At 24.3% G+C, this 72,089-nt stretch overlaps 3 protein-coding genes across 4 annotated transcripts in view; 1 reads left to right on the forward strand and 2 right to left on the reverse strand.

Moving 5' to 3' along the window:
* Nucleotides 1-7,440: 7,440 nt before the first annotated feature.
* On the reverse strand, nucleotides 7,441-24,284 carry LOC145843866 (outer dynein arm-docking complex subunit 4-like). 2 transcript variants are annotated; one of them, XM_082951124.1, is made up of 15 exons: nucleotides 24,097-24,284; nucleotides 22,266-22,490; nucleotides 20,097-20,206; nucleotides 19,198-19,329; nucleotides 14,694-14,847; nucleotides 13,521-13,593; nucleotides 13,028-13,143; nucleotides 12,785-12,860; nucleotides 12,077-12,219; nucleotides 11,431-11,638; nucleotides 10,781-10,867; nucleotides 9,708-9,904; nucleotides 8,937-9,060; nucleotides 8,115-8,212; nucleotides 7,441-7,812 (listed from the first exon to the last, which is right to left on the reverse strand). In XM_082951124.1, the coding sequence occupies exons 1-15, from the start codon at nucleotides 24,155-24,157 to the stop codon at nucleotides 7,805-7,807; spliced, it is 1,812 nt and encodes a 603-aa protein (XP_082807250.1). In that variant the 5' UTR covers nucleotides 24,158-24,284; the 3' UTR covers nucleotides 7,441-7,804. The 2 variants fall into 2 exon arrangements, with proteins under 2 accessions (XP_082807250.1, XP_082807249.1); XM_082951123.1 differs by having other exon boundaries at nucleotides 20,097-20,209.
* A 4,108-nt stretch (nucleotides 24,285-28,392) lies between these two features.
* LOC145843787 (cryptochrome-1-like) lies at nucleotides 28,393-54,609 on the forward strand. Its single transcript, XM_082951014.1, has 14 exons — nucleotides 28,393-28,455; nucleotides 31,484-31,602; nucleotides 35,812-35,931; nucleotides 36,397-36,477; nucleotides 37,367-37,491; nucleotides 38,145-38,261; nucleotides 41,377-41,508; nucleotides 43,753-43,912; nucleotides 44,381-44,551; nucleotides 44,860-45,000; nucleotides 46,615-46,766; nucleotides 50,811-50,908; nucleotides 52,841-52,951; nucleotides 53,792-54,609. The coding sequence occupies exons 2-14, from the start codon at nucleotides 31,507-31,509 to the stop codon at nucleotides 53,812-53,814; spliced, it is 1,527 nt and encodes a 508-aa protein (XP_082807140.1). The 5' UTR covers nucleotides 28,393-28,455; nucleotides 31,484-31,506; the 3' UTR covers nucleotides 53,815-54,609.
* Nucleotides 54,610-66,180: 11,571 nt separating this feature from the next.
* The window catches only part of LOC145844433 (uncharacterized), a 10,086-nt gene continuing 4,177 nt past the window's right edge, over nucleotides 66,181-72,089 (reverse strand). Inside the window, exons 2-4 of the mRNA XM_082951832.1 lie at nucleotides 71,924-72,029; nucleotides 68,959-69,069; nucleotides 66,181-66,368 (exon numbers count right to left, since the gene is read on the reverse strand). Coding sequence (XP_082807958.1) covers nucleotides 66,280-66,368; nucleotides 68,959-69,069; nucleotides 71,924-72,029 — 306 coding nt within the window. The 3' untranslated portion in view covers nucleotides 66,181-66,279. The remainder of the gene's footprint in view (nucleotides 66,369-68,958; nucleotides 69,070-71,923; nucleotides 72,030-72,089) is intronic.

Here is a 72,089-nt window from a genome sequence, read left to right on the forward strand (position 1 = left end):
TCAACATAAGGTAAGAAACTTTATTATGTTAATTTTTAAAGCTCTTGTTCATCTTAAATATTAACTTTAATCGCAAATGTAAAAAATCAGTAAATGGAACAGTTTTCAGATAATTAAAACATATAAAATAAATCTCATAAGCTAATGATTTAACTTTACTAAACACAAAATTTTAAAAGTATCGACTTAAATTAAACAAAACCTTAAATGCTTATTTTTCTTATCTCTACTTAATCGTATACTTGATAAATGATTTTTGTAAGTCTATTAAGTAGATATAAAAGTATGAGTTTTATTTCTTAGTAATAAGTATAACTTTGTATATCTATTCTGTTTATAACTACTAAAAAGTGTTAAATAAAACTAGCAGATATAATTCAGTTTACGAGGATTTGAATTGTAATTTAAGAATATATGTTATCATAAATATATATAAGAAATTTATTATTATATATAATTATATAGAAAAGTTCTTATTATATATAAGAAATATATATATATTTAAAAATTGTAAACAAAGTACTTATACATTGCATGTAAGCTCTTAAACTTTATAGTTAACGTATAGTATAAATTTTAGTTTTAAAATAAACAAGACGGCTTGAATTGCAAACTTTAAAGTTAACCTAAGTGAGAGGATATTTTTAGAAAAGTTTTCTCAATTACTATGCATTTTAAACTTTCGACACAGTTAAAAAATATTTAGTGTAGAAACGGTGTATGAGAAAAAATAAAGTTTTTATTATTGAGATTGATTTTACAATTTTAACTCTACGAGTATTATGTTTTGCCCTTCAAACGTTATTTGTATAAATGATACAAGTAAAAGCTAGTTATACAATGATAGTTAGTTTGTTATATATTTTTTAAAAACGTTTTGTTTAATTCAAGCAGTTTTGGTTCATAAAAAAGGTATAAGAAAAAATTACTATCAGTACTTTTTCAAAAGCCTTTTATAATATATATTTATTCATTTAATATATTATAAACTTACAAGTACTTTTATCGTTTAGCTTCTTATCAAACAAAAATATGGAGTATATAATAGAAAAAATAACAAGTTTTGCATGGAAGTACAAGGACCAAATATGGGGTGCGGGCTATTCAATTGATCTTGTGAGAAAACTAGTAGCAAGGTTGCTACCCAACATATTGTACGTTTTCCCGATATTCATTTCACAAGTAATCAAGAAACACCCAGTGATGCCGATCATGTTCAGTTTGGCGGCTACTGTACAAGTTGTGAGTACAATTGTTCGCATAGTATCACAAATACTGATACAAATGTATACTTTTGTAAATAAATAAACAGGTTTAGTACAAATTGTGCCTTTTTTATGAAAAGGTTTTAAAAACTTTAAACTTTAAAGGTTAGTTGACACTGGATGAACCTTAATATTGATAAGAAGGATTATCCAGTGTTTCATTCGAAAATTTATTGTTTACAAACTTGGTAAAGGTTCTATATATGATTTAAAACTGTTAATTTTTTAGTTTTTTTGACTAAAATTGTTATCCGTGTAGAAGACTCGGTAAAAATTTTATTTTTGCAAAAATACAGTTGTGACATTAAATGCAAATCTAAAACTTATAAATTAAAACATTATAATCATATTTACAAAAAGTAATAAAAATGAAGTTACCACTGTGACCAACTTTATTACTACTGTTTAAACTTATATCGATTTGTATAGGAACGCAATAAGTTTACACTTTGTGTAAAACTTAAGATGTTTTTTTTAAGAATAACGACTCAGTACAGTTCAAAGATTATGAGGTTTTGTATTGTGTTCAGGGGTTAGAGTTTAAAATTATAGCTATCCGTTTAACACAGTGACAATTTCATTGTTATAATTAACTGCACTTAGAATTTATAAATGCACTTAGAAATATAACGATGACAAAACTAATTGATATTATTGTAGTAGGAGACAATAAAATAATAGGTTCAACTTTTTTTGGTTATTTTAACTTTTTGTAGTTTATGAATATTTTTAAACTTGCATTGGGTGGAACGAACAAATACGTTTCTTAAATCTGATTAAAAAACTTTATATAGTTTGTTACTATGTACATATATAAGTTAGATCCAACATATAAATACTATATTCTGTTATGAAGTGTAAAACTAGTTCAACTGCCATTAGCGTTAAATTCAAACCCTGCTGTAAATTTGCTGGTAGAGGTGTTGTAGATGAAGCTTTTGTAAGTTTAACGTTGTTTACAACTTAAGTCTTCTAGCATCAAGCATTGTAATTCAAGTGTGAAAGATACTTGTGTAACAACTGGTTGATGTAAAAATCTTTAACCTTGCGTATACGTTAGATAGTGTTTAACTTTGTAACAACGAAGAGTGTGTAACAAAAAAATTAGCAAAACTGAAATATTTTTCTAGGCGCTTGTACTGATATCTTTCGACGCGGTGAAGGAAGCTGATAACTGGTGGCAGTGGGTAACCGGCATCTTCGTGAAAGTTCTCGTGTACTCACCAGGTAAGAAGGAAGATATATTCAAGATGGAGTTCACCATGAACCTGATAATAAGCTCCTGTTTCCTCATGGCTCTGACGAGATCCACACTGTTGCACAGCAAATACATGTTAGTTTAAATATATGTGTATTTTATGTAACACTTTCTAAAACAGTGCTGAGTAAAATAGAATGTTTATTATTAGTTTGTTTTCTACACATTAGTTTTATCATGTTTGTTTTAGTAGATATATTTTTGATAAAAATAAGATTATTTTACTTAGAGTATACTCTGTATTGTTTTTAGAATTTTTACACCGATAAGTTAAAAGTAATTTTTTACAGAACAATAATAGACATGTTGTCAATTAATGCGAACATAGCCAGTTTGTTGTACCAAAACATGGTAAGGAGGAATGGAAAAAATTTCTGGTTTTACACGACTGTCATTGCTGTTGTTGCCGGCATCAATGTTTTGTCGTGGGTTAGTGTTAATTTAAAACATTTTTTATGTTATCAATTAAATCTGGAAATAACACTAAAGAAGTTTCATTCTAAATTACTAATAAAATATTTGTTAATATGAATAATTTGGTAAATTTTTTGATTACTTCTGCACCTTAACATTTATTCTTCTGTTTGAAACGTTTTATAGAATATTATGTAATCATATATAAACAATGAACTTCACCGCACGATCAACAACAACAGCATCCGAGACAATCCTACGACCGGTTTCGTCCTTATTAGGACTCATCAGGCAGGAATAGTCGCGAGAAACCGCTGTTGAGATCACAGATTGTCTCGGATGCTGTTGTTGTTGATCGTGCGGTGAAGTTCATTGTTTATATTCGACGGCATAAAAAATCTCAACTTGTTGACGATGGCCGAAATAAATACTGGATAGAATATTATGCAAACTGGAATTTGGTAAACTGTTCTGTTTCTGAGTTATACAAACTGTTTTTTTTTTATTTGTTATCGTTAGAGAATCCTAGAGCATTCTGGTATTTTAAACGAAAGTATCAATTATTTTTTAAAGTTGTTGAATGTTTGTTTTATTATTTTAATTTTTTTTTTTTTGGTTTAACATATACAAACAAATTTTAAAAACAAACTTACTTTAATATAATAAGACAAAACAAACTAACAACTATACATGTTTTAACTTAGACTTTTCACAAAATTACTTAAATTGGTAGCTTTATAAATTATAGTCCGAATAAGAGTTAGTACTATATGAACATAGTATAGTTTGTTTAATTATTTTGAAAAGTATTACTCAAACATCATCAGTATATAATTTAAGATATACGACTGGTTGAGTAGAATGGGGCAAACTTGGTTCAGAAGAGAATATTTGAAATTTGTTTCTAATTTAATTGGAATTAGTGTTGGAGCTGCAGCTTTGTATTACAGATCTCTGTAAGTTAACTATATTATTACTGTTATTGTTTACAACTTGTTTTCAGTTTTTTACAAATGTTTGAATTAGTTTCTTTGAAATGCTTGTATATGAAAAGATTACCTACCAAATTATTTTTTATATATCTTTTTGCGTTTGAAAGTAACTAAAACGACATTCAAAATTTTTAGTATATTTATATTATTTTTTTAACATAAAATACAAATTGTAGCATATTTTGTTACAAGGATTTTATTATATTTTACACAACTAATTTGAATATTTTTAATAAAAACTTATTAATAACCTCTGAATAACTTAAAGAACTAACTTAATTAAAAGAAAAGTTTTATTAAGTTGAGTTAAATTTTTTAGGTCAAACCTTAGTTAATAGGACAAATTGCTTTCTATTACAACATTGGAAGTTTTTTTTTAATGTTTTAGTAGCTGGCTTTTATTAGTATTTAAATTCACTTTTTTCGTGATTTGTTTAGTTTTAAAATGAATATCTTGTATATTGGTTTTTGATAAAAATACTTAATGATTTTGAAAGAATAAACAGTACTAGCCAATTTTGACAAACTTAACTATTTCTTCTGCAAAATTTTATTAAGCATACTTTACAGTAGTAATCTACCGGAACCATACAACTAGGATCAAGGATCCTAAAGATTTTAGATTGTTTGTAATGTTAATAAGCTTACTCCTAGTAATTAAGTTTTATAAAAAAAAATATAAACAAAGTCAAACTATGAGGGGCAAGTTTTAAACTATTCGTTTATTTTTATTATATTCAAGTATTTTAAAAGTTTTAAACAGTTTTAGTTATTTTCAAAAAATTGTTTTCAAGCTAAAAAAAACGTTATGTGTCAGATGTATAGCTTAAAGGGCTGTACGTTACCCAACTCTAAGTTATTAGAGGTGGGTAAAAAAGTAACACTATTACATCAGCTTTTCATGATGTAAAAGCAGTCAACAAGTTAAAAACAGCAAAGGTAAAATAAAATTAATGTTTTAACTTGAAAAACTTAACTACCTATGTTTTACTACGGTTTGTAGTCAATTTTATTTAATTTTTCTGAAAAATTAGATGATAACCTTGTCAAATTAAAATAGTTTCTAAGATTTATTATATGCTTAAATTGACTGAATTAAAATAAGTATTATAAATCTTACGATAATTAATCATTTTAAAAACTTTTTTCAAATTAAAAACAATTTCACATTATACAGAGTTACAAACTTTAAAAGTTTCGATGAAAACCAAAACCTCTCAAATTATTTAATTCCTGTTTCATTTGTGTTTTTAATGCTGGCTAGCAACAAATACCCGAAACCAATGCCAATATTCAAGAAATTATTCTTATGGATCGTGAGAGCGTGCAGATTTGTTTACGAACTTGCTAGAACGCAGTATTTGAAAATGAAGAACAGAGACCAATTTTCACCAAGGAGCACTTAAAATGTTGAAGAGTACATCATAAAACCTGTACTTAACTACAAAACTAATTAAGTACTAATAATTTCTTATATTTTCAAAATTTGTACAACGTTTAAAATAAAATACTCTCTATGGTTAGCTGAATATTTAAATAAAAATATTGACTGAAAGTAAACTCTAATTTTCTTAATAACTTTTTATAAAAATAAGCAGTATTGGGTAAGATTTTGCTATGTAAAAGCTTATGAGAAATTTTGTTCACCTTTTGAGTAATGACAGTTTCGTATTAAAATCTACCGACATAACAGTTATGTATAACTAATAGTTTTATCTCAAATATACCAAATACAGAGTTTCTGTAATGAAGTTTTAAATCATAGAAGTTTTTGTATCTACTAAACTACTACTTCTTTAGTCAATAACACTAATTGATTTAATTTTTTTTAGTCTACTTTTTTTAAGAAACCAAAAAATGATAACTTCGAAAGTACATTTATGAAATAGGTGAATTAATTTTCTAAGAATTAAAAATACTCTTCATCTTAAATTTCAAAACTAATAGGTTTTGTATGGAACTTCTTTGATTAGAGCTACAAAACTTGATTGTTTATCTAAGCAAAGTTACTGTTTCGCTTTTAACAGGATGAAAAAAGTCATAAAAACTTTGTATCTGGATGCTTAAAAATATGGCGACCTCTAAGTTTTTAGCTTTTTTTTACTTGACAACCATCACAAAAATTCACTGTGCAAAATTTTAAATGACTTGAAGAAACTTTCACCTTCGCAGAATTTAATTTTCTAAAAACCACCGCAAGGCAAACTATATGGGACAAAAAAAAAACGATTTTAGAGTTTTCAGCCGGAAGTTTTTTTGCATGTGGCAACTATCACAAAAACACGTCGTGCACAAAAGTTTAAGACGAATCAAAGAAAGTTTTATGGAGGCACTTCTTGATTTGATTTTTTTTATTATAAAAAACTTACGAAAAAGAATAAAAATACATTAAATCAAGAAGTGTCTCTATAAATCTTTCTTTAAATAGTCTTGAATTGTGCACAACGTGTTTTAGTGAAAAAATTTAAAAAAACTTCCAGCTAAAACTTTAAGGTCGTATTATTTGGGTCCCATATAGTTTACATATGGGTGGCTGTTGGAAAATTAATTTCCGCAAAGGTGAAAGTTTCTTCAAGTTTAAAATTTTGCACAGTGAGTTTTTGTGACATTTACCAAGTGTAAATTTTCTTAGCTGAAAACTTTAAGATTTCTATATTTATAAGCAACCAATATTATATTATTTATAGATATATACATGTATTTAAATTTAAAAAAAACAGTTGATATAATCACGAAATAGGCTTTTGATTTTTGTATTAATGTATACTTTTTTGGTTATTCTTCCACATATTTAATTTCAATAATATCTTTAAAACATCTAAATTTTCTCATAAAAGTTGACAAAACTATTAGACAGAACAGTTTGTATGTTTATAATTTATAAGTCTGTATTGTTTAATAACTACTTTTCTTGTAAACTAGACACTAGTTTGAATTTGGAATAATACTATGCTTTTAGTTGCTAATTATAGTAGTTACAGATCGCTACAAATTATAAAACTTGTGCAACTACGATATCTAAATACATGAATTATATCTTTGGTCTAGTAGTTAATCGCACAATTTAGTTTCTAAACTTCAGTGAAAGAAAATTCATATTGACATTCTTCATATTGTTATTTCAAAGATTTATTACTAAATAATGTTTTACCTATATTTATTATCAAACATTTTTAGTATTCTATAGTGCACAGAACGTTTAATCTTAAAATTACTATAAATAAGGTTTCACTAATTATAACTGTTTCACTAATTTGGAAATTACATACGACATTTTTTACATAGTTCATTAACAGAATAACTTAATTTTAAAGTGCATCTGTATTTTTTAATCAATTTATTTATTTTTTAAATAATAACATTAACTTTAAAAAGTAGTACAAAAATAGTAATTAATTTAAAAATGACTAACGAAAATTCAGATTTTTGTTAGTAAAAAACTTTACTTAAGTTCAACTTTGTATTCAATTAAACAACATGCTATTTTTAAACTTTAAAAATTATTAAAGAATCATTAAACTAGTTTATTTATACATTAAAGATAGTTTTACAACGAAAAACACATAGAACATTAATAAGGCATTTAGTATTTAAATAAACTATTGACACTTATTAAACAAATATCACAGTAATGAATTTTTGATTTAAAAAAAAAAAAATTTTAACAATTTTTTCAAAGAGCATTAAAAAAAGGTATCTTTATTGCTTTTTACTTATAAAACCTTGTTTAAAAATTTTTAAGCACAAGTATTCCAAATTAAACACAGTGATCAGACAACACAGGATTTCAGATATTTACAGACATAGTGACATTTTTTTGGTTTCACAGGAATTTTGGCATCATTCTTGGTTGTTATTTTACAAGGTTTGAGTATTTATGATTCTGAATAAGATATTCAAATAAATAACTACTGGTCAAGTTGTTTAAAGTTTGCTAAATTATTGCTTATTAAAACTTCTAATCTTAACTTAGTATGTTTTATATGCAATTTAATCATAAAAGCTTTACAACTAGAACTGAATTCAAATATATTTTTAAAACTTATTTGTTGAAAAAATGTTGTCATATTAATTTAAATTGTATCATAAAAAATAAAAAAAAGAGAAATAAATTTTTCTGAATCAAACTTACATTTATAATTATTTATAAAACCATTTCTATTTAACAAACGACAAATTTATTACCTGACAAACTGGATTCCACGACACTTCCACAGCTCGAAGGATAAGTGTCCATTGTCTTTTCTTTCTTGTCCTCAATATCACGGAATTGCTTGCTTCTCCTAAAAGTATTTATAAAATTGCAGCTTAAGAAAGATATAAGTATAAATACACTTCATATGCAAGCCTTAGTTTAAAAACATTAAAATGATTGAACAACTTATGTAGAAATATTGCATATTCTACTTTTAAAACTATAATTTTATTTTACTTCACTTGCAAACAGATATGTTTTTTAGCTTATACAGCTCAGCTTAAATTAAAAATCTTGTTAAAAGCCTTAATTTAGGAGTCAAAAAAACATCTGTAAAGCTTTTGTATATTAAACTCTAACTAAAACCAACTCATTTTATATCATTAAGTACTTCTATAAGCTAGAGTTTATAATTAACGTTGTAATTTCTTGTTTATATCTTTTAAGCACAATAAAAGTAATACTTTTGAATTAAGAATACATATAATTATTGCTAATAACATAGCAAAAGTTTTAACTTCTTCACAAAATGCAATGATGTAGTAAAAACAAATTTAAACTTGCAATGTTTATACATTAATACTTAAAACTACTCAATAGTTCGTACAAGCCATAAGTAGAAACTTATATTAGAAGTCTATTGTTATTATGAGTCTAACAACTGACTGTTTTTTAACACCAAAGCCTTTCTACTATGATTTAACTTAATTGTAAATTATTATAAAGTTTAGCTACTTCATAAAAAATAATCTCAAACAATTTAGTAGTCTAAAATTATAAATTATAGTTTCATATAATAAAACAAATCTAACTTTATATTAACATCTTCAAGAGCTTTAGTGATTGCAGTCTCTGCTTGTTTATCATTCAGTGTTTTCGCCAACTGAAGAGCACTTCTGAAAGAACCGATGGAGTCTCCGTATTCTTCTAACTTCACTGTTGGATTTATAAAACATTACATATTTGTAATCAAAAAAGTATATTTTAGAATAAAGAAAAACTTAAAACATAACTTTTTAAAACAAATAAAAACCTTTTAAATACCTCCTAGCTAAAATGAAAATAAAAACAGTTAATTTAATAAATTGTGTAATGTTAAAACTGACGTTTTTTTAATGACAAACATAGTTAAAATATTAACCTAACTTTGAAATTTCAAAGTAACTATTTTAAGTGAGTTCAATAAATCAACAAAAGATAGTTTAACAGAAGTTTCATTAAATATACTCAGTACCCAAAAACGTTATTAAATGTCTTAACTCGAGGTAGCACATGCATTTTTGGCAATTTTATGGACAACAATTGTTGTATAGGCTAATTGTATGAATAAATAGATAACAGTATCGAATATTTTATACAAAATTTAATTTTATTAATTTTTAAACAGTTGCCACTTAATTATAAATACTTGTGATCTTTTGATCTTTTAACTTGTTCAGACATAATAGGTTTGCAATAAAAAATTAACAACCTACAATTTCAACAAACTTATTTTGTTCTAACTTTTAGTTACTAATATAAAAATACAATTCAAGCTTACATAACAAATTCCATTGTATTTAATTTTTAATTTAAACACAAACCTTGAGCTTGCGCAATGAGGACATTCGCGTTCAACTGCCATATTTGGTCATGCGCCTTCTTTGCTTCCTCTAGCGAGTTCCTGCCGTTGTCGATGGCTAGCTGGCACTCATCCAGTTCCAGGTAGCACCTTCCTATCTCGTGGTACAACCAGGTTGATTCCAGTGCCGACCTGCTCAGTCCTAACTTGTCCTCCCAACTGTATAATAACAAGTGTATTAGTAAGTTTTTATATAAAACTTTGTTCTATCTCATATAGATTATATTTATCATGTGTGTTTTATGCTTACTGTAATTGAGCTGAACATTTTTGGTCCAGTGAACACTAAATAGTGATATAAAAGTTTTAGTGATACATATTAGTTAATACATTAGTATTTGTAATCTGCTGCTTTCTTTTAGGCAATAGGTAGAAAGTTTTAAAAGTACTTGAAAATTGCTGTACAAACATGTGCAAAAGATTTTTTTTATTTTTCAGTATTAACTACGGATTTCATTAACCACGTAATTAAATAACTCTAGTTTGCTAAAAAAAAGTCTTGAAAAACACAACTAGGTTTTAAATTCATAAATAAAAAGTTATAGTACTAACATTATACGCTTGAAATTATATTCAAAAAGCTTTTTTCCAACTTTTTTCTTAATAATAAGATGAATCAACTTTGTTTTAATGTAAATTAATAATCGTTTTTTTAACTAAACTTATTTTCAAAAATTGATTTAAAAAACAAAATAAGTTAGGAGTATAATTAAATAATTTAGGATATTAAAACTTGTAAAAAATAATTGGCATAGAAATTACATTAAAGTAGTAAACTTAACTTGCACATTATAGTTTTACTTTTAGGATAACTTACAAAAACTAATACAAAACATAAGTTTTTTTTTAGATTTGGGAAACCTTGAGAAACATTTGAAAAGTTTTGGGTATGAACAAACCTTTTTTATTGATTATTAAACACAAACAAAATTCGACTAAAGCTTTCAAACTTACCACTGAATGATATTTACATAACAACAATTGTAAAATGTTTTATATGCTTTAACATTCTAAGAAGATATTTAAACGACTAACCATTGTATAGCTTGTTGGTAATTGCCAGCTTTAGCGTGAACTCTTCCTAGATTGTCCAATGCTCGAGACTTCGCGTCCAAAAATTTACTGAAAAGTAATTACCAAGTTATGTATGTTTAATACTCCTTGTTCATAATGAAAGTTAGTAATATATTTTAGTTAAATTATCATATATAAAAGTTCAAGAGCTTCTAAAATTAGATGTTAATATTGGTGAAGATAAGTAAAGGACTTTTCATCAGTATTTAAAAAATCTAAGTATATACTAACCTTAACGACTTTTAAGCATATAATTAAAATAATTTTAAAATATGTTTACAAAATAACTTTTTTAAACTGGTTGTACTTCATAGCAAGTTTATAACTTGAACATTATTTACACGTACAGGAAGATATAAAGTGATAAATAAATCAATTGGTATGTTTTCATTTTACACTACTGTTTGTCTGATTCTTACAAAAATCAAAAGTAAAAAAAATACTTTACCATTTTTCCAAGTTTAAACACTCTACACTAAATCTTTATAAAAATATAACTAACACAAACAGAGATAAATGACAATAAACTAAACACAATAAAAACTGATAAATAGATTGTATAACAATGAATATAAAATAAAGTAAGAATGATCAACTAGTTTAAAACTTACAGATTTTTAGAAATTTCGAAATCTTCCTGGTGGTTGTGAAGAGCGTTTTCGACGTCGCCCATCTCCAAATACGCGTTTCCCATGCATGAGTGGAGATTGGCGATGACGTCGTCCTTGTTTGGCAGCAAACTGGCGTTCATTTCGTCAACCTGGTCCATGGTCGTGTTGGCGAGTTCCAACGCGTCCTCCGCCTTGCCCGACGCCAGCACTGCGAGAAAGTTGACGGTTTTTTGTTTTGCATTTATTACCAGTGATTTTAAACATTATAGTTAGGACTTTAAAATAGCTGAAAATATACATTAAATACATTTTTTGTAGTTTTGGTCATAAGAGAAGATGAACTATAAAATAAAAATTTAATTATTCTAAATTAATACAATTAAATTTTTTACACTTATTTGATATGCAAAGAAAAATGTGTAGCTTGTTTAAAACAGCGTTGAAAAAGCACAGAAAAGTTTATAAACATTTTCTGAAACAATAAGAAGTATTATTATAATGATTTAAAGCAAAGTAGTTTAGTTGTAGATTACTTTGATCATTTATACTAAGTAAACGTTATTTCGACAAAATTCTGAAGCTTTAAAATTATTGTTATCAAATAGTTGTACACTACCATATTAATCAACCATCCAAACAAACGTACACGCATCAATTTTTTCGAGGTTTTTCAGGATGAACGCCGTGGGTTCAGGAACTTTGTCGGGTCTTGACGACCATCTCTTCTTCATTTCCTGTTTGTCGCGCTGAATGGCGTACATGGGCCGCTGCTGCCTCCAGAAGTCTTGTCTGTTGACAAAACAATTTGTGTTACACATTTAAACATGGAAAAAAAATAATTTGTAGCTTAACCTAGTAAAAAAGATAGCTTTTAAGAAACCTAAACAAACTAAAATTAAAAAGTTACCATAATGTTGATTCATCAACTTTATAATATATTTAGTTATTATAAAATATATAACAATATACTTACTAAAACTTAGAATTTAAATTTAAAAATTTAAATTACTAATATTATTTAGTTTATTTTATATTGACTGGAGTTATTATTAAAACAGTTTTGATCACGTTTTTTACTTTTACCTTTGAAGGTAGTATTTTTATTACATACATATACTTACTTTGATAATTCAAGTAATTAATTTATTAAAGCTTGTTTAAAAAAATTAATTTATTTTAACTCTAGGTTAGAAAATTATCAGCGGAAATTAAATGAAAGACGGCAGCTACAAAGCTAAGTTCAATGTATATGAACTAATGTAATAAAGTGCAAAAAAAAATTGATTAACTTATTTTTTATAAAAAACTATCAAAAAGATTAAAAAAAACCGTCATTACCAAACTAAAAAATTACCTGTTATCGAGATACTTAATTCCTTCAGATACTAATTCGTAAATATTCCCACCAGCGTGACTGCCCTTAACTAGGTCTGTTAAAAAAGATAATTATTATTAGTAAAAGAAATATTGATGCACTTACATAAGTAAGAAAAAAAGGACTTACTAAATTATAACTCGATACTACTTACAAATATATTTTAAACTTTTAATATGATCATACAAATTAGTTGACAATCTTTTAGCAAGTAAAACAAACCTTCATCTTTGAGCAGGTTTTCCAAATACTGTTTGTCATTGTAAAGTTCTCCGAGCATGGCTTTAGAGCATTTTGTGCTTATCTTCTTGTGGGTTTTCGCTTTTCCTTTTTTGATGCTGTGAAAAAAAAATTAAATACAAAACTAAAAAAATTTTTTTTTTAACTAGATTTTTAACTTTACTTTAATGTTTTTTATGGTTTGTAAGAAACAAAATATTTATTTCTTCGCTGTGTTTTTGAAATAAAAAAGAAACAGCAGTAAAGGTAGTAATTTAAATGATGTAAAACAAGTAATAAAAACAATTAAGGGGTTTTTTATTGTTTAAGTATTTACAATATTCATTTGTCTAGTAGAAAAATAGACCTGTGTCATTTTAATTAACTTAAATCAACATTATGTAAACCGAATTTCAAAAAATACACAAAATTGGGATTTGATCGGGTAGGAAATGATCGCAATTGGGAACTGTAAGTATACCAAACTACAACTTACTTATTTTTAGTTTTTCCGTCACCTTCTTCGAAAAAAGACAAGTCTCCTTTCACTTGTAATTTCAATGATGGATCTATATATTATATATTGTTGTAAACTACACAACTATATAACTTATTTAAAAACTTTCCTAATACTTACAAAAATTTTTTCATACAACTCTTTTTTATTGATCATACATTTAGAGGAGTTATATTTTAAAAAGTTTAAACAGAACTCTTTTTTTATTAAATTAACATATGTTTCTGTGTGTTAACAAGTTTAACAGAGCTTTGTAAAAAAGTTAAGTTAACTCACAGAAATATATGTTAGTTTAATAAAAAAGGAGAATAGTTTAAATTTGTTATTGTTGTATTAAAGTGAACTTGTTTCGCTAGGATCTTTATTGGCAAACGATTAACCTTAAATTTTGAATAGAATCTAAAATATAGTCATTTAACTACACTTAGACTAAATTTCTACTTTTTTGGGAGTAGGTCTCATCTTTTAGATTTTTTGCTCAGCCATTCTGGATATTTCTTACAGCTAGAGTTTATACAAAGAATTTTAAACAAAATTTGTTAATAGTGATATATTGTAAAAACAAAGTGAACGCTATAAAAGTGTGAAAGGAATATTTTATGATAAGATGAAGTCTCTAGATTATAAAACAAAATACTACTAGATACACTTTTAGTAAGTTTCAGAAATTCTGAAATATCTTATAATAAAAAATTGTGGCTGTTTGTATTGAAATATTAGTACAAAATTCAAAAAAATATCCCAAGTATTAAAAAATTATTTTGTTTATTTAAAATACAAATTAGAGTACATACTTTCATATACATTGTATTTATACTACTAATGTTAACTTTTGTAAAACATAAGTTTAATTAGTTTAAATCATTAATGAACAAAAGTTAGTAACAGTCAATATTTCAAATAAGAAATAAATAATAACTAACTTTAAAATTAAGCCAACAAGCAATCAAAGTTTAAGTTATCACAGTACATTTAAAAGCACTAAAATGTACAACTTTTATATGACTACATATTTTATTGAAACATGAATAGATAATTTGTTTAAGTTTTTATTATTAACCTAAAGTTTCTCTCATCATTGATGCAGAACAAAAGTTAATTTCAAACTAAATATGCTAACTTCACATAAAAATATAAACTACTCAAACAAACTTCCAACGCAGTCATCGATGGCTTCCTGAGATTTTTGGATTCCCAACCTGAACTCATCTACCTCAGGCCTGAGCTTCTGGCCTCTGTGGAAAAACACCAGTGCGAATTCGAAGTCACCCATTGCGTACAACGCCTCTGCTTTCCTCAGGATTCCCTAGAAAGATTTGGATAATTAATCTTATTTAAGTACTCATTTATTTTGTTGCCAGCAAAATTCATGACATAGATAGTATGCATTGTTACAAAGTTTTCCTTGTTTTTCTCAACATAATAAATGACGTTTATTTGATTGAAGTCGTCAGTTTTTCACTTTAGCTAATAACATCTTTTACAAGCAAAATTTATGGACTATAATATTTATTTTGCTTTTTTTTTTGTCATACCTCTGATAATAAAAATATTGTGCTTTTGTTTACATTTTTAAAACATTTACCAATAATTTAAGAACAGGTAGAACTTTTTGATTCAAATTTTTCTTTGTTACAATTTTTTAATAAGTAGAACATTTTAAAAAAGTCACTAGTTACTATAATATCTTAGCTTACATTTTTACAATATTGAGGTTTACTTGCAACTTTATAAAAAATCATTTAAGTCTAAAAATTTATACAGACATTTTCTAGTAACATTAAATTTCAAATTCATATAATCTAAGTTCTAACAATTCAAATTCTTTAAAAAATTTTTGAAGGGCCACAACTGAAAAAATTATATAAAAAAAGAAATAAGTATGTAGGTCTAACTAACGACTGCAAACACTTTTAGTTTTTGGAAAAAATATCCAGTAGATGAGAAACTTTACAAATAATAAAAATATTATATTTAAAAAAGTATTTTAGCTATATCTCTAAAAGAATTTAAAATTTTGGAAGAAAAAAAAACGTTTGTGGGTATTAATTAAATTTACATGCACATATTTTATTTTTTCAAATACGTTTTACTTTTTCAGTTGTGGCCCCTTAATTTTTTTTAAGAATTTGAATTTTCAGAACTTGAACTGTCAGAATTTGACAGAGTTGTGCACCAACATTTTCCTAATGTATACTATTTTTTTAATACTTTGACTAACAACTTAAATCAAAAAATAGAAGACATTTTCTATGGTATTTACTTTTGCTAAAAAAAAAGTATTTTTTCAAATAAATTTATTGAAACTCTTAAAACACTCATTTTTAAAATAAAATTATAAAAATTAAATTCATTGAGATAAGCTTTATTTATTTAACTATACGACTGCAAATGTTTTAAACATTTAACTAATATTTTATAAGTTTCCTTGAAGTCGTGAAATAAAAAAAAATGTTTTACAAACGTACAAAAAATATATGCTTTGATATTTGTAAACTCTGAAAGAAAAAAAAAAAACAATTTTGTAATACCTAATATAAATAAATTAATTTCACAAAAAAAATTAGAAGTTATTTAAAACATTATAATAGTTTTAACTATTTATCTTTCTAAATAGAAATTAAGCATGTTTCTTTAAGATTTAAGATTTTTAATTAGTTTAACCATATATGACTAACTAATTTAAAATTAAAAATTCACAAAAATTTCATATTTTCATAACAGCTTGAAAAAGTAATAACCTTTTAACTTATTTTAAACTTGAAAAAGAAATACTAGGTGGTACATTTTAAAATTTAAATTAGTATTAGCTTGTTTAACTTTTTTTTTTTAATTCTAATAAGTACTACATACACTTTTTTTTTAATTACTGTTTTAAAAAAGTTAGGGAAATTTTTAAGTATAAAAGAAAAAAGTAAGAAAAAGTTAAAAAACCTAAAATTTCAAGCAAAAAACATTATCAAGCTATAGCAGCAAAAATGAAACATCAATAACTATCAAAGTTATAAACATTAATCAAACCAAAACACATGATCAAAAGTTTTAACAACTTTATGTTTCCAAAGAAATCTATACTTCAATATAAATCAATTCTGTGTAAGTAATGTTTACTTTCAAAACTTCAAATGCTTTTAGATATCTAAACATTTTTGAAAGGTTTTTTTAGTCAAACTTATTTAAAAATTAATTATACATCATTCTTTACTACAAATATAACTACCAAAAAATAAAACCAATAACAATTGTTAAAAAACTTTTAAAGTTATAGAGTAAGGGGGTATAAAAAAAATTTTGAAAATAATAATATAGTTATAATAGTTTTAATTGGAACTTATTTGAAAGCTCAAATTATTTACATTAAAATAGTTTTAAACGTACACAACTTTTTTTTAATTATTTAAACTGTTGTCAGTTTAGTAAAAAATTTTCGATACAAACTTATGAATGAGAGATTTTTGTTGGCAACTTTTTCAAAAAAATTTTAAAAATTCGGAAAGTCTAACTACTTGTTCATCTCTTAAGCAATTAAGGACATAAGGGGTAGACCTTTTTTTTTACAAGTTGATATTACTTTGTACATTTTTATCTAAGACACTTTCAACCGCTTAAAAAAATTCAAAGTAAATTTTGAGACATAAGCAATCAAAGTTGGTGAGCTCAATAGGTTCTTAAATAAGGCCCCAAACCAAATAGGCAAATAAAAGACTATTACACTAAAAATCTATCTTCTGCTGGAATTTTAATTAATATTCCTTAAATTTTTACAGGTATTCTACTACTTATTTACTTTTTGAATGTTATTATTTTTAATACAGGATTTTTAAATATATTTAAAGATATATTAAAAAATATATATATTATACGTTTTGGATTAAGAAAACAAATAAAGAGATCTCAACTACTGGAGGAGAAATGATGAATTAATTATTTCAATAAATTATTTTACAAACTAAGTTTCGGTCAAAGACCTCGTCAGTGCTTAAATAAATCTAAAACTATATGTAAAAGTCATGGAAAATTGGATTTAAATAATTTAATTAAAATAAAGTAATTATTTGTTTTATTTTAATTTAACTGTTTAAATACTATTTTACATGACTGTTACACATCTTTTTAGATTTATTTAAGCACTGAAAAGGTCTTTGACCAAAGCTTAGTTTGTAAATAAATTCTTGAAAAAATAAATTTAAAAAACCTATTTTTACTTTTTTATCAATTTCTTTTATTTTTAGTATATTTTTTCAACATTCAAAGTCTTTAAAGTTACATAAGAATTTTTTTCCTGAAAGATAAGGTCTATAGCTCATTAAATAAAGAAGAAGATATATTTTAACTAAGTTTTTTAATTTTTGATAAAATTGTCAATGAAAAATTGTAGACCATATGTTTGTATAGAAAACTTTTTACAAAAATGTCTATATCTCAAAAGTGAATTAAAATTTATTTATTCTACAAAAACTCACTTATAATTTATACTTTAAGCTTTTATATAAAAACCAATGTTAAATGTTATAAAAATGTTCTTACTCCCTATCCCCGTAACCTTATATTTGCAGGAAACATTTCTAAATTTGTTAAAATAATCATATTTTAATTTTTGATACTAAGTAGATAAAAGTAAGTTTTTATTACTAAAATTTGAAAATAATTATACTATTTTATTCAAAAAAAAAAACTTTTACTAATATCAAAACAACATCTACAATATGACTGTTTATTATTAATTAACATTAGACTGAAAAACATTGAAAATTATTGCTTAAAAACTGTATGAAAAGATAGATATTTAACTAATTATTTCTTTGACTATTTTAAGTTGTTTTTTTCATAAAACACTAATTTAACTCATTTGAACAGTTCAAAGCATATTTTCAATGTCTAAAATATTAATTAGAATTTAAAACCAATAAAAAAGCAACTGTTACATAATTTAAATATCTTAAAAATGAAATCAGCTAGTAAAAAACTATGTTACCTATTGTGGTCTTAATTGCCTATTAGCTAATAAACAATGTACTTTTTGGTGTTAATAAAATATTACAATACACAAAAAATATCTAAGTTCAAAAACTATCTTTCCTTAATAAATTAACTGTAGTTGTTGTTAGTGGTGTGGTTAAGTTTTTTTTTTTTTTCAATAAAATTTTGTCATTTCAATAAATTGATAAAGTCCATAGTTTTTGTAACAAACTTTTTCAAATTAAGGTCTTAGTTTTTTTATGCAAGCTATTTGATATTTTTTTTTACTTTTTTTATGTAACAGATCAGCGTTGAAGAGATTAATAGCTTCCTTATAAAAAGAGCAAACTAAAAATGTGAAAAAAACATCAGCTTTTGAAAAATTATTTTATTTATTTATTTAAGTAATAATTTCTAAACATATTCAGAATTATATTTCTTATAAAATTAAAAATTGTAATATAATTAAACTCCCTAACGGCTTATTTTAACTACTGTAAAATAAGTCTTGGACTCCTCTTTTGCATTAAACTTATAAATTTGGTGATAAAATTTTATGGTGAAATAGTTACAGCAAAACTCAAGCATATTTTTAATGACAGTTTTGTAATTACTTTTAAGTTTAAGTGTGTACAAGCTTTTTATTGAAAAAAATATTCAAAAAAATCATTGAACTTTGAAATAATTTTCAACTTACTCTGTAGTATTTATCATCATCTTTTAAAGTTCTTTCTGCATCTTGAAGAGCTTTTTTAGGGAATCCAAGTTGTATATAACATTTTGATCTGGCAACATATCCCATCATTTTGTTGTCATCAACTTCTAATGCCTACAAATTGAACACTATAAGTTTATCTTGTACAAAAACTGTATCTTTTACTATACCTGTATCTTTTGCAGTTAACTACTGTGTAATCATAGCTTAAAACCAACAAGCCAAAATTTTAAACTTTTGTTATCTTAATACAAAAAATATAGCTTAGTTTTGGACTTATAACAATGAAGAAAACTTTTTACACAACTTTTATTGACTATCTTCTATCTAATTATTTGTTTTATTTATCCATTGATAATGAGTGACTTTATAAAAAATATTCAAGTTGTTTTTCAAATGAAAAAAAAATAAAGTTTAATTATGTTAAATTTATCTTTTTTCTTTATAAACTATTACAAAAAAAATTTAATTTATACCAAATTTTAATTAATTAACAAAACTTATTTATGCTTTACATATATCAATTCAAACTACTTTTACTCTAAAAATTTATTATTTTAACTATTTTAAATAATAATTTAAGCTATTCAACTATAATTTTTTTTTTTAATTTTCATCAATAAAAATAGGTTATCTAGTTTTACAAGGTTGCCACTCTTTGAATTAAAATGCCTTAAGTTTATCATAGCAACAAAAAAAAATTAACTTGCTGTTAATCTAACTTGAATACTATACAAATTTATAATAAAAGGAGTTATTATTGAATAAATGTTATATTTATTTAAATTATATTATTACTTGGTTATACTAACAATAATTAAAGTTAATAAATAAGATGAAATTATAAAAAAAAATACTTCAAAAAGAAAAAAAATACCTACCATATCAAAATGCCAGAGTGCTTTTTTGTAATCTCCACACCTATACATTCTTTCACCTTCTGAATAATAATTTGCAAAAGTCCCTGGTGGTCCAGGTGCCTCTGACTCTTCTTCTTGAAACATTTTTTATATTTTATTTTGTATTTTTGTTAAATCTTTTTACTTTTTAATTTTTAAGTTAGTACAGCTCAGCTGTGACTGCAATGCACAAAATATGGCTTTCATAGTAACACAGTAACAGCATAAACAACTTTATGTTTTGTATGAATACTTTCAAAGTTGTATTTCAGATTTTTAGAACATAACAATGTTCTAATTTCGAGATGAGCAAGATATCTGGCTCGTGGAATTAAAATAGTGTGGAAAGCTAATATTTACAAAGTTTAAGTAGAATCCGACCCGCGAGCATGATATTTTCGTACAGTTAAGCAAATTTTGAAACTTATACTTTTTATTCAACAAAAAGCAAAGACGGGTTTATGATACAACTTACAGAAGTTTTAAAACTTACACTAGGGATAATAAAAAACATCATTTAGATTTAGTATTTTGATGAAATTAATTGAATGATTAATGTTATTCGTTAGTTCAATTGAATTAATATGCTTCTACCCGCTAAAGACTAAACTTGTCCACATCTGGCTAACCGACTAAAATCGTTACCCATACCTGTTCTAACTATTAACCATTCCTAACCAGTATTGAAAATTTTTTACTACTTCAAAATTTGATTAAAATTTTATTATTAACTTAACCACACTTAAAGTGCTTGTACAGTTTTAATAAACAACTGTAGTGTTAATTTAGCAGTAATGTAATTATTATTTTAATAAGTTTTTATTCCAAAATAATGAAGCTGTATTAAAAAGCTATAACGCCAATAAAAAACTAATATACAATAAGTTAAACTAGATCTATAACTTTAAAAACAAGTATTATGAATTTGAAAATACTAGTCAAATAAAATATTAATAACTTTCAAAAAGCAGCCTTTTAAAACAAAGTGATAAATAAATTAACGATTTCGAACAGTAATAAGAATGTGAAATAAAACAAGTTAGATGGTTCATATTGCGAATAAGGTTAAAATTGTTATTCATTTTATATTTATAAACATAAATGTCTAATTAGCGCTTAGAACGTTTTAAATTTATGTATTTATGTAAAAACAAGCAATAGATCAAAAAAATTAAGTTAAAAAACGTACTTTTACGTAAGTTAAGTTTTGACTATTTAATTTTTTTCAAGTTTAACACAAAGCTCTAAGAGTTGAACGTTGTAACAATAAAACCTAATAGTCAAAACATATATAAAAAAGCAGTTATATTAATTTTTAAACCTTTTAACCTTGTTATTATTGCGTTTTTTTATTATTTTCTGTTGTTATACATTTAATCTTATATCAACAAAAAATTTAAAATTAAAACAGTTATATATTTAATAGCTTACTGTAAAAATTACAATATTAATATTATAATAATTTTAAACAAGCCGTAAATTCAAAATTAAAAACCAATTTTAGTATCTAATGTTTCATGCAGTTTTACTTATTTAAAAATACGTTAGATCTAGGGTTTAAAAACAAGCAGCCTATAAAAATATAGTACTCAATTTGTTCATTTATTGTTATTCTTTTATCCATAAAACCACTGTAAACATAAATAAAAAACGATATATATATTTTTTTTAAGTAAAACGCTAACAAAAAACTGAAATTAAAACAAATTTTATTGTACAAAATGAACAATAATCTCAACTAACATGCATGAAAAATTTAGATAATGTTTTCAAATAAATCAGAAATTCGTTTTTAAAAAGTAGTAAAATTGTAAATAAACAACATAATTATAAACTTATATACATGTAAAGTAACAAGAATGCATCACTTATTTATCCTACTCATAAACTTATTGTATATTTTCGTTTAAACACGTTAGTAATTATCAATCCGCTTAATACTTAGGTCACAATGCTAATTTTGCTCTTTAGTGATATTTTGTTAGTGATATTTTTATAGTTACTTAAATATTTATTTAAAGACTACTATAATGAGTAGCTACTTAATAACTATTTAAACTTTTACCTCCGAAACTTATTAACTACAGTTGTGTGTTTAGAAACAATGGAGTTAATTTATCTAAAATTTTTCTGAAATGTTATCTAACAAACTTTTTCTCATCCTGATTTTGGAGACCTTGTTCGGCTTCACCTTGACCACTTTGGAGTTGTCCACGACCGCCTTCAGCTTGAAGTCCTCCTCCACCTCCTTCAGCAAGTCCTTGAACATGACGTCACTGAGCACTCCAGTGTGACGCATGAGCGACGCCCTCCTGATCTTCGAAACTCCCCGGCTCTGGTGCTTGTCGAAGTACTCGTCGCATTTCATGAACTGCCCTGGTTTTTAAGTTTAATATAAATTACAATGTCCCGAAAAACTTTTACGCTTGTTGTTTGCGAAAAAAAAAAAGATTAATTTGATTTATTACAATTTATCTTGACTAGTATTTACCCGGATAAGGAATAAGTAGTTCCCTGCACCTAATGTTGTTATAACCTTAAACTTTGTAAATCCACATTTACTGTAGCAATCTGTAAAGCTATAGCTACTATAGTTTTTTTACATTCAGATCGTCTTAGATCGTGCCTAGTTTTGACAATTTAAGTTTTAAAAAACTAAAACATTGTTACTAACAAATTTAGAGAACCTTAATTTTTAATAATTGATATGTCCTTTAAAAAATCCATTAGGATTTGCGAAAATTAAATATATTAACGTGTACATAATTGGAAAAATTTTAGCAATAAGGTACCAGTTTTCTTTACTATTACTTTGGGTAAAATTGTAAACCAAAATGTAACTAAAGATATTTTGTAATATAACTATTTTAAATGGCTTAAAAATTATGCAAAAGTTTAGGATTCTATTACATAGTCTTAATAACAGTATTTAGTTATACTTTCGCACTTGATTATAGTTATATTTGAGAGTATATATTTTTTGATTTCAAGTAGTATTTAATTTTCAAAAACTAGGGTAGCCAAATGCCTACATCAATTTTTTACCTTTGTTCGGTTATTTGAAACAATATCTTACTTAGCTTAGAAAAACGTTAAGTATAGGTTCAGTCAAAAATAAAAATGTACTCAAAAATATGAAAATATTTGTAAAGATATAAAAAATATTACTTAAAACTTAATAATTGGTTATGTTTACAGATTAAGTTACTAAAATTAAAAAATTTACAAAGAAAAAAAATTAAAAAATTACTACAAAACGACATTAAAAGATAAAATAACTTAAATAATATAAACATTTTTTAGTAGCAAATAGCTAAATCAAAATATTTTGATAGTTTAAAGACTTGATAAATTATCTTTAAATTGAGTATAGAATATAAGAAGTTTAAAAATCTCAAAAATTTTTAAAGAAAGAAAGTTGAACAAAAAAGCTGTTAGTTCAGAACGTTAAAAAGTAAACTGTGAAAGCCTCAATTTTCTCAATGGTTTCTAAACCAGCAGGTACTTTCCTTTATGGGGTGAATAAGTTTAAAGGAGGTAGCTTCAAATTTCAACTACTGTTTTTAAATTATTTGAAAATCATGCAACTAATTTGCATATTTGCTGAATAATCAAAATATTTTTAAAGTTTTTTTTAATTTTTTTTTAATATTTATACCCTTAAGCCTAACCCACCTTACCCAAACATAAAAAAAATAAATCAAAAATTAAAATCTTATTATTAAAACAAAATAAATACTAGAAAAAAAAATTCTGAAACAGTAAACATGCAACTTAGTTGCATAATTTTCAAGTAATCCAAAAACAGTAGTGGAAATTTGAAGCTACCCGTTTAAGGGTATAAAATCTGATGGGTAATTACGCAAAAAAGTACTTGTAAATATCAGTTTAAAATCAAAATGCGTAAATGTTAATTGGCTATATTTATATCTATAACTTGTTATACAGATTATTTGTTTTACAATTTGTCAAAAAAGTTAACCTGAGAAGTTGACCACGGGGGTGCATCTCCTCGGGCAGAAATTCCCCGTCACCACGTTCATGTAAACCTCCACGGTGGGCAGAACATTCACATTCTTCCTCGATGACGCGCTCGAGGAGGCCCTGGTCGATTCGCCCAACGACTCCGCGTCGAACCAGGAGATCCTCCTGAAGTCCCTGGAGTAGGAGGTACCGCTGAAGGGGGTTTTGGGGCAGTTAAAAGTAACAGATTTGTTTTTACTCATTGTTTATTTATTTTCAAGTATTTTATACTGTTTTATTAATGTTCTGTAGAAATGTATGTAACTTTTTTAAACCTTGCATTTGTTGTTGTTATGATTTAAAACAGCTTGTTGATATTTTAGTAAAACAAAAAGTTTTGCTGATATTCAAGTTATTCTTTACAATTGAAAGGATGCATACTTTTGTAGTTTTAGAAGCAGTTTTTAGTGTAACATAAATCTAAACTTTAGTATGACTGAGTTTAAAATAATCTAAATAAAATAAAATATTTATTATGCTAAAATTGGAATGAAAGCATTTGGGTAGAAAAATGGTTAGGAAACTTTAGTTGTATATTAGCTTTATGAAGCTAAGCTCCAGTTTTGAAAAAAAATTCATTAAACATAGTTTTAAAACATTTTCAAATCATTTATTTAAAAAAAATATTTAGTATTTTTTATGCTTTGTTAAAGCTTTATAAGTTGTTTTTTTTTATCATTAAACTTTTTTTACGATATTAATATGAAACGCTAGCTTTAGTTTAATATTTAGTTGCTCAGTCTTTCTAGGTAATTTAAATATACCTTATGAGTAAAATCCATGAAGTCGTAGTCTTGTTAAAAAAGCTTTATTTATAAAAGTATTACTTTTTCATTAAGAAATGACAAAAGAATTTCAAAATTTTGTAAACATTGATAGTAGTTGTAAAAACAGTTTCGAACCCATTACATCTAAAAATAACTTATATCTCCGTGAATTTAAACTAAAAAGTTTTAAAACTTGATGCAAAGCAAATATCTTTTTTTCGTAAAAAAAAGAAAAGTTTAAAACAGACAACATGTAGTATTAAAGTTCATTTAATACCTCGAATAATTTTGATAGAACAAAAATTTGCTTAAATTAAAACTAGCTATACTATTGTTTTAAATTTTTTAAATGCCAAACATTATTAAAAAAACACTTGTTCTTAAAGTTAAAACAGCTGTATAATGAATAAAATTTTTGAGAAGGTACAAAATTACAAATTTTTTCTCTTATTTTAAGCATAAATAACTAAGTCTATTTCTTTTTGATACGACAACAATTTTATCGCTTAAGCTAGTACGTTAAAATACGTTATGTCTACAGAAAAATACCCATTTGTAGATAAATTAAACCTACTATTAATTATTTATGTTTTTATTGACAAATACAAAAATTAATGTTTTTTTAGCAATTACTTCTTTATACAGTAGTTTTTACTTATATCATGAATTTAATATAATCCAAAACACTTTTACGCAGTTTTACAGCTTTATTATTAATTTAGTTTAAACTTAAATAAAAAATAATCCCTGTCAATTAAATACTAATAAAACTAAAATTAAGTTAGAAAACTAAAAACTAGACTGCTAAACATAATATTTTACAAACATTTTAGTTTGCTTTTTTAATAAAATAAAATTGAAAATAGTGTCTAAAGAAACATTGAAAAAATATTCGCATTAACAATCATATGCCTTACATAAATCTTTCGAACAGCAAAACTTACCAAAATCTATAATCATCTTGTAACTCATTAAAAAAATAAAAATTCGTTGCTAATTTAGTAGCTCTTATCAATTTTTAAGCACTTTTGACAAAGCGTTATGAAGTACTTGAGCAAAATTAATATTGTTAATATTTTTTACAATAGTACAAAATGCTCGTAAACGGTTTTTATTGAGTTTAATAAAGATATACTTAAAAAATTAGCTTAATTAAAAGTTTCACATAAATAAACTAAATTTAAAGTTTTATAAATTACATTGTTATGGTAAGTTCTATAGTCGATCAAAATGGCTTTTTTGTTTTAAGATCACTACTTAAATTATACCTTTTAGATTTTAAAAAACGTTTTATAAGCAAACCTATCATATTTCTTTACAGTTATTAGTAAAAATATAAAATGCATACGTAACTTTATTGTAGAATTATTGAATGTTATCAAAAATGTATGTTTTTAGTTTTGCCAAACTAAACACAAAGCATGTAACCACCCTTTGTCTTTGTAATTACAATAGAAATAGCTCAAAATAATTTTATAAGCTAAACAAAAGAACAGCTTATAAATACTATATGAAAAAAAGCGTTAGTTGCATTTATATAAAATTTTATTTTACACAGCTACTTTTGTTTTTTTTGCATAGTTTTTTATTTTAAATTAATATTCTTATTTATAAAAATATACTATACTTATATGCTATACGAAGTAATATTTATTTTAAATTCATAAAACAAAAACAATCAAGAAATTTTGGTATTTACATCGTTAAACTTTATAGTGATTTTATTGTTTGTTTTAAATAAAACTTAATCATGCATAGTTATGAAGCGTCAAAGAAATAAAATTAAGCTGAGTTTTTTCGAATTTTCACTTTTAGAACTTCTAAATATTATATAGGTAATAGTTTTGTTAAATTTTTTTAAACACTTTGTTTTAATGTAATTTACAACTAACTTAAACTTCACTTATTTAATTCTGCATACTCTTTTAAATTTATACTAAAGCATTAATGTGTGATATTTTCGGAACATACTGCTACGTTTTTATAAAACCTAATAAAAATATTTTATACTAAGTTTAAATATTATTTATATAAATATGTTAATCCAACGATTTATTAAGCTAGCTGTAGAAACATTTTTATTTTCAAAACATCATCAAAAAAAAGGACACATATTTCTGTTTTCCAAGGTTCTATAGCAGCAAACTTTGTAAGTAAAACTTTAGTTTTGCTAATAATGAAGATGTTGAAGAATTATTTTTACTTTTCTAAAAAGCCTATCAAAGTAGGACAGCTTGAGAAAAATTATAAAGGTTTTTTAAAAGATTTAATTTTGTGAAATATTTTTAGCTATACAACTTTAACTTGAACGTCGTAGATCGAAATTCTAAACAAAAATGAACACAACACCAGTGAATATAACAGCTGATGAAAGAAAAAATGTTAAAGTACTTTTGTACTCGTCATTTATTTTAATAACTTTTTGCAAAACACTTTTAAAAGTACTTTATTTATGTTTTACTTCTTAAAACAGCAGAAAGCAAAACATTGTCATTATTTAAAAATCGTATGATTACAGTATCTTATCAAATTCTATTTAGGTAAATGTACAATTTTTCAATTAATATTTATTTTTAATATTTTGCTTAGTTATAGTCTAATAAACTATTATATAACACTTTAAATAAAAACAAAGCGTAATTAAAATGGAAATGAACTATGTTCAATTCTCAATTTGAAATAAAAAACTTTGATTGTTAGAATTTTTTTTAATCGTTAATGTATGATAGATTGCAATTTAATAACAAAGTTAAGTTATAAAACTATTTTAAACATAATAATTTAATCGATTGCTTTGGTGATTGAAAATATTTTCCTGTTTTATATTAAAAAGCAAATATTATATATATATGTATATAGAATTAACCTAAAAAACTTTATATTAGTGGAAATATTAGTATGCTCTCCTACTTGATATTACAACACAGCACGTTGTATGCTGTTTCTATTGCGTTATGTAAGATTAAAACTTCACTGCTTTTTGCAGTGCATAAAACATAAGTTTCAACTCGACTTATTTTGTTTTTGTTTATAACAGCTTTTTATGTTTAAGCTTTTATTTCACTTTAATTTAAATACATGCAAGTAGCCGTTAGATATATTGAACATTTGTTGATTTTTAGTGATTAATTTAAACTATCTATTATACTTTGTTTAACTTGTGTTCAAACTTAAGAGAATTTTTGTTGTACATAAAATTACATAATTTTCCTTCTGTCAATTAGTTAGTTTTAACATTTCGGTATAGACTAAACTGTAAATTTTGTTCTTGTGAAATATTTTTGTTTTATGTAACAGAAGACAAGCGTTTATGTAACATATGAATTTTTGTAATTTAGTTAACGTGTTTAGTTTGCTTAATTTTTTTAATTTGTTTCATTCATTCGTTTTACAACTGCTTAATTAACTTTGTGTAAATTGTTTCAATTTACTTTGAATAAAAAGCACATTGAAATGTTTACAAGTTAATGTTGTGTTTATCAATTTACAGAGTATAAATAACATTTCGAAGTTTAAAAACCGTGGTATAAAGTTAAGTCAACAGTTTTCAAGTAAGTATTTATTTTATCTAAAAAATGGTAAACCATTGTGTTGAAATATTTTTTTTGATAACAAAACAATTTATTGTTTATGATAGAATATCGAACTCTATGTTTTACAAAGAAAAATGTAAAAAAAAATTCTCAAAAACAACTTTTTACCAAAGTATTTTTCAAAATGAACTAGATATAAATATTGCACTAAAAATAAGTCTATCAAGAAAAATGTTAAATTTTGAGCTTGTTTTGTTTCTTATTGTTAAAAAATTCGTCTAAATACTTTATATTTAACACTATTAACATGATTAATTACTGTTTTACTAACCGTTATTCAAATTTTTAGTAACTGCCGGCTTTTAAATTATTAATTAAACGTTCAAAAAAAGCAGTTCTTAATTACATTGCGATTTTTTAAGATAAATCACAACAGTAGAAATACCTAACTTAAAAAATGCTTTTATTTTAGCTTGGATTTACTGCTAAACTGTACATTATTTGAAATATTAAATCTGAGTTTTAAACTTTTGTTTTATAGATTTTATTTTTGATTTTAAATTTTGCATACATTTAGCTACCAAGAATTTGTACTTTATTTAATTTGTAGAATACATGGAACTTAAAAATCAGCAAATTCACTGCTTAAATTTTTGTTTTTCAAACAGAAATATATGAAAACTAAAACAGTTAAATTGAGTACATAATATTAATAAACAAATATTTTCATACTGCACAATTTATTTTTTATTATTGAAAAATATTAATAAACAGAACTAAAAGGAATCAAAAAAATAAAAAGTAAACAGTATAACCAACCCATTTTTTTTTAAATTACTTTAAAATATTAATAGTTACAGTTCTAAAAGGGCTCAAAAAATTTTTACAAAAAATAAAAATAAAGTTTTTAGTTCATACACATATTTTTTTAAATTTCTAAAAGTTTCAATACCTATAAAACCTTTTTATAATCTAAACAATTATTTTTATCAAAAAGCAAGAAAGAACATTTTGTGAGCAAATAAAAGTTACGCGCAGTATAGTGCCGGCTATAGTAAATTCTTTGGTTTCAATTCTCATTACTTTACAATTTTAACTTGCTGACATTTATTAGTTTTGTACTTGAGTTTTATTTTGTTGACCATACATAATTTGCATAGTTTCAAATCTTACAAAAAACTTTTAAGTAAATAATAGTTAAAAAAAGTTTTTTTATTTTTTAAAGTAAAACTAGAAATAAAATGCATAATTCAATATACTAACTTTTTCACTACTGATGTACTTAAAAATAAAAATATGTGAAAATAAACAAACAAATTCTAATAATTATTCTAGACTAGAGCAATTATTTAAAATAAAAATAGATAATTTTTTGACCTTGCATTACGTTTTTTTAATTTTAAACAGATTATTTACAGAGTTAGATATAGCAAACCAGCAAATGCATTTATTTAAAACTAATTTTTGATCAGGTTAAATCTGGTATTACAGTTCTAATCTTAAGTTTTGATATTTTTAGCTTTTATTTTAAAATAAAACTTATAAAAATTGTTTGATAACGGTTAAACAATATAGATTTAATATATGATAAAGGTTAAAAACGTTTATTGCTAATATTCTCACTGTTGTTGAGTTATAGTTTGTTTGAAACTCGGTTCATGTCATGAAGCAGTTTCACTTCAAGCCGTCACACTTGAATGACTTCTCAGTGAAAACGAGAGAACTTTTCTCTCTCGTACTCAACTGCAGTTAGAGCGCGCTTGTTGCGCTTGTGTTGCAATCTGATTGAAAAATTTATTTTGCTCAAATTTGGTTTCATGTTACATAACATTTTTGTTAAAATTTTAATTAAGTATAAAACTCGTTTTTTTTTGTTGTGTATTGCTAAAAACTGTAATGCATTGTCAATAGCTTAATATACATTGTTTTTACTACTTTTTCTAATGTTTTTCAGTTTTGATTTTTTTTACATTTATATAGTATAATATAATTCAGGTTTTAAGTTTAAGTTACTAGCTTTTTGTTCAAATCTATATAAAAAAAAAAGTTGAAATAGTTTTAAATAAGATTTATATTCATTAAAATTTATAAAACTAGTTCTTACACATACTTGAATCGGTTTTTAATTTACTGCAAATTATTTTAAACTACAGTTACTTTAAGTTTTTCTAATTTTTTTCAATTGCCCAACATTTATGTAGAATAATGAACAAAGTTTTTTACTGTTTTTTAATTACTCTACAGTTATCATCTAATTAAGAATAACTGTTTTTAATTTGTTAATACTTAAAGCAGTAGTTTTTTCAAAAATATCCAAAAAAATTAAAACTTTTTTATCCTTTCTTTATGATTTTGAATTTTTCAATGTTTTTCTTATATTTTCATAATTTTTTTTTAAGAAAAAAAAGCTACAAAAATATAACATTTAAAAAGTTTAAATGTTGTCTACACAAGTGAAACTTTTTTCTTAATTGGTAACAAATTCCTGAGTTTAATATTTACAGTGCAATAAATTTTCAATGGCTAGTTGACATAATTAAATTTTATTTATTTATTGATTTACCACGGTTTTATCATTTGCATTTTCTAATTTTCAACATTTTAACAGCTACTTACCAACTAATTTGTATCATTATAAAACTTGTGTTATGCATTCATTATATAAAGTGTATTAATCCAACATAATTTAACATAACTTAATACTAAAATTCTTTGTATTTTATAGATATTTATTATATAAAATACATAATAAAAATTACTGAACTTTTATAGCATTTAAAGTGCACTAAATTAAAATCACAATTTAACACTTGTTTATGTACCAACAGCTTTTTAATAAAGTAACACTGTCATAAAAGTTTTTGTATTCATACAACATTTAAATTCTTAATCCAGTAGTCTAATACTAAAATTATTTTTTTTTATCAGCAACTTACTATTAAAGTAACTTTATTCTAAAATTCGTTGTGTTTATCCAACATTTTAAATGCATTTAAGTGCATTAAACAACAACAATTTAGTGCTTACACTTTTTTCTGTTTGACAGCAACTTATTAATGAAGTAATATTATGGTGGAAAACGAACATGTAACCATTCATTGGTTCAAAAAAGGTCTGCGTCTCCATGACAACCCAGCTCTATTGCACGCTGTTTCAACTTCAAAGGTTTGTTTTGAATCCTTTTTTATTTAGTTAATTATTTTTAAATCTGTTGTACATCAGTTGTCTTCTTCAAAATCAAGTTCTGCTTTTTTTCAAGATACATGTTTCTCAAGCATTTTTAAAACGATTCGTTTAGATTTTGCTCATTTTGAGTTATCTTTTTTGATTTATATAACGTTTTTATTTGTTTAAGATATTCAATACTATAACTTAAAATCTTGCATTAAAAACCTAAAATGTACTGTTTTTGTTTAAAGCAAAAACTAAATCCTAAAATTTCGTATTAACATCGTGTACGAGCATAAAGTTAATTTTAGAGGCAAATTTATTAGTTTTTCAAAAAACATAAAACTTTAATGTGAATTATTTTCCTTATCTTAAAAGCTATCTAAAATTTTTTTTTTATTTTAGAGAACGCACCTTTGTCTTTAATTTACAAAAAAAATATATTTGGTTTGGGGTTGGAATTATTTCATGGGGTCCCTCCAAAAATAAAGGTTTTTTTTTGTTTTTTTTTCATCATATGGTATTAAAACCAAAAATTAAATATTTTTTGTTATATTTTCTTTTCTTTTTCCCTTAGTTTGCATGTTATTTAAACTCTTAAATGTTTATTTTATAAATAATGTTAATATCTTTTACGATTTGGCCCCAAATCAAAATGTAGTATATTACACTATCATTAGCCTTGGCCATTTCCTAGATAAAAAAATGATAAAAGGAAAAAAAAAGTTAATAAGAATGTGAATTACATCAAGTTCAATTATAATAAAATAATTTAATAAAATTTGTTGTGATTCACATTCTTATTAATTATTTTTTTCCTTTTATCAACTTTTTATCTAGGAAATGGCCAAGGCAAATGATAGTGTAGTATACTACATTTTGATTTGGGGCCAAATCGTAAAAGATATTAACATTATTTATAAAATAAACATTTAAGAGTTTAAATAACATGCAAACTAAGGGAAAAAGAAAATAAAATATTAAAAAAAAATATTTATTTTTGGTTTTAATACCATATGATGAAAAAAAACAAAAAAAAACTTTTTTTTTGGAGGGACCCCATGAAATAATTCCAACCCCAAACCAAACATTTTTTTTTGTAAATTAAAGACAAAGGTGCGTTCTCTAAAATAAAAATAAAATTTTAGATAGCTTTTAAGATAAGGAAAATAATTTACATTAAAGTTTTATGTTTTTTGAAAAATTAATAAATTTGCCTATAAAATTAACTTTATGCTCGTACATCGTGTTGGGTGTGAGACCATTTCCAATTTATAAAAGTCCAATTTTATTTACAATAACATTTGGTAATTCCCAAATCAGAAAAAGCAATTTTAGCTGTCATGGTTCAGTTCATTTCTGAAATAAAAAAACTACTACAACAAAAGCTATAATCTGGTTAATATAATTATGTTTGAAACTAATTACTAAAAACAAAGTATATTTTAAGATATAGCATATTTTCTAAATCTGCATGTTACTAAAAACATGCAAGTGCTTAAAAAGAACATACTGTCATATTAAATAAGATAAAAATCTGATCTCATCAAAGATATATATTGATAAACTGCCTTCTTCCAATATCAAACAGAAACTGTCTCATAGTTTTTTTTAAAACAATTAAAAAATTTATTTCTAAAGTTACATGATTAATATCTCTTAAAAACAATTTAAACATTTTTAAACCATTATATTACTACTTTTTACCTTATACATGAATTATTTTTTGTGGTAAATGACATAAGTGATCATGTGATTGAATTGTTGATGTATCTTTTGTTGTAGCAGCATTTGCAGATACTTGCTTGGTGATTCGAGCTTTAAGACTTTTCTACACTTTATGGTTTTTAGTGCTGAGATTTTAACTTTGTGAGTATTTTCTAAATGACATGTTATCAAGGGATTTTTTGGTTAAAATAGATAGTTTTTTTTTGGTCACTTAAATGTTAATTTTTAAACTGCAAGTAAAACTATAAATGATGTAACTTATTTGATTGGCCTTCAAAGGATTTATTGTAGTTGAGAAAAGAGTATGACTGATGTTTTTTAGAATAAAAAATAAAAAGTCTTAAACTCTTCCTTTGCAGAATTTTCAGTTAAACAGTAAAATTAGTAGTAAAATTATTAAAGTCAAAAGTAAAAAATGTTTTTAAAGCAAAATATTTTCATTGACAAAGTTATTTTACTATGGTTTGACTTTTGAAATTATTTGTATTTTATTTTTGTAATCACTGAAGAGTATGTTTTAAATATTGCTTTATTCCATAACCATTAAATTCTCAACTTCAACGGATTCCTAACTATTACTTTTGTAAAATGTAATATTCCCTTTTTGTTATTTTAAGCTTTTGGTTTTCAATAAATTATTCTTTTAAAACTTTTTTTATATATTTAATTGTCTATGGACTATATAATTTTAAACAAATTTTCTACTCAAGTAATCAAATTTATAAAAGATAAGAAAAAATAGTTATAAAACAGAATTTTATACAGTACTTAAAAATTAATCATATTTAAAGTAGAAATACTGTATATTTTTAATATTTTTATACTGTTTAAATATTTTCTTATCTTGTTTTAATTTTCTATTAAAAAATTTTTACTAAAATATTTTAAATAACCTAAATGAAATTTCTAAAAACATTGGCAATTGTACAATATCTACATTACTATTTACAAGTTGATCTTTGTTTGTAGTTTTAATTTGAATTGTTAGATGGTTTTTGCAACATATAACTTTTTTAAAGTCAAAATCTGTATGAAATTAAATTCAGGAGTTAAGTGAGCTCCTTAAAGGATTTTCAGACTAAGAAAGATAACAGTTTATTAAGAATTTCACCTTTTCTTCTGATTATTTATTCTTAATAAGTTTTCAAGCATTTGATTGTTTAAAAGATTTTTTAAGTAAAAAAAAATTGATGGTTTTGATATAATATTTGAATTTTAGTTCTACTACTTCAAAAGTTTATTTTTGATTGTTTAAAAACTAATTCTTAAACTTTATAGCTTCAAAATTCTTGAACAGATAGATATTGAATGATTTTTTAAATTTTATAGAAAATCTGTATAAAAGTTTTTTTTTAACTTAAAAAAAACTTTTTATTAAACTGAATATACATAATAGTTAAATGAAGTTAGTATTTTTGGTATACTATGTAAAAAATAAGTAATTTAATCTTTTAACTTTTTTAAAAGCTAGTGAACATTTCTGTAAACAAAAAAGTTGAAGTCTTCATTAGCTATTGAGAAAAATAAAGTTATAATGGTAAAGTACTCAAGTTAAGAATATTACATTAAAATTTAGCTTTATTAAAAGTGTTGGTAAATAAAATAGTTTTTGGTTTTAAACTTTAACACTTATGTTATATAATTTAAAATTAATTAATAACTTGAAACTAAAAAATAAATAGTTTTAGTTTAATGTTTAATTTTGTTTGTTTTTAACTTGGAAAAGGCTGTTTTAAAATGTTTTAATAACAATTAGTTTTTTTACAAATGTTACAGTTAGTACAATGGTGTGCTTGTGCAGTACAAATATCAAAACAATATTAAAATTATTATTTTATAGTATAATAAAAAGTATACAAAAATATATTACATCAATAAGTTTTTAATTTTATACAAAAGAAAAATGTTATATAAAGCCATAAAGCTAATTTTTGATTCATTTTAAAATTGGTTGCATAAGATCACATGTATTACACAATTTATTGATTTTTATTTCCAAAAATTTTGCATGGAAAACAGTTACTTTATTTTTATCCCTGGTTTAGAGTATATATGTTTAAATTAGTTTTTATTTCTAAATTTTTCATTTGACTAATTTAAATTTAATTGAAGTAATTTAAGTATTAATGGTTGTTTTACAAAATTTCAATATAAAACAAGTTTAATTGAAACACTAAGAACTATAAAATTTTTATTTTTATGTCAAGTTTTAAAGCTTAAGTGTAAACTTTTATAAAGTACTAAGTAAAAATTAAATATTTTAATATTTTTAGACTCCAATAAACTCTTTTATTAACAAAGTATATAGATATGATATTCTTATACTTGTTCTATTTTTACTGTACTAATTGTTAATCAAGAAAATAAGTACCTGTTGTAAAATAATGGTTGAACGTTTATTGTTTGGTCTAATAATGATATAGTAAATAACAGTATACAACAGTTTGTTCAACTTTATAACTTAAACTTATTTTTCAGAAACTATATCCTTTGTTCATTTGGGATGATAGATTTATAAATTTAAATGAAAATTTGGGACAAAACCGTTTACTGTTTTTGTTCAGATGCCTAAAGGATCTTCAAAAAAACTTACAAAAGGTTACTGGAACTTTATAAATACCAATGAAGATCTTGTATATAAAAATCTTAAAAGTTGTTAAAGTTTATATAACAAGTAATTTTTTAATTTTAATTTGGCTTTAATAACAATAACAAATTTTTGAAACGTATAAAAAATATTCAGGAAGTTGTTTTAAGAATTCAAAAAACAGGAATTATATATGTTATTATTATTTTTTTTAATTTCAACTTTTATAAAATTGAATAGCTTTTTTTTAGTACATATAATAGAAGGCCTTTTTTAAATTTCAAATTTTTTTTTTATAGTTATAAAGTTGGCTTATAAAAAATTAAACCATTGTTACATAGTCAACAATTATCTAGCAAGAAATAAATAACACAAAATATTTATTTTTGAATTTAGTAAATTTTAATTGTTCAAGTATTAAAAAAAATGTTCCATTATATTGATACTTTTTTTATACTTTTATCAAAAATTTCAAGGTTGGTTCAGAACTGTATATAATAAAAGGAGATGCAGCAACAATTCTAAAAGACAAAGTAAAAGAATGGGGTGTAACTCAAGTTAGTCACTCATAAAGTTATAAAATTAAAATAACAAGTTAAAATTATTATTAAACAAATAAAATTTACTTATTATTAATGAACCTAGTTTGTTAGTTATGATGTATACAATCATTTAATGGTAAAAATCTGCATATTCTACAAGTTTTTTATTAGTAAAAACTTATGTTCTAATATTATGGCAAACAAAAATTTATTTACTAAATGGTTTGAATTATCCTAAAACTAATCTAAATATGATAATTGTGCATGCTTAAACATTTGTTGTATAAACTGAACTTTTTTTTCAACCTCAGTTCAAACTTACAATCCAAAATATTTTTAGTATGACTAATGAATATGCAATACGGAGTTCATGGTAAAAATAATTCAGTAAAAGTTTAAATAAATTAAAATTATACAATAAATACCAATCACACAGTGTAATTGCTTAAATTTTTATTAACCCAAGATTTAATTAAAGCATTTATATGACATTAAGCACTGTTTACATGTTTAGAAAAATATTAATTAGTCATGACTTTTTAAAACTCTTACATAAGAATGATCATTTCAAAACAAACATGAAAAGCTCACTTGGAAAGTAAGTTTTGTTTTAGTTTCACCTTTCATACAAACAAACTTATACTAACAAATTAAAATGATTTACTCACAAAATCAATTTTGCTATCTACTCAATCATCAGCTTACATTTAAAATCACTTTTATATACACAAACTTGATTGGTTTAATAATAACAATTTTTTTAAATTAAATACTTAACCAACAGCTCAATTAGAGAGTTATACTTACAAAGTAATATTTATATCATTTTATATACAGAAACTTAATTGGTTTAATTTGAAAATATATACAAATATATAAATATAATTTAATGCTTAATTAACAGCTCACCTACATAGTGGACACGGAGGTCTACTACAGAGACAGGGACCGCACCGTAATTGAAATGATGTCCAGCATAAACGTGAAAGTTGTTTCAAAGGTCGGCCACACTCTGTACGACATTGACGAGTAAGTTGCTTGTGACTTATTTTTTGTAAATTGTAGTTTGTTGGTTTACTTTAAAGTGCAATAAACTTTGGAGCATACAAAAAAAAACTTTTTGTTTTTCTACAGTTTTTTTCAGACACAATGTTTAATATAACTTTTACTTTCATTTAAAAGTGTAAAAAGTGAAATACTTGTCGTTCTTTTATTGTTTGTGTGAAAATTTTCTTCATGTTTTAAAAGATTTTTGTCTAGCCCCGTATAAGGTAGGGGTGCACAACAATTCAAATTCCAACAATTCAAATTCTAAAAAAAAATATTAAAGGTCCACAACTTAAAAAGTAGTATGTATTTGGAAAAAGTAAAAAATATGTATGTAGGTCTTATTGATATCTACAAACCATTTTTTGTTTTTGTAAAACAATAATTTTTTTTTTGATATGGCTATTATAAGTTTTATAGTATATTTTTCTAACATTTTTTTAAATATCTTAAGAAGTATTTGATTTTTACTAAATAAAAAAAGGGCTTGTAAATATTAAAAAGACCAACATACATATTTTCTACTTTTTTCAAATACATAGTACTTTTCAAGTTGTGGCTCTTTTTTTTTTTTAGAATTTGAATTGTCATGTAACCATAAGGCAGTGGTGTAAACAATTATTTAATTTCGCCAGGATATGGAAAGCCAACGACGGGAAACCCCCACTGACCTACCGTTCGTTTCTGTCGATATGCGCCAAACTGAAGGACCCGCCCGTCACAGTGCGGACCATCACCTCTGATGATTTCAAGTTAGATTTTGATAATAAATATTTTAAAAGTGATTACTATAATTGATATATAATCATACTGTGAGTTAATAATGTTTACACATATGACTTAAAGCTTGGGATTTTTATTATCATCACCAAATATTTAAAGTTGGTTTTTTTAATAATGCAATAATTAAATATATCTATTTATTTTAAGTAGTTGTAATATTTAAGTGATAAGTAAACTAAGTAGAATATTAACATAAGAAGGCTTTAAGCTAGTTTGTTTCATGATAGAATGTTAAACTGTGTTTTAAGCAGTTTTACTGTTTAGTATATAGCTACAATGTGAGTACTTTTAAAAAAGATGATTTTAAGTTAGTGATGTTTTTTACTTTTTGTTAGGTTTCTTAATGGTGCGTTGGGGTAATATATTCAAATATATTTGAACCTTTAAAACTAATTGAAACAGTCCTCTTTGGGATTATAAAATATAAAATAATAAATTCAGTTTTGTATGTTATTTATTGAAATAGAAGCAACATACACTTTGTTAGAGTTTTTGGTTTCAATAACTTTGAATATTAATTTATAAAAAAGTTGTTATGTAATTCCAAGTTTAAACGACACGTTTAAGTGGTATGACGTACACATTTTTATTTTGAGTAGGTGTTAATACTATATTTAAAATAAGTAATATTAATTAGATTCGATTTTGTGTTTAATTTGAATCAAATATTTAGTAATAAAATCGTCAAATTGTGTTTGCAAAAAACATATTTAATATAAAAAAATATTTTTTAACTTATTTGAGATTAAAATAGAGTTTTTTTTATTAAAAGTTTAAAAATATTTTTAAATATATGAACAGACAAGTGGTTATTCATTATATATATTACAATAAAAACTACAACTTTTACTTAATAGACAAAAATAAATTTTGTAACGAATAAATTATTTTGATGTTTAAGAAAATATTAAACCTTTATAAGAAGCTTAATTTACCTGCTATTCTACGTTGTTTGTCAATGTTTAAGCTAAGTTTGAAATTTATAGGGAATTTCCAAATCACAAGTAATTATTAAAGTTATTTCACTTATATAACAGTTATTTACTTACTTCGCTGATATTATATTAGATAATTAGTTTATGACGCTGATATGTATACTTTAAAAAAAAAGCTTCTTTAAGGTAATGTAGAAATTTTTTTGTAGCATCAAGTAATTTGTCATGTATATTTTGTTTGGTTTGTAATAAAGTTTTAATTACAACGTGGTGAATTACAATATCATAACTTTACTAGAAGAAAAAATAAAGCTACATACAGCTTTTATTATTATTATTATTATTATTGTTGTTATATCTATTTTATAACGTAACTAAAAGTTAAACTTTGCCTTAAATTCAATCTTAGTATTAAAATTTAACTGTTTAAGTGCTATTTTCCACGACTGTTACATATCTTTTTAAATTTTTTTAAGCACTGACGAGGTCTTTGACCGAAACTTAGTTTGTAAAATAAATTCTTGAAAGAATAAATTACAATATCATAACTTATTTACATTAACAATTATAAGTAACTGGTATAAACTCAAAAAACAGTACAATTACGTTTTTATTTTAAAATCAAAACTTTTATTAAAACTCTGCTTGCTACTTATGTATTTTCTTGTTTTATGTTTAAATATTGTTTTGTAATTACATATTTTTTACGTCTTATTAATTAAAAAGAAAAATTTCCAACTATCAATAAAATTTTTAGATTACTTTTTAGTTTTGCTAAAAATATTTATACTTACGTTTTTATTTTTGTATAAAAAACGAGTTTATACTAGAAATATTAAGTAAGAATATTATAGTTTTAAGTATCTCAAATCTTCCCTTGGTTGTGTGTTGTTCTTCGTGATTTTTTTGTCTTTATCAAAATCGTTTTAAATAAAAAAGTTTTTTTATTTATCAAAAAATTCTACAAAATTATTTGTATTAGAAATATTAAGTAAATAAAAATGATATTTTGAGTTTTTCAAAGTTTATAGTTTAGCAAATTATGCACCTAAATAATAATTTTTTAGCAATGAATTTTTTTAATAGATAACTTATTGTTTTCTCAAAACATTTTGTTTTTATTTTTCAAAATGAGTTTATTTATATGAAATGGATGCATTTTTAAGCGCAGAGTGAAACAACTGTTTTCCTTTAACTTAAATCAATTTTTAAAATATGTTGCAATTTTAAAATTGACAATAAATTTTTTACTTAAATTTAAGTGAATAAAATTTTATATAAATATATTTCCGCCATCTTTTTTTTTAATTTATGCGAACAGTTTGATTTTTAATTTGATTTTTTAAGTTTTCTATCAAAACTATCTACAACTGGTGTTTTTAGTGAAATATTTTTGAATGATGTACAAAAGCTTAAGATTTGTTTAGTATTTAGTTTTTACTTAAATATAAAAAACCGTTGAGATAAAAAATAAAACTTTAAAAAGTGGATAAACTTTTTTAGAAAATTCAAATTAAAGATTCAATAATTAATTAAATTTATTGTCAAATTGTTAAAAAATAATTGTTAAATAAATTTTAATTTTTTTGGTTGTTTTTTATACGAAACACCAACAAATTCGAACTGTTGAAATCACAATTTTTCTTAAATTCTATCAGACACAAATTACAGGAAACAATATGATACTGTTTTTAATATTAGAAAATAGTTGAAATTTTTCGGAAAATATAAAATACCAGTGATGTTGAACCGGTATATTTTTAAATTTAAGTTTCTTTTTCCATTAAATGAAAAAACCAATAACATTATTGTTATATTTACCAACCACAGAAAATCTGATACTTTTGTTTATAAGTAAATAAGTTCATAAAAATGTAAAAAAATAATCAAACATCAAATTGAATAACTTTATACGATTAATTTACTTTTTACAAAACGCATAACAACAACATCTAACAATTCAACAACTCTTGATTTTTTTATTTCACTAAATAAATAAAATGACTCATATTCTTTCTTTTCCAAAATATTTCATCAATTAAATGTATTAGAATGGCTTCTAGTCTTATTAACTCCAAAATATTTGAACATTGTCTCATAATACTAATTCTGACACCCTCTAAAATACTTTTGATTTTTCAATTTACAGAAAGTGCAAAACGCCGACGACGTCGACCCACGACAAGGACAATTTTTGGTTCAAAAAGGAAATAAACGGGTACAACAGGACGGACGTTTGTTCGCAGTTGTGGCCCGGCGGGGAGACCGCTGCATTAGCAAAGTTTGTTAATTATTAGTTATTTATTTTAGTAAGTTTTATTATTATTTAGTTTGTCTGCAGCACTTGCTAAGTTTGTTAATTATTATTTCTCAATTGTGGCCTGTTGTGGAGAAAGTTATCAGAAAGTTTTGCTAAGTTATTGTTTATTTTTATTGCTGTTAAGGTTAGTTACTTTTGCTAATTTATTTTTCTTTATTTATATTACTGCAAAATTTAAGTATTTGAATTAAATGAAAAAATATTATTAAGTTGATATTTATTGTTAAACTTTCTTACGAATATTTTTTAAATGCTAAAATAAATTGATTAGTTTCATTTTGCTTAAGCCAACGTAGTACATATTAGTGTTACATTTCTCCAACAAACTAAAAGTAATGCGACTGAACTGTTAAACCTGATCTGTATATTTTTGTAAAAAACTCATAAAATTTTTGTATGAGTGCGACTTACTTTCTTTTTGTAAAATAATAAAAGTTCGAAATATATATTTATATTTTTTTTAAATATAATTCTCCGAAAGTAAGTTTTTTGAATTAATGACTGATTTTATAAAAGTTAAGATTTTTAGAGAGTCTATACAACATATTTGTTTTTGTTTCCTTGTAGCGGAAGCCTTTTGTGACTCATAAATATAAACAAACTTGTGTGCATATTTACGAGGCAATTTAAAAATATTTCAATATCTTCGTGTTAAGATTTTAAACTACAAGGAAAAACGTAAAAAAATATTAAGTAAAGTAATGTATAAAAAAGCAATACATAAGACATGAAGCCTCGTATAAGTTTGGCTTAACTTTAAAGCAATTTACATATCTTTAAACCTAGCTATCTAGTTGATTAAACTATCATAAACTGAAGTTTTTTTCTGACTTACTGTGTTAGCAAACCTTTGAAATTTCTACAACTGTAAAATGATACTTTGTAGCCAAAAAGTATTTTAAAACACTGCATGATATGAACTCATATAAGTATATTTTTTTATCACAAAGATAAAATAATTTAGTTAGATAATAATAGTTTGGTTTTTTTGGTTATGCAATCATCTTAAGATTAAAAGCTGGAAAATTAATTCTAATAAACAAGGTTGCCAAAAAAACTAGAACTTGACAAATTTTGAAAAAAGTCACTAAAAAACCTCTTTTACATTTTAAGTAGTAAAATTTCAATTTGACACAAAACATCTATCGTATAAGTTTTCATCAATTGATCTTAAAACCCTCAGCTCTTAATACTAGCATTTTACCTTTAGTTTGTGTTGGTCTGATATGTTAGTCGGCTCAAGTAGTTACTTGTTTGTTTGTGGTTACTAGCATCCAACACCTTTTCAGCGTCTTAATTGTGACTAACCTCGAGCGGTCATAGGCTGACAAACGTATGGATTTCTTGCTGCTAGCACTCATACTCATAAATCAGTGATTAGTGCTACTAATCGTGTTGATGAAAGTACATTTAAACGTACTCTATAAGAGGCCTAATATAATCTAGCCTATATTTAATTGCTAGAAATATAAGTTTAGCTTAACTAAATTCTAGTAAGTAAACAAATACGAGTTAGCACTCATTATTTATTGTACAATCTATGATCTTAGAAAAGACACTAAGTGACTCGCTAAATAAAAATTAGTGATATTAGCAAGAATATGAATCAATGCCCAATAACAAACAATGCTTAGTAAGCGACTCAAAAATACGTCTCAAACATAATCAAAAGCGCATACGCCTACACGCTAGACCTTACGAAAACATACACTAACCTCTCTCGCGGCGTTCGGGTGTTTATACGCGTTTTTTCACGTGTTTTATGAAACTCTTCAGAACGATACATGGCAGATATGCTTGTAATCTTACTATATATGTGTTTGTTTCGTGTTGTTTTATTGTTACTTAAAAAGCTCTGAAGATCCTTTTAGGAGAAACAGTGTCAGCTAAAGTAACAATCGTTGAATAAAAAATTTTTAAAATAAGAGATAAAGATTTTTTGTCATCACAAAGCAGCTTTAATATATCTTTTTAATGTTGTTATACTACTTAACACAGTTTTTTAACTTAAAATAGACCCTAAAACGTGTTGTTTAAAAACCTGGAAGAATTTTTGAAAACCTGGAGAAAATTTTCTAAAAACGAGTGGCAACCCTGAACGAAACTCATTAAATAATTCTTATACTCTTAAATAAGCTGAATTTACAGAAATTTAAATAATGGCAACTTTGGTTTGTAGATAAGTACCATGAATATTTTTTACAGATTTAAAGAGAAGATCAAGTTCCTGCTAGAGGGCAACCAGTTAGTGAGCGATTCTTCAAAGAGGTTATTCCCCAACACAACGGGGTTGAGCCCGTATTTTTGCGTGGGTTGCCTCTCGCCCAGGTTATTTTACCATTCCATGAACAACCAGACCAACGAAGTAAGTTTAATTAAATACATATATATAGTTTTTAAATACAAATTAAGTTTACGCTTGTATAGTTCGCTGTCTCTCTAAGTGCTTCTAGTTAAATGTGCTCGGCTTTGTTCAAAGTGCAAACTCGAACCGTACTATTTGATAATTGAAAAATTTAAATAAACACTATCTGATAAACAAAGGATAAACGTATCTGAAGTTGTATAAATGTAATCTGGGACGTCACATGGGTTGGAACAGATGGTCCTCCTGAATAAATTTAAAAATTGTTGTAATGTTTTAAACTTATAAAGTTAAACTTTTTTTAATAAATTTTGTTCACAAACTATTTATTGCAGCTGTAGTATTTTTATCTCACCTAATTAGTTTCAAAATATCAAATCAAGGGGTTTTATAGACTTGTAAAGTTTCTTTACTTTCTAACAAAAGTACCACGCAAGGACAGATATAAAAAACTCAAACTTTTCACAGCCGCGCAAGCACTGCCTTACACCATTATCACTGCAAGGACAGATATTGTGGCGGGACTTCTTCTACACCGTTTCCGCCTACACTCCAAACTTCACCGCCATGAAAAACAACCCGATATGCTTGCAAATTAACTGGGACACGAATGATGAGTACCTTGAAAGGTGGACGGAGGTTCGTTTTTCTCTGTAATCTTGTTTAACGATTTGCTGTCAACTGTTGTAAAAGAGGTTGTTTTAAAAAGAGAAAGTTAAGCTTTAACTAGTACAAAAACATGTTTTGCAATGCTCAACAAATTTTACAATTATATTACGTTTTTTAGAGTTTTTTGCCTTAATTTTAAAACCCATAAACATATATTTGTTCTAAATATGTTCACATTATTTTAATTTTTGTTAACCATACTAAACAAACCCACGTCACATGTCAAAACCGTTTACAAACCATTCATGACAATTTCGCCCGATTAAATTCGTTTACAGGGCCGGACAGGGTTTCCGTGGATCGACGCCATCATGCGGCAGCTTCAAGTCGAGGGGTGGATCCACCATCTGGCCCGCCACGCGGTGGCGTGTTTCCTCACGAGGGGCGACCTGTGGCTGAGTTGGGAAGCCGGGCAGCAGGTTTTAAATTTTCAAACAACTTAAAAACCTTCAAGGCAGCGAGTTGGGTGTATTACTTTTCTTTTCATTGTATTTTAATTGAGTTGATTACTTTATTTGAAAATTAAACAGCAGGCTGGTAATTTATATTGTTTATATTTTTTGAATTACAATAAGCTAAACTGTGAAGTGTACTAAAATTAATGAAATTTTATGTTGCAATTAAATCGTAAGGTAACTGAAAACATTGTTATACTTGATTACTTTAAAAAAAAAGTTTAAAGTTCAAATCATAAAACGTATTAGTTGTTAATTAAAAATAAAACTTAATGTAAGTAAAAAAGAATTGGTATTAACTTCTATTATTTTTTATAATGAATAAAGACATTTTAAATCAGGTTTTTACTCTTTTGTCCTAGTAATAACATTTTTTTTGTACGTAGCTTTATAATGGTTTTGCTATAATATTATAAATGTTGTCATATAAATTAAATTTTACTTCATAATATTGTTTTTTATAATAAATAATTATATGGAACATAAAAACATATTAGAGTCACATTTTGTTAAAATAATAGGTTAGAGCTTTTTGTTTTGGTTCTTCATTGTATTTTATTCATTCAAATTTTTTTGTGCGTTTTATCAATATAATTAATGACAACTATAGTTCCTGCAACTATTACTTATAAAACTAATTATCACTTAAGTTTCTGTTGTTATAATTTTTAAGCTGTTAGTTTTTACATGTAGATAAGTTTTTCTGAAAATGTTAAACTTTAAAGCTTCTACTCAGATAAAACAGTCAACAAAAATGAATTTCAATAAAGTTAAACTTTAAAACATTGAATGAAAAACATGTTAACATGCAAAATCTAACAGCTTAAAAATTATAACAATAGAGACTCGAGTGAGAATTAAATTTTTATCGTGTTCTGCGACTACTTGAACTGAAAGCTTTTTTTATAACTTATGTATGGTTTGTTTGTGCGATTTCCTGCTAAATCTATTTATAACTAGAGATTACCTACGTGTTTTAAGAATTTAGTTTCTATGATTTTTTGGTACATTATTTTTGATACTTAATTTTTTTTAATACATTATTGGTAAAAATCTAAACTAAGTAAAGCAATACTTTTTGGATTGTTAAATATTTATGAGTACTTTTAAATTTTAATTAGTGTATGATTGATATATTTCCAAAAAAAGTTGTTTTGTCAAATAAATGCTGATATAAAGCAGTTAATAAACTCACTTTAAATTTCAATCTTTTTCTTGTGTTTTTTCTTATCATTTGTTGTGAATGTTGAAAGATTACGTCTTGATATAATATTTAGATAAAATTATTTCTAAATTGTAAAGTTTTCATTGGTTGAAAACTATTTAAAAAGTAGTATGTAGTTTTGTTTAAGCTAACTTGAAATTACTTGGAATGTTTGTATTTAGTTGTGTAGAATTATTATTTTGAAAACTAAAAACATTCATGTTTGAGTTTAAAAGTATTTATTGATGAAGTTTTTTTATTTTTTTTTTAATATTGAAATCATTTAACTTAATTTAAAAAAGTAAACTGCGGTAAAGAAAACCAAATAAAAACAAATAATGAATCCCTGCTTCACCGATTAAGTTTATTTACAGGTGTTCGAGCGCCACCTGTTGGATGCGGATTACAGCATGAACGCGGGAAACTGGATGTGGTTGAGTGCGTCCGCGTTCTACCACCACTACAACAAGATGTTCCACCCCGTGCAGTTCGGAAGAAGGTTGGACCCGACTGGTGAATATGTCAGGTATTTGTGTTTGTTTTATTAATAAATTAAAAATATTGAGTTTTTTGAATAACAACTTTTTTATGTCTGTTTAATTTTTTAAGTCTTTTTTGTGCTCTTTTAAACTTATGAATTTATTTTGAACGTATGAGTTAAATTTATTGTTCATACACAAGTAAGAGTTAATTAATTTTAGATAAAAACTCTAAATATTATTTCTAACTTTACAGTGGTTGACAGTTATGAAATAATTTTTGACCTTGTAAAGAACATTTTTTGGTTAATTTATTTGTTCGTTATAAATTAAAACTTAATATTAATTTAGTTTTTTTGAGAAATTATATAATATAAACAAATATTTTATTGGTTACTACAATAACTTTTATTCCAAGTTATTTTTTATAGTTTTTTTTAACCATAAAAGTATGATAATAATATAACAATTTAGCTTACATAAGATATAAAATTACGTAAACTTTTTAAGCTATTTTAGTTATTTTTTAGTATTGAATAAATCGAAAATAGTTTTTAGACGTTTTATTTTTCTATAACTATGTAATAAACGCTAGAGATTTGTTTTGAAATAACTTTTTTTCAACTTTAGTTTTTTATTGTTTAAAAAATGTATCAATAATATACTTTTTTTTTTAATTAACTAAAAAAAATAGCAAAGTCAGTTATATTTCAACTTAATTTTTTACCAATACTTGACTATAACTATCTGTTTATCCTAAAGTGCTTAAACTAAGCTATTTGGTTAAACACTTAGTTTTTAAAACAAAAATAAAGTTGTTTAAAACTTTAAATGAATAGTTTTTTTTACTTTTGAAGCTATACTGTTTTAAAAATTTTAAATAATCAAGTTTTCTTTTTTTTTTTTTGATTATATATTTAAGCAACCTAAATACTAGCATATAAATAATATTTCCAAATATATTTTCATAAGAAACTTTTAACTAAGTTAACTATGTTAATTATAGTACAAAAGTTTTGATTTTTTCTTAGGTTAGTTCAAAAAATGCAAAAAATTGATGTACACTGTAAAGTTTTAAAAAACACACTTTCTTTTATTTTCAATTGTTATAAAACTTAGTTTTTGGCAGTGCTCAGTCGAATAGTGTTTTATATATACTTTAAATAAGAAACTTTGTTTTAAAAAACATATAGTTATGTAATATATATTTTTTTAACAATATAAGTCATGTATGTACGTAGTTATAAACTTGTACTACAAATTTCTTTATACAAATTCCACAAAAATAATTTGAATTAAGATTTTTATTATGTAAATAAGCTACAACGTACTTAGAATAAAAATCAAAGAATTTTTAATGTGTGTTTTACATTCTTTTTATTTTAAATATATGTTTTATTCTCAATATTAGATTATAATGATATAGTATTTTTATTTTTAGTCACATTTTCTAGTATGTTTTTTTGAATTTACAAAGCGTTTATTTGGTTTTAAAGTAGACTCAATTTTTTCTGACTTCTTTAGTAAATAATATTTTTGTTTTATCTAATATAGTCTTTTTGTTGATGACAGTTTTTAGTCGACCAAGTAGATTTTAAACTTTATTTTTTATGAATACATTTTCTTAACTTTTTTTTAATTTTTCATTACTACAAATATATAAAAACAAATTATATTAAAACAAATATATTATATTATTAAAAAACATATGAAAATAACATTAAAAGTTCTATACTAAGTTTTCAAAATTTATTGGGTTTTTATAATGTACTCTTCAAATAATAAAGTTCAGTTCAAAAAAAGGGTTATTTAAAAATTTAAAAGCTGCTGTTTTTTGTACATTTTTAAATCCTTACATAACTTTTGTTTATCGAAATTAATAATACCCAATTATTAAAAATTTGAGTTTTCAGAATTTTTGTGTAGTTAGTTACTAGGTTGTTTTACCAATCAAAAATTTTTTATTGATTATTTTATCTTAGCAATTTTTAACCGGAATAAAACCAAAGTATATTTCATTTATTATAAGTAAAAGTAAATTCACCAGCATCATAGTACTACGAAAGTTTGGTTAGAGTTCAATTAGAAATACTATTGAAACTTCCATTTGAAACATTTTGTCATCAGAGCTCCGCAGCGGCACTAGTGGCCAAAGTTACGTAACTTGTGGAGTTTGCGAATTTAACATTTTTTTTAATAAATTTAACGTAAACTTTACATAACTGATAATGTTTTGATTTGCTAAAACAGCCAGGCTTAAAAACTTAATTTAAAATTAATTCTTGTGTTTTGCGAACTTTAAATAAAATCAATATTTTAAAAATGTGTTATCTAACTGAACTAAAATTTATCAGAAAATAAAAAAATATTTTATTTTTTTTTACTATTTAAAATAGCTAAAATAATTTTGTATAGAGTTAGTAAAGATACTTTTGCATCACTTGGTTTTATGTTTAATATTTTATGTAAAAAAAAGTTTAATACAGTGCAAATCTAAAATTATTCAACTTACTGTTCAAAAACTAAATTGATATCTTGTATTAGTTGATTTAATCAGCACTATAAAAAATTTTGATAGTAATGATAGAAAACTTATTAAAAAAATAGCCTTAGAATAGCTTAAATAAAGATATTAAATATTTGAAAATATAGTTAAATTTATACAAAGCTACAGTTTTAAATACTGCTATCTATATGGGTAATATATTTGATTAACTACTATTGAAACTTACCACTATTTTTTCTATTACACTTTAATTAAACATACATTTAAGTATAACGTTAAATATCAACATGAATAGATAAAATGTATAATTTATTTAAATAGTACTTTTTAATTAATAAAATCTAAAATCAATCTAAAACAGTAAAACTAAGTAATAAAGAAAATATCATCACTAGATTTATTGTAAAAAAACATTTATGTACCAGGGTTGCCACGAAACCTGGAACTCGGGAAAGTAGACCTAAAAACGTGTACTTTCAAAAACCTGGAAGAAATTTTTTAAACCTTGAAAAAACTTGCCAAAAACTAATGGCAACCCTGATGTACTATTTTTCATCAAAAAATTTCGTGTTGTTTTTACAATTTATTTTGAACAATGGAAATAACTTAACTAATTTAAAAAAGTATATTTAAATTTTTTTGCAACTCCCTTAGGCTAGTCTTCAAGGTTTTTGGAAACTTAGTTTAGTTAAACTTATATTTTATTTAAATTTAGTTTATATTTTATAATAAATGTATAAGCAAATGTATAAAGTAAAAGAACGTATAAATGCTAGTTCACTAATAGTACTTGGTAAAATTGAATTTATTTCCAGTTTTAAGTATATATAGTTTAGTAAGCATTCTAGCCGACTTAAGATGCTTTGAAGAGTTGCAAGTTTTATAAAAATAAACTACAAGACTAAAGCACATTATAGAAAATTGTATTAAATGAAGATTATATGTATAGGTTTCATACACATATGTGTAATTGTTAATGTTTTTACAAATTTGCAAGTTGTAGCTTGGTTTTATAAGTTTTTAACTATTTTGTTTCCATTTTAGAATAAACATAACTTGTTTAATTTTATCAAAGTGTTGGTGATTTGTCAAAGTAGTAAGATTAAAACTTTTAAATCCTTTTAAATTTATGTTTTCTAAGTTTTAGTTTTACATGTCCCTTTGAATTTCTTTCTTTTTTCTGAATAGTTAAAATTTATAAAGTAAGTAATTTTCTAAGTTATATTTTTAATTAATTCTAACAAGCTTAACTCACAAAATAATCTTTAATAACTTTTGATCTATCTTTTAATAGCTTATATTTTTATTTTAGCTTATATACAGTATATAATATTATATTTTTAGCTTTTGATTCATTGTTTTCAATTCTTCTTTGCAAATAAATTTTATAAAAAAAATAATGTTTTATATCACTTACATTATGTTTTATTTTTTGCTATTTTTTTTTTGTCTTTTTATATTTCTTAAATTTTAAAAATGGTTTCATCTTTTGTTTACTTTTGGTTATCAAAATTAAGAATTTTAGAAAACATATGAAATAACATGCAAGTTTTTAACAAAATAAACATTTAATTAATTCCAACAGGAAATACGTTAAAGAACTTCGAAAATTTCCAACAAAATACATTTACGATCCATGGAAGGCTCCGATGGAAGTACAGAAGCAAGCAAATTGTGTGATTGGTACGTTTTATTATTTTTATATTACATTTATAAGTACAGAAGCAAGCAAATTGTGTGATTGGTACGTTTTATTATTTTTATATTACATTTATAAGTACAGAAGCAAGCAAATTGTGTGATTGGTACGTTTTATTATTTTTATATTACATTTATAAGTACAGAAGCAAGCAAATTGTGTGATTGGTACGTTTTATTATTTTTATATTACATTTATAAGTACAGAAGCAAGCAAATTGTGTGATTGGTACGTTTTATTATTTTTATATTACATTTATAAGTACAAAAACAAGCAAATTGTGTAATTGGTACGTTTTATGTTTATATTACATTTATAAGTACAAAAGCAAGCAAATTGTGTGATTGGTACGTTTTATTAATTATTTTTATATTACATTTATAAGTACAGAAACAAGCAAATTGTGTGATTGGTACGTTTTATTAATTATTTTTATATTACATTTATAAGTACAGAAACAAGCAAATTGTGTGATTGGTAGGTTTCATTAATTATTATTTTACATTTATAAGTACAAAAACAAGCAAATTGTGTGATTGGTACGTTTTATTATTTTTATATTACATTTATAAGTACAAAAACAAGCAAATTGTGTGACTGGTACGTTTTATTATTTTTATATTACATTTATAAGTACAAACGCGTGCTTATTAGTTTTTTGAAATAATTGTTTTTTTGTTTTTAAATGATATTATATATGCAAAAGCAAGCTAAATTTCTTCTTACTTTTAATTTTACTGATGTTAATTTTATATTTTCAGTATGGATTACGTTTGCGTATTATTTTTTTATTGATATATTGTGAGCGAATTTTAATATTTTCTCTATTAATTAAAGAGTAGGATAAAAATATTTTACGAATTAAAAAGAAACATTACATAAAAGTTTCAATGGCTAACAAATCTTGAATTTTGTAATAATTGAACTGAGAAAAGAAGCCATATAACAGAAATTTTTAGATGATTTGTTTTTGATATATTTATGTAGCCACATTAATATTTTACATTCAAACTTTTTATAAAGTAAGTTTTCAAATATCAATTATAATTGAATATAAATTTACTTTAAACTGAGGATGTAACTTATGATCAAGAATTTAGTTTTAGGAGGCAAACGAGTGAAATACTGTTTTATTTATAAATATGTAAACTAATAAATATTTGTTTAACTTTTTTGATTTAAGTAGAGAACTTTAATTGTTTCTCTTGAAATAAGCTAAAATTATACAATAATTTTAAAGTTTTGAGTAGTATAAATTGAAACTTATGTAGTATATCTGTTTGTATATAAGTCATTCCAAACTCAATAATTCCATAGTTTTGTTCATTACTGTTAATATGAAAATTTATTAAAAAGCTTCATTGCCAAAAACTTGAATATTGCAAAAGTATATTCCAAATTCTAAAATAAGTATTTCAAATATATCTTTTAATTATTTCAAGGTTTTAAACAATCCAAGGTTTGTATTTACTCGTAAAATATCAAGTGGTTATAAACAAGAATTTGTTTATTTTAATTTGTTATCGTTTTTCCACTTTCTAGCTATGCAAAAAAAAAATTTTACGTAACAAACGTGTTGTGATCACCAACTTTTATTTACAATCTAGTTCTGTGTTTTTGTGGTCTCTCTACCGCAAAACTTAATAATTTATCAAAAAAAATGTATTTGTCATAGCTTTTTATTACCATTTTGTTCAAAAACAGTTTAATGGTAATCAACTTTATAGAACTAAAGTTTAATGTTCCTTTTTTATAATTTTTTATTAAAACTCTTTTTCTTTTTTTGAATTTCAGTAAGCAACATCTTCTTAAATACTTCATTATAAGTTCGTACGAATGGAAACAACAGTCATTTTATGAAAATTATAGTTTTTTAAATCAAAAATACTAATAATTGAAATATGTTAAATTTTCAGGTAAAGATTACCCGAAACCGATAATAAACCACTATGAGGCGACGGTGAAGAACTTAGCGAGAATGAAGTCCTTTCGCGCCAGCCAGCAGAACACAGTGAAATTAACTTCAGGTAGTCGAGATTATTATAAATATATACAAGTGTTTACCATGTGTTTATCACAAGTTTAAACACAGTTCTAATTTAAAACGAGCGTGAACTTGGCTTGAATGGCCTTTTTTGTAATGTTTTTTTTTAACCAAACTTTAAAACCTATTGTTTTCAATTTCTTTAATGATAACTTAGAATTCTTTTTTTATTCTAAAGAACGTTCTTTTGCTTTGCTTTTCACAAAATTTCCATCGAATTGGGGTTTTACTTTTGTACTGGGACCCCTTTGAAATTTATCGTTTTTTTACTTAACATCTATTTTCTCTAAAATTAGTAGTTTTTTTTTAACACACTTATTAAACTGATTTTAAAGACGTTTTTTTGGCATTTTTTTATTATTATTATTACATATGCCTAAATAAATTTTTCTAAATCACTCCAAATTTGCACGATTTTCGTTTTTTTGGTGCATGATTTTATTGCAAAAATATAATATTTCGATAGTAATTTTTATGTTTAACGGACTTAAATATTTAATTTTTATGACGTAATTATATTTTTTTCGTAATTTATTATAAATTTTTGAATATATAACCCATACCAGTTTTACCTTATATCTTAGCACATTAGCAAGAAATCCCCCAAATTACGTAAACAAAGTGCAAAATATTTTGGTAAAACTTTATGGGTCATATGTTTAAAAATTAATAACAAATTACGAGAAAAATATAATAAATAGTTTTAAAGGTAAAATAGATAAAATAGTTTTTCAGACAAGCTTAGTTTATATCATGTTTTTTTGGTGTGTATTTTTTTTTTGTTTTTAATTAATACTTTACTAATTTTTATTTCTTTTCGCAGACTCGTTCGACTACACGACTTGAGGAAGATTCTTCAAAAAAAAATTAGGAAAATAATTTGTTGGCTTTAGCCGTAATTTACATCCGGGCCTTATAGATGAGCGTTTTCGCTTGGAGACATTTCGAATTTTCTCTATTGTTAATGTGTTTCGTTTTTCGACCATTTTCGTATGGGCCGCCATTGCATACGAACTGTAGTCGATTTTTTTTTTTTTTTTCAATTTTTAAATTATTTGTAGGTGTGTTGATGTATGTTCAAAATGAGAAATACTTTGTAGTTTTACAAATATTTTATTTGTCTGTGTAATGTAATTCCATAGTTATTAAATAAACTGACATGGCAAGGGTAAAAATAACTAAATAATTTTTTTGTGTCATCAAAATAATATATAGTTGGAAAAATGTAAATTCAACAGAAACATAACTTTCAATATTATAATATACAACCTAATACAACTATCCAGCTCAATAAAACTTGAGTTAAAAATTTTCTTGCTTAAAAAATATGTTAGCAAAGCATTATGGAATTTGATATTTTTCGAAAAAAACAACAACATCCCAAAGTTTTAAATTTTTTTTTTGCAAAACCCTGAAATACTTGACTAGCGTGAAACACTGATCTGTTTTTATTTTTTATAATTGTTACTTATGAATAAGTTGATTAACGTGTCTGTGAGCTATAAATATATCTGTATTTAAGAAAAACTTTTTTTTGTGTTCCAAGCAAGTAGTTTTTTTAATCCAGACAAAGTTATTATTCAGCTTTACAGGACTGAAAAACCAATACATCCTGTAAACGAAATAGTGCTTTTTTTTTTTTGAAAATCCCAAGGTTATGAAAAGCAAATAAAATAGTTTTTGAATATTTTTTTTTATTAACATTTATCTTATTTAATAACTTTTACTTTTGTGTAAACGTATATGACAGTAGTTTTGTTTAGTGTAACTATGAAGTTTAGCTGTCAGCTAAATAAAATTATGAAGTAAAGAATATTAACAGTAAAAATATTTTTAAAAGTTTGTATTATGGTATAACCCAGTAAAGTGAACATAGATAAAATTGCTGGCTAGAATAGACAAAAAGCATACTTTAAAGTCTTTTTTATGCATATAAGATAACTATTACTATATAAGTGTTATGACTATTTACGTTATACATATAACGCTTTAAAACAATATTAAAAAAAAAATTAATTTTTGAAATGGTATAGCTTGGAAAAGAAATAAAACTCAAGTGAAATGGCAGTTCCTTATCTTTTCATTAATTTTAGAAACAACTTTTTTTATATGTACTAAAGAGAGACACAAATATTAATATTTTGATAATTCTAGAATAAAATTAGTACAATGCTTATTCACTTATCCGGACAGTTTCGGTTAGAAAAAATTTAAAAAAAGTTATACTTACACTAACATTTTTGTAAGATGCAAATAGTTAAGCTTACATGCTGTAAGAAAACCTTAAATGATTTTATAAGTTCTACAATTTTGTTCATTGTTATGACGTAATAATACTAATGAAGATTACATTCTATCTTCGTTCAAAACTAGTTTAGTTATCAAAAACATTTGCATGTAAAATAATGAACTTTACCGCAAGATCAACAACTACAGCATCCGAGACAATCCTACGACCGGTTTATTCTCTTTTCTTATTAGTACTCATCAGGCAGGAATAGTCGCGAGAAACCGCTGTTGTGATCTTAAACAAGCGGGCTTAAGTACCAAGTACTGAAGCGACCGTCTGTGGGTAAAGTTGAAAAAATGACACAGCTAAATCATTCACAGCCCAACGTCTCAGACATTGTCAGCTTGTTGTGAGATTATAGTCTGCGCTCGTTTGATCAGTTTTAGCCAGTATTTATTTCGGCCATCATCAACGAATTGAGATGTTTTATGCAATTGATAATAAACAATGAACTTTACCGCAAGATCAACAACAACAGCATCCGAGACAATCCTACGACCGGTTTCGTCCTTATTAGGACTCATCAGGCAGGAATAGTCGCGAGAAACCGCTATTGTGATCTTAAACAAGCGGGCTTAAGTACCAAGTACTGAAGCGACCGTTTGTGGGTAAAGTTGAAAAAATGACCCGCTTGTTTAAGATCACAATAGCGGTTTCTCGCGACTATTCCTATCTGATGAGTCCTAATAAGGACGAAACCGGTCGTAGGATTGTCTCGGATGCTGTTGTTGTTGATCTTGCGGTAAAGTTCATTGTTTATTATCGATTGCATAAAACATCTCAACTTCGTTGATGATGGCCGAAATAAATATTGGCATGTAAAATAAGTCAGTTTAGAAAATTTTAAAGCAATGTAATTAAAACATAACTTTTATTTTAACTTTCAAAGTTTTTTTATAGGTAATTATTTTCTGATTTTTTTAAAAATGAGTTTATAACAGTTATTTTATGTTTGATTTTTAATTCAAACAACATTACAAAAGTTGTTAATTTAAACACTTTTTGATTAAGAGATAAGATGCATGACTATATATTTTAAAGTTATATAAGTTTGACACACTTAAAATACCAGGTTTTAGAAATCGACAAGAGTTCTAAAAAAAGAAAACGAGTTACACTAACCAATAAAAACAAACTAGAAGCTTGAAAATGGTAAAAAAACAATGTGCCAAAAAGTCTTTTATAATCAAGCAGGTCGACTTTGTTCGACATTGTAAAAATGAAGACAAGTTTAAAGCAGAAAAAGAGGAGCTGGGATTAATTAAAGCCACTAAAACAAACAAAAAAGTAGAGGGATGCTGTTTTGAAGTGTTTGACAGCACCCTTTATGTCTGATTTCGTCAGGAACATGAGAAGGGTAGTCCAATAACTGGTCAAATACTATTAGAAAATGCTTATGAATTACACCGTTTAATTTACGGTGAACATTCTAGGTCATTTTTAGCAAGCATTGTTCAAATTAATATCATTATATGAAATTTTTTCTTACTTTTTCTTAATTTTTTGTTGATTTTTTGTAATTATCCGGAATTTTGGTTATCCGGACATGTTAACAGAAAATTTTTGCCCAACGTGTCCGGATAAGTGAACAAGTACTGTGATATTGGAAGAAATTCTGAAACTCAGAACAAAAAAAGCTTTGCTATTTTCCTAAAAAGTCTAGATATAAAATCTATATTTATGAAAGTAATTACTATTTCCACAGGACATATCTTTGTAGAGTGTTTTAAAATACTGAAGCAGTTTGTACTTTTTTTAACGTAGTTTAATTGTCTAAACTTTTTTTTATAATGTGCGCTGAGTTTTCTCTACTACAAATGTCAAAAGAGCGCTGATTAACTTTAAAAACCTTGTCAATGTTTCAAAAGTTATATACACAGTGCTAATAAATTAACTACTTTACAGAACGGTCTATACAGAATAACAACTTGTAAAAGTACATAAAAACTTCTTTGATATTTTTCTCCTCTATTGACCTGAGAATAACATTACTTAAACTTAATTATGAGTTTTAAATTTGTCTTAGATATACTTAATTAGTCCTTAAAGGAGAAGCTCATAGGATGACGATTAATAAATAAAGAGAAATTTTGCAAAATGAACTAACGAAACATAATATTAATTCGATTATGTGAAAACATTAAGTTTATGTTATGAGATGGTAAATAACTTCATAATCAAAATTCGATAGATGAAAATTTTCTTGATAGTTTTCTAAATCACATCTTAAAATCATCGCTAATATAATTGTTTAAAAAATTTTTATTGTTATTACGTTATACAGTTGATGAAACTAACCATAGTTTACTTTTGTTGTGCGATATAAAAACAGTATGGTTTAAGATAATAAAAAAGGCTACTTGCAATAAATATCAATAATTTTAGTTTTAAAAGTATTGTATGCATTTTACTAAACTACAAACTTAATATGTAAGTTTTTTATAACCATTATATTTTAGAGCTTTTTATCATATAGTATAGTTTATTGAACGACAAAAAAAAAGCTCTTAAAATATTTGGTCCTAGGACCTGGTGCATGAATATACCCTTTCGATTATCGAGTCGCATACCACGGATTCCTTGTAACGTCTTGTCCAGGACAGTATGATACAAACCAAATTAGCTATCTAATACAAATAAATCGAATAACAAGTAATGCTGCATTATTTTAGGTAAAGTTTTTTTTTATACCAATATTTAGTTTAAACTCAGAATCACTTAATTTTTAAATTTAAACTAAATGAAATATCTATTCATTTAAAGATATAAATTTTGTAAATGCTATTTGGTTAAAAAAATACTTTCCAACTAAAAGTAATTATTTTTAAAAATTTAAGTGGCTCCTCATACTTTTTATCTTGATTAAGTAAATATGTTATAGTTTATCGCTCTATTTTACAACCAGAGCCTAACCAAAGAGTAGCTCAGTAGTTCTTGTTTTTAATACACTAAACTTGAATTTCTGCAACCTACTAAGTTTTTTGGTGTATATAAAAATGATATCAATCTTATTAGAGGTCATAACTTATGTCTGGCCATATAAATATTGATTTTTGCTTTCTAAAGTAGCTTCAGAAAACATTATAAAGAGTCGACTATACTAAACTACGAGCTACTATAGCGAACATATGTTTTCAAAATAATGATTTTCTTACTGTTTTTAATTACTAAATTGTAGTATAGATAATTTAAATTATTTTGTAATTAGTTTTTCAAACATGAAGTATTTAGTGTTATTGTGGTGTACGACTTGATTACTGAAAGGTTTTTTGTATACAAGGTCTTTAGAACAAGTATTTTGAGCGCTTTTCTTCTATCGTTCAATAAACAATGATTTCAATTTAGGTTCAATAAACAATGCTGTCCTCATATTTAGTAACAGACTATTTGATACATTTCAAATTATACACTTGAAATTTTAACAACTTACAACTCATTTTTTAATGATTTTTATTTTAAGTTCATTGAGTGTGATACAATTTGATTAAAAGTATGTTTGTTTTTACCGTTTTTTAAAGGTAACAGATTTTTAATGATAATGCTACAAATATATTGCTTCTAGCATAAAACTTTTGAATGAAAAGCGCAAGCTGAAATGGCAGACTATTGAGTTTAAACAGTTTTTTTTTGTTGCAGTCTTTTTAAAGTTTTGAGTTTATAAAGTTTATGCTCACTTTGAACAAAAAAAGTTAGTTTATAATGTAAACGAAATTTATTACTATTTTTTAACAATAGTAAAGTATATATTAAAAATTTTTCACAGCATAAACTTTTTGGACTTATCAAAAATGTTTGATTGATTTCACGAAATATTTGAAAACAATTTAAAGAATAAAGCCTATTTTTAAGCTTTCTTAGCCTTTTTAAGTTAAGTTCTTACTGTTTCTATTTATATAGGCTAACTGTTTTGATGTTAGTTTTTTATTATTTGATAACAGGTCGTACTACGCTTTTATTTAGTTTGATTTTTTTTAATATATAACTATTTATTTAAGGTTTTATTAACATATTGTTAATATAGAAAATGTTTTGCCCTTTAGTTTTTGATTAAACTAAATCAATCTATTTTATTTTCTTATCTAAAAAACAATAGAGATATACTGAAATCTGAAACTTTCTTTTATACAAACTCATCAAGCTTAAGTATTTTTTTCTTTGCATTAACTCTTAAAAATTTTTTACGGATTCAGTCGTAATTGTTTTATAAATTATTCTCTATTATTAGTATTAAATATTTTTTATTTAGACTCATTATTTATACTGTCACACGATATTTATGGTCATTATAGAAACTCTTTAAGTATCCAGTTTCAAATATTTTTCTTTTTGGCTTTACAAGTTTAAAAAAGTTTTAAAGAAATTCTACATTAAATTATCGTAGCCTACTACTTTTTAATAAAAGTTTTAAGTCGTACGAATTAAATTTGAAAATAAAATATAAAATTAATTAAGCATTATTATTCGGTATATTCTGTACTAACTTTATAAAAGATTTTTTTTTTCAACAGTATAAAGCTGAGTACAAATATTTTATTATGATTATAAAAAAAACCTAGTTAGATAATTCCTTACTATTAGCGGTTAACTTAAAAAACAACTCTTATTATTTTTTTGTTTTAAAAACTTCTAGTCATTGTTTATTTAACGACAAAACAGACGCTCAAAATATTTTATGCTAAGACTTGGTTCACAAAGAACCTTTCGGTTTCTATAACTATTCCAAAACTTTTTTATTCTTTTTAACAGTAGCTCTAATTTAGGGATGGATAATTTTTCTAGTCTGTGAGATTTACTATAATAAGTTTTTTGCGGGCTACAAGAATTTTAAAAATTTCACTTTTCAAAAAACTCTTTGGACCATAACTTTTCTATTTCTATTCTAAATTTTTGAATTAGGTTACAACACTTTTTTCGAGTTAAAAATCTATAGACTCTAAAACAACAGTATGTTTTAAATCTTTATTAAACGTTTAAAAAACATTCAGTGTCAACTATTTTTCAAAGCATATTGTTGCTAGTTGAATATATTTTTTATTAAATTAAAAGTATTAATGATTAGAGTAGTATTTTTCATAAAAGTTCTTTTACTATTATAAAAAAAAACATTTTTGATGACTCTATACAACATGTTAACAAAAAATGGATATATAGATACTATATTGTGTGTTTCTGCACAAAACTATAAAGCAATAACAAGTTAGAAACAATTAATTTAAAACATTAAGTTAAATTAACTTTTTTGCAATGTTAAACTACTCTTATTTATTTAAAATATTCATACATAACTTAAATAAAGGTTTAATTGTTCAAAGGTTGTACTTATTTTTCTAATTAGTGAAAACTGTTTGAGTTACAATTTTTAAATATTCGACAATATATTTTTTAGTTCTGATACTAGTTTGACAAACTTTAATTTTGGTGATACATGTACTTTATCCTATTTTCTTAAGTTTTAATTATTTAAGTAGTTTAACTTTTCAAGTTTTTTAAAAAGACCTCATTAAAACAATAAGAAGTAGTACTTTTTGTTAATAATTCAAGTTTTAGCTCGTTTTTTTTGTAGCAATTTTTGTGATAAAAACTTTTTTTTTAAATCATGCAGTTCTTTAATGTAACTAATTACAGTACTCAATTGAAGGTTTTATTAATTAAAATTACATTTCATTAATAATGTCGTTTTTCATAGTTGAAACTATACTGTTTATGAAATTTTAAATTTATTTTTCCATAGGTTAACAATTTCCAATTTTTTAATACATTCTTTAATTTAGTATACATAGGTTTTTTTGTAATTTATTGACTCTTAAAAGTATTTGACTTTAAAAAGTTAGTGATGGCAGCTCATTAGTTATTTCATCTTTTAACTTAATGAATGAACAAACTAAAATGTTTATAATCAGTTATACGTTTAAAAGCTTTAGCTCTGTTAAACTTAATAAAAAAGCACATTTATTTAAAAAAAATTCTTTTACCCGAAAAGACTTTTATATTTTATTGTCGTATCTTAGATTACTTAGTGTAACTAAATTCTAGAATATATATTTTTCATTAAAACAGCTATGTGGTTCCTAAGTTTTAAAATTAATTGATTTCAAGTTTAAACCTCGTTTAGACTACAATCTCTATCACTTTAAAAATCTCTATCACCTTACAACAATAATTTGTACAAACTACATCCTAGAAATTAAGAATTTAAAGTTAGAGCTTGTAGGCATTACTACATTATATAAGAATAACTTACTTTGTCAGATGTAAAACAATAAACTCTAACTATACAAAATAACATTTTAGTGAGATTTTTTTGATGTTGCTGATGCCAGCTAGAAAAGTTTTTTTAGTTTTAACTATTTTATTTTTGACTTTAAACTCAGTAACTAAGTTTTGAAATTAACCATTAGTACTTAAACTTTTGATTGTTTTTTATAAAAATGTTAGAAACTATATGCAGTTCTTAGCAAATTTTCTTCTGTAATTGAACATTTTTATACGACTGTAAAGTGCAAATGATACATTTTTTTTTTTTAAGTTTATAAAGAATTTATAGTACTTAAATAAACAAATTGTAAACTTTTTTATGTTCTAGGTCTTTTTTGTACTTGTCTCTATAAAATTTATAAATTTATGCTTGGTTTATGCAACTCTAAAAAACTAGAAGGTTCACAATTTAATGATTAACACAAATATTATATGTTGAGTTGGTATTGATTTATAACAACTATCAGGTATTATCTTTCGCTGACTTTTTGAAATAATAAAAAATATTTTTTTTAAGTAAATGGATATTTAAATGATTATTAGAAAAATGAATCACTTAAGTAGGACACCAAGGTACTACTGTGTTTACAGCTTGTTTTGAACATATTATAATAACAAAAAATTAAACACTAATCGTAGTCACTTTTCTACGTAAAAGTTATTTATAGTATATTATGAATTGCAAGTCTATCATGTTTTAATTATTAAGAAATTTAAGTATGTTTGCAAGAGTTTTCAAACAATAAAAACGAACTGTTACATAAATGTTTTTATTGACTTTTATTATTTATGTATAACAATTTGTTTTTATGGTTAAAAACTTAAATTTATATTTGATTGAGACTTACAATTAGTACTTACAGATCATTCCATTTCGATTTAATCTTATTGACTTTTATTCTAATGAACAATTTTTTAACAAATTCAAATATTTTTATGCAAAGTTATATAAGATTAACAAGGTGTATATATACATATATATATATATAAATAAACCTTTTTATTAATAAAGCCCTCAAGGTGGGCTCAGTGTGAAAAATTTAATTTATTAAGTTAAATAACTTAATTCTATATACATATATATAAAATTACGTCATAATCTATTTATGCACAAATTTTTTAACTTTCATTAGTGATTTTGTTTCGTGCTTTATTTTAAACTTGTTTTGAAGCTGATGAGTGAATAGTCACGAAACTCGAGTCCTTCGAATTTTGCATCTTTAAATAAACCTTTATATATATATATGTATATATAATTGTTTTAAGATAAAAAAAAATTCTATTTCCCATAACTAAAATGTAACTGGAGTTTCAATGTTTGAAAAGTCTGTTTCGAAAAAAAATAAATATCTAACACTTAGTTTTTATTTAATCAGAATTTTTTTTTTATTATAGAATTTTCTTGTAGTTTTACGAACTTTTTTTAATAACACAACAAAATTAAAAATAAAATTCAATTTCAATTGAGTTAAACATTATTGTTTGTTTATCAAAAAAGTATAAAATTAATTTGTAAATATTAAAATAAGGTTTGAGCTTGACTAGTTAATATTGCTGTTTGATCCTACTTTTTAGCAGATAAAACCAGTTAGAATTTGATTATATGCCAAGTATAAACAACTAACTGTTTCTACATTTTTCTGTCATAAAAATAAAAAACCATACAAAATTATCTCTAACTTTTTAAAACTCATAGATTCAAACATTTTTTATTCAGTAACTTTTTATGAAATCTTTTTAATATATTAATACTTGATTATTTGTGATAAAAGGCTTAACAGTATAAATGTGTTTAATAAGATTAACCTTTTTAGTTATAATTTTGCCAAAATTTAAATGATAAATGGGTCTTTAAACACGTATACTGAAGTCATTTACAAGTATAAATGATCTGTTTTGCGTTAAATATCTAATGCAAAGTTATTTTTTAAAGAAACATTAGTTATGAATAATCAACAAAATCGGCGAAAGTCTGCAGAACAAGTCCGGACTTTCGTATGCCGTGAGACAAGCTCAAATTTAACAAAAGGGTTGATCATGCCAATTTCGGTTGTGACTGACTGATGAGTCCTAATAAGGACGAAACCGGTCTCAGTCTACCAAAACTTGTGGTCTGATGATCGAATTGGCATGATCAACCCTTTAGTTATGAAAATGTATACATTTGATAAATAAAACTAATCTAAGACAAAGACCTTATTTTATAACCAAAGAGATTACTGAAACCTTAGCAACAAAAATAGAAAAAAAAATTACAATTCAAATTATATTACAAATATACTACAACAAGTATACATCACCCCTTCAAATGGGAAAACATCGTATCTAAGAGTAGAGTTCTAATAAATATTTTTGTTGAAACTTTAAGCAAAATTACTCTTTTAAAGTACATTTCTGAGCAACAGTATTTCAATAAAATCCTGAAAGATACAATTTGAACGTTTTAAACTTTATAATCTATATAGATTTTTTAAATCTACCAAATTATCAAACTTTGAAAACTATGTCTACCAGCTTACAATGTAATTAGTTAAATTATAGTAATACTAATTGGTTATATAGTATATCATATAATAGTTTATCAGAAAATACAAAACCAATTACGTTGCTGGTAAACGACCTTGATGGGAAACATGGTTAAACTATTATATAAAAAAGTTAAATTTGCAAGTCAAGATGCACTTGGACAAAACAAAAAGTTTAGAATACTTTCAACTTTAAATATCTGATCTTAAAGATTAAAAGCTCATTGCAAATTTATGACAATTAACATTATAATAAATGCTACTTGTTATAAATGTGTAAAGCACGGAAATTAAATAAGCGTGTTTTTTGTGATCCTCTAAAATTAAAAAGTGTCTAAAAATTCTTCAGTGGAGTTTTTTCTTAACTTTCCAATTTATTTATTTTTTTGTGATCTAGTTCAGGGCCCTTAATATTTAACCTGTAAGCGAAGTAATGATGTTTATAATCTAAAACAATGGGCAACAGAAACAATGCTTTAGAAACAAAAGTAACTAAACATGTCTAAAAACAGGCACCACCTGATAAGGCAACGAAAAAAAATGTTTGATGTTCATGGTTGCCACTGATCAAGCTGAGAAAATTTTCCTGACTTTCCTGACTTTTTACCAAAGTTTTCCCGACTTTTCTAGATCAATTTTACTTATATAAATTGTTCACTAAGTTTAATAAAATACTACCCAAACTATTTAATATAAAATCCTTAAATTGAAAATCAATTAAAAAAGAATATACTTAAGTAACTGTAAAAAAAGACAAAAAAAATAAACTATATATCTGTTGTATGAAATATTTCCTCTAATCATTTAGTATAAAATTTGTAACAAATAAATATACTCTTATTTACTCTAAAAACTTAAGTTACTCTACAAAAAATACAAATAAAGAGTAAACTTAATCTTGGCATATACCTCTGTTATAACTTAATTTATAATTTTGAACAACTTTGAAAAAATTATAAAGAGGTAAAGTATACACATTAACTTGTTACATAAAATACTAAACTAACTGCTTAGTTATAAAGAACTCAATTATATTTATTCTTTCAAAAATTTATTTTGCAAACTAAGTAATTTCTTAAAACCAAAACATATAATAAGAACTCAATTATTTAAACAAAAAACAGTTTGATTCTAAAATTATGCTAGATAAACTTTTGTGTATATATCACAGTTTCACTATGGAAGTATCCTTGCTACAGATCATCAATACTAAAAGCTTACAAAATCTGCTAGTTCAATATGTTGATAGAAAATTTTTGCAGTTTTATAATGAATATTTTACTAATTTATCACCAGGTGAAGGCATTAGAAATAAAAGTAATATATTTGTTAATTTCTAGGAAAAATTTGGAATTTTTTTCTGACTTTAAAGGACTTTAATTAGTTTTTACCATTTGAAAGCTTTGGAAAACAAGGAATTTTGTAAATTGAAACTGACAAAATCTGACTTTTTTTTTTAATATTATCAAATTTCCTGATTTTTCCTGACTTTTTGTCAAAACCCCCCATTTTTTCCTGACTTTTGTCATTTTTTAAAAAATTTTCCTGACTTTTCCTGATTTCCTGACTTTTCCTGACCGAGTGGCAACCCTGGATGTTTATAGCAGGCGCAGAAGGTTTAAAACAAGTAACAAAGCTTAGTGATTGATATTAAAAAGTAAAAAGAACATTTCAAAAGTCTTTACAATAAATCTGACCCTGAAAGATAAATTTCAAAGGTATTTTGACAACGGTTGCAGAAATACAAGCCAAAAAATATGTAAAACAAGTAAAAATTTCCTGAAAATAAATGGAAACCTGATAATTTAACTCATTGACTTTTTGAACTAAAGAGAAATAATCTTGTTACAATTTTGCATAGCATTTGATAAAAAATAATTTATCAAACAAATATAAGCAGTTTTAGTTTTCTTGCCGGTAACTGTTTGTTTTCAGGACTAATTTACATAAAATTATGCCTCTTTTAGTTATAAAATATTTAAAATATATACAAAACAACTACATCCAGCACATTAATCAACTAAACTTTTTATAATTTATCAAAAATTTGACATAGTTTATTAAAGAAATAACTAAAATAATATAAATAATACAATGCTCATACATATTTTTGTAATAAAAGTGTTAAAATTTTACGAACTGTTCAGAAGAAAATAATTTATTGAAAAATAGAAGTACAATCGATTAAATTAAATCATCACAAAACAACTTGCTGTAGAAGATAGGTCTTGCAGATGATATTTAGAAGGGCAGAGTTACAGCTAGCATGACGTACAAAGCTGGAAATCCAACAAAGTAGTTGACACACCACTGAACTACGAACCAGGGAACTGTTGAAATAAAAATACCTTATCATTATGCCATAAACATATATGTAATAAAACATGTAAGGCCTTAGGGGGTAAGTCATGTTTTTTTCAAGTTGATCTTATTTTATAGAGCTTTTACTAAGCTCCAAAATACTTTTTATCGTTTTATATAAAATTCAAATTATTTTTTGACCAGTCAAAGTCGGGCCGCATAATAGGTTTTCTATGGGAAGGGAAAACTAAAACAGCGAAAAAAAGAGTATTTTTGTTAAAATCTATCTCCTCCTACATTTTTTAAGCAATCTTCTTCACAGTCTAATCTTTATACAATAAAAAAAACGTTACTTTGGAATTTAAAAATAAAAATTGTAATTTTTTTTTTTATTTTAAAACATTTTTTTTTTATTAAATTTTTGTTATAAAATGTTTACTTTTTTTAATTATTAAAACTCATAAGTAATGTTTTTTTTTTCTTTTAATATAAGGAACATTTCCTGAAAATTTGAAAAAGATTGCTTGAAAAATAAGGGAGGAAATAGATTTTTAGTGAACTTTAAAATTTCCGAGAAATTTGACCCCGAAAAATTTGCGGTTCTTTTGTTTGTATCGATACTTTTTACATAAAATGAAATATCTAAAAACTTAAATGATATTTTTGAATTCTATAAAAACTGGCTTGTAGTTTGTACTTTAAGCTTTCATATAAAAGCTAAAGTTAATTTTTGTTTAACAGTATTGCAATTCAATAAAATTAGAAAAATTCAAATAGATTGAATGCAGGATTTTTTTTAATTTTAAAGAATACGAATTTTACAAAAAAACACCTTTAATTTTTTTGTCCTAAATTGTTTAACGCCAAAAAAAAAATCAATATAAATATCTGACTAAGACATTTACTTTGAATGTACAATATTATTTTTCAGTTCAAAATTAAGGTATTTCCAAGAAGTATTTTTGGAGGGTGTTTAAAAATGTATTAGAAAAAAAAATGATTTAGAAAGGTAGCAGCTCTGATTTAAATATTTAAGAACAATATCTATTTTAGTAAACCTAATTAAACGACAGTTAATTAACTTGATAAGTGTTTGTGTTCAAGTCTTTTTAACATGAAAAACTTGGATTGTAATCAGCATGTTAAAATAAAAGCTTTTTGATATGTACACTTGTAAATGACAGAAAAAAAAATAGTGAATAGTAAAACTGTCTGTAAATTCATATACACCTTTACTAAGTTACTTCATTTACCTATATTAAGTTTTATAATACCAGAAACTATTAAAAAATGCAAAATGTTATAAACAAACACATTTCAGCAATAAAAATACTAATTATAAGATGATCAAACTAAATAATTTAAGGAAAAAACTTGTCATTGTTTTATTAAAGAAAAAGTACTTATTAAAAAATAAACGAAAAAACTTAAAACTAGAATTGCATTGCAATAATTTATAAGTAAATAGTAATATATTTTAAACATCTTTAATCTAATAATTTACCAACCACTATATATTATACGATTTATTGCTAAAAGCCCATACATATATATAATAAATAAACAAACTTAAATTAAGCTTTAATTGTCTTTAATATATCAAATTTGAATACTTCAGTATAAATAATAAACACTAAACTATACAGTAAGGCATAAAAACGATACATAAAAACTTGAGAGCATAAGTTTATGTCATGAAGGTAAGAGTATAACATGTTATTAATACATTTTACAAAGTTACATGAAAAATTGTATAAATTATGTTAGACTAAGACTAAAATATTCACAACTAATTGATATAAAAGTTTATAAATAATAATAACTTTTCAAACAAGCACATTTAAATTACGAATTAAAAACTCTAACTTTATTAAACTATTTTTATTTTTCAACTCATTGATCTATATAACTTTTTCAATACTTTTCTCAACAAGGTACAAAATAAATAAATACAGTACATACTTAAAATTTTAATTTAATTCAAAAAGTAAACACTAATAAGGTATAATATACAATGATTTAAAAAAGGTTTATTTATGACAGTGTTTTAAAATAGATTTGTTATTTTTTATATTTTCATACATTAATAAATTAATTCATTAATATTAGCCTTATTGAAGCCTTTGAAGTAATATCATTGTAATATTGCACTTTTTATTAATTACTATAATATTAAAGCATAATATTATCAAAACCCATTCAAATCAGGTGTCATTTTCTTTGCAATGTTGTCTTTCAAACAAAATAATATTTTTTTATAACTCAACTCTACAATAAATCATATTGTGTTTTTATAAACTTTATGTTAACATATAATAACCACAACAAAAACAAACTTCTTTTTGTTAACATTTTTATAGTATGTTATAGCAATTCTAATAACAACAACTTACTAATTTCTTCTTCAACGAAAGCTTGCAATGCGGTTCCATTCAAAGCCAACAAACCAGCATTAATTTAAAATACAAACACAATAAGAAATATAATTGAAATATAAACAACTAACTAATTTCTTCTTCAACAAAAGCTTGCAATGCGGTTCCGTTCAATGCCAACAAACCAGCATTAATTTAAAATACAAACACAATAAGAAATATAATTGAAATATAAACAACTAACTAATTTCTTCTTCAACGAAAGCTTGCAATGCGGTTCCATTCAATGCCATCAAACCAGCGTTGGCTCCTCCCCAGACACCGAGTGCAGCCAGGCGCCATGGCCAAACTATTTCTGTGAAAATAATTTAAATTTGTTTAAATAAAAACTTAAAAATAAAATATAATTGTAATGGTCACATTATTTCTGTGAAAATATTAATAATAACTCTTAACTTATTTACTTGTAATCTATATTATTAGAATATAAGTAAAATTTAGTTTATAAACTTTTAAATCAAGTTAACAACGTTTTTGATGTTGTTTTAATGAATAAAGTTTAAAATAGACTACTTCTGTAGGATTACTTAAAATTTGTCATATATATGATAACAGCTTTTATAAGCAACAATATTTTTGCCACACTTTTTTGTGAAATAATTATAACTTTCAATACAAGTAACAATTTACTAACAACATGACTTTTACTACATAGTTAAGTAGCTATGAAATGTTTACACATGTTTACTTTAAGTACAAAAAAAAACAGATTAAAACAGTACTAATCAAACAACAAGTTTAAATTATTTTGTAGTATCTAGAAAGATTCTTTTAATAAATATGTTCAATCACACTGATTTTTAACACTTTATGGTCAAACTTACTCTATAAAAATATGCTTTTCTTTTTCAAATCGCTTGTTTTGGAAGAATTTTGAAGTTTGATGATTTAAGGTTTTAAAATACCATATAAGTGAAAAATTGAATTGGGTTTATTAAACATACTACATACCTGTCCTTTTTAATTTTGAAAAGTTTATATAATAACCTTTATTTTACAAGAGAAGCAAAAACTTTAAATTTATACGCTTCTTTTAAATTAAAAACGTTAATACAAAAAATAATTTATTATTTTTTTTTTAAATTGGGCTTACTTTTAAAACTTAGAGATAAATGAATATCAACTTAATTATCAATTAATTAATAATCAACAAAATTGAACTTAAAAATCAATAAATGCACAACAACCTTACTTGCCATTAACTGCTAGTTTAGTTGTTTTGTTTTTTAATACTTCCCTTTAAACTAAACTATTTGATATATTCATATGAAATTTGTAAACTAGGATTACTAGATGTTTTAATAACTAATTTAAAAACGACTATATATGGATATAAGTCAGTATTTACAACTAAGCCATGTTTTATAAAAGTTGATCTTATTTTACAGAGTTTTTACTAAGCTTCAAGTTGCTTTGTAAAAATTTCTATTTATTTTTTGAGATATGACCCATCAAAGTTGGGCTGTATAATAGGTTCCTTATTGGAAAAGAAAACTAAAACAGCAAAAAAAGACTATTTCATTTAAAACCTATCTCCTCCTACGTTTTTCAAGCAATCGTCTTCAAACATTCACAGTCTAATTTTTATACAATAACAAAAAAATATTACTTTGGATTTTAAGTAAAAATACTTTAAAAAAATACTTTTTTTTTTTGTCATAAAATTTCATTTTTATTCATTATTAAAATTCATAATTAACGTTTTTTTCTTTTAAAATAAGGAACACTTCCTGAAAATTTGAAGAAGATTGCTTGAAAAATGAAGGAGATAGATTTTTAAAGATTTTTTTAATTTCCAAGAAAATTGACCCGTCCATACGTTTGTATCAGAAACAATTTACAAAAAATAAAACATCTCAAAAGTTAAATAATCTTTTTCAATTCTATAAAAACTGGCTTATAGTTTGTACTTTAATCTTTTATTTAAAAGACAAAGTTTATTTTGGGTCCCCCTGAGGCCTTAAAGAGTTTGTAAGGCTCTTAATAAAGATTCAAACTAAAATAGCAAAAATAGAGTATTTCACTTAAAATCTACCTTCTCCTACAGTTCTTAAGTATTTGTTTTGAAACCTTTTCAGTCTAATTGTCAATAAATTATAAAAAGCTTGTACAATAAAGATATTTTAATTTAATTAAACCATTATTTAATTGTAAAGAAAAAAATATTTTTCTCATAAAATGTTCATGCTTCTTACAAACTGTTTGTAATATCAGAAAAAAATATATCATGAAATTTTGAACTAACTGCTTTAAAAATGAAGGAGATAGACTTTTGGTGTTTTTATTTTCTGTGAAAATTAGCAATACAAATTGTTTATTCTATACCTTTGTATTGGAATCATTTTCAAAACTGGTTATAATTAAAAACCTAAATGATTTTTTTGGAGAAATATCATATACTTTTCAGGATTATCATATAATGCATACTTTGAACTTCTCATTAAAAGCTAATGTTAATTTTTTTTTAATGGTGGACCCTCTATTTGGCCTCAAAATTTAAAGTAAACATAGGTTTTAACTATATTTAAAATCATAAACATTTTACCTAACTTTTTAAAAAGTTAATTCTTAAATCAGATATAAAAACTTAAAGATACATATTATATCTTCTATTACTTAAATATTCTTGCTGTTTTTGTTACAAAAATTAAATAAAACAACTCTTAGGTAACTTTACCACTACTTAAAGAATCTTACTACTTTTTTTTTTTTTTTTAAGTAAGTTGAATAACTTGAAGAATATATTCTACTACTAAATCATACTAACTGTTTTTGTCATTTTTTAATAAACAAAATTGAATGACTTGTAGTACAAGTAATATCTCAAGTAGTTAATTAGGCTTTCTAGATATTTGAAAAATTATAAAAACAAGAATTTACAATCAGTAAAAGAAACAAGAATCTATAACAATTTTTTAGTAATTTATTAGTAAATCTCAGATCAGTAAACAAAAAAATGTTTTTTTTTCATTAAAGACATCAACTTTTAATTATTTTAAACAGAAATTTTAATTAATTTATGCAAAAACTGTTTATAGATAAAAAGTAAAAATAATACGGTGTATATTTTAGAGTCATGTTAGTAGTGTTTATTTTCTTTAATCACTACCAAAAAGCAATAAAATTTACTAATCAATCAAAAAACTAACTGGTGTAAGTTTTTATTGGGTTTTTGGCACCAGTCTGGACTGAAGTCATGAAGTTTCTGGCAACCAACTGCCTGCACTTTGATGGTCCATTTTTCAACTGTACAGCCTGAAAATTAAGTAAATGAAATGAACCTTATGTTTTTTTTATATTGGACTAAAAATTTGA

Source organism: Thalia democratica, chromosome 9, assembly GCF_965202585.1.
Source record: "Thalia democratica chromosome 9, ktThaDemo2.hap1.1, whole genome shotgun sequence".
NCBI lineage: Eukaryota > Metazoa > Chordata > Thaliacea > Salpida > Salpidae > Thalia > Thalia democratica.

Excerpts from the sequence above, each read along its gene's own strand:
- LOC145843866 (XM_082951123.1), bottom strand. The coding sequence starts at position 24,157 with ATGAACGTGGTGACGGGGAATTTCTGCCCGAGGAGATGCACCCCCGTG. Across the intron at positions 13,144-13,520 it reads GACGGAAAAACTAAAAATAA|CATCAAAAAAGGAAAAGCGA; the intron begins GTAAGTTGTAGT and ends TTTTTTTCACAG. Across the intron at positions 8,213-8,936 it reads CTTGAAGATGTTAATATAAA|GAGAAGCAAGCAATTCCGTG; the intron begins GTTAGATTTGTT and ends AAATACTTTTAG.
- LOC145843787 (XM_082951014.1), top strand. The coding sequence starts at position 31,507 with ATGGTGGAAAACGAACATGTAACCATTCATTGGTTCAAAAAAGGTCTG. Across the intron at positions 43,913-44,380 it reads TGAACAACCAGACCAACGAA|CCGCGCAAGCACTGCCTTAC; the intron begins GTAAGTTTAATT and ends AACTTTTCACAG. Across the intron at positions 50,909-52,840 it reads GCAAGCAAATTGTGTGATTG|GTAAAGATTACCCGAAACCG; the intron begins GTACGTTTTATT and ends TTAAATTTTCAG.